The sequence below is a fragment of the Cryptomeria japonica genome, chromosome 6 (genome assembly GCF_030272615.1).
Source record: "Cryptomeria japonica chromosome 6, Sugi_1.0, whole genome shotgun sequence".
In the NCBI taxonomy this organism is placed as follows: Eukaryota; Viridiplantae; Streptophyta; class Pinopsida; order Cupressales; family Cupressaceae; genus Cryptomeria; species Cryptomeria japonica.
In genome coordinates this window covers 624,325,879-624,397,967 of record NC_081410.1, presented here as the reverse complement: position 1 = coordinate 624,397,967, position 72,089 = coordinate 624,325,879, and positions in this window count along the sequence as shown.

Sequence of the window (72,089 nt, the reverse complement as noted above, 5' to 3'; positions counted from 1 at the left end):
AAATGCTTCCATCATACAGGTATCTATGTCCACCATAAAACAAATTATTTTCTCATACCGGTTAACTACCTCTACTAGCATCCTTTCTTTTGCATGCATTTTCTTCTAAAAATCCTTGAAGTATCCCCATGCAATCTTATCAAAATCATTACCTAGCATCCTAATGTTATTCTTTATTTACATTAAAGCAAGTGTTCCTCCAATCCATTGAATATCACCAATACCAGGAAATGAATTTTGAAAATAAAAGAATAGACCAAGAATGAGTTGACCAAATATGAACCTCAATATTTTGTCCTTCTTAATAGCCTCCAGGTTCAGCATCAATTGACTTCTCAGTGCTTCAGATAGATCATAATCAATATCTTCTATGATCATCCAGTAAGCAGTATGAATAGCATCTACCAGTACATTGTTCATTTTGCTTGAGTAGTATACTTTGTAACCAATCACCATTGATGCATATTTCATTGCCAGATCACTGATATTGTTCACTGTCATAGCTCTACCATCCCATTTGGATCCTCTTAGCTTTTCTACATCATTCTTTGGAACAAATCTTAGTAAAGGTACCTCATTGGTTGCACAGAGTCTGGTGACTACGTGAATAGCTTCCTTAGAGATTTTATATGGTCGATCAAGCCACATAAAATGATCATGTATCCTGCTAAGCACATATCTAACATGTACATCCACAAAATCATCAATGAAGTTAAGTGTATGATGAAACTCTTTGTCAGTAACCTTCTTGTATTGTTCCTTCAAGATACCATTTTCATCACGCAGTGCTCTATATTGATTAAAAAAATAGCAACAATACCCAAATCTTCCACTTTGCAATGGTAAAATGGTCTAACATCTTCAATATGTAATACACCGTAGAGTATTTGGATAGGGCTCCAACAAGATTAGTTTCTTCGGATTAAAATGGATGTCTTTGAATTCAGGTTGTGGCCTATCGGTAACATCAACTAGATGTGGTGTATCCATTTTCAACAAATCAATCTTTAGAACTAGATAACGAGACTCTTAACAAATAACTTTTCCCACTTCTGCACTAGGGTTTCACACATCGACGAAGTTCTCTAAACTGATTGTTGATCTCAAATCACACCAAAGCACTTCAATCTCTATCAAATAGGTTAGATGCTGCAAACACAAATTTTGTTGTTCTATATTCACTCTTCAAGTGCGCATACAAATGCAATGTGACAAATAAAATTCCAAAAGTTCCTTTTACTTGCCCATTATCTACTGCATTAAATGCCATTACCGATAAAACCTTAAAATATCTTGAAACACAATACCAGTTCACATAACACATCAAACCTACCGATTTGATCACAAAATCACTTCTTAACATCATAAAACATCAAAGTATGCAGATTTCACATACCTCATGGTCCTTTAGGGGGTTCAAAGATAGATCTAACATTGAGTTCCCCCTAAGCTGTATAAACAACTTAGTTTGTCGATGAAGGGTTCTCCACACTAGGTGAAGAAATAGGATCTTTAGATGATTTTACTTTAGTTACCTCATGATCCTTATTTTTCCAGATTCTATTCATTTTTTCTCTGGTCTGCTCTACATAAACTTTCATTTTCCCTTTTTGGTTACTTGATTGATTCACCAGGTTATTCACTTTAGCTCATCAAAACTTTGCCATATGTCTTGATTTATGACAATGATAGCAAGCCATACCAAAATCTCTCCAAGATCCAACATTTCCTTTGCCAGTCCTTCTTATGCAATTCATAGCCACATGACCAAAGTTATTACATATTGTGCATACCACATTCATTCTCTTCTCCATCTCAAAGGGACTAGACTGGTTAGCATAGGGTCTTTGCCAATTTGGACTTCCCCGATCATTGAAATTCCTTCTCCAATCACCAATAGATCTTAGATTCATGTGAGGTGTTTGATTACTTTCTCCATACCTGCATTCAATAAATATATGTCCATACATGTTGCATGTGTAAAAATAACCTTCAAATATTCTAGGCATATATCTCTTATTAGTATTAGGTCTATAACCAGTATTAACATCAGATCTGCTTCTACAAACATTAGCAGTATGTCCTGGCTTATGGTAATTGAAACAAATAGGTTTAAAGGATTTCTTGCCAGTGGTTTTATGAGTCTTAGGAGCAAGTTTTCCTTCATGCATGTTGACCTTAGTACCAAAAGGTTCTCCTTTCTCAAATGTATTGTATCCTAACCCAAATGTATCACCATTCATCCTCTGAGATTAGATCTATTCATCCAGCATGGTAGAACTCTTGTTGAATTTTGCAAGCTTCTCATTAGCTTCTGCAAGCTCTTTAGTAAGATCTTCATTTTGCTTCATAAGAGTCTCTCTAAGAGACATTGCCATATTAAGATCTTCTTTGATTTCTTCTTTTTCTTCTTTCTCCTCATACTAGTGTGCATATAGAGTGTCATTTTCCTGATTTATCATAAAGATCTCATAATATTTCTCTTTGATCTTGTCTTTAGTTGCCCTCCTTGCTACAAGTTCTTGACTCATCCAGATTGTAAGGGCTTCAAGTGCTCTCTTAAAGTTATTTTTCTCACCTTTTAGTTTCTCCAATTCCTCAACCAATGCATCTGTGTTTACTTTATCATAAGAGTTGTTGTCAGAGACTTCCAACATTTATTCAATAATCTCTTTCCTTTTAGCAAGTGAATTTTTATACTTGCCTCTCATAGTTTCTAGAGAATTCTTAGTTTCAACAAGTTTAAGAGACATCTCTCTATAGCGCATGTCCCCCATGTTTTCCTTAGGTCCTTCTCAAGCGGTTAGGCCTCAAAGAAGGTTGGCTCTGATACCAATTGATGAACTTATAAGGCACTAAGAGGGGGGGTGAATCAATGTAAGTAAAAACAATATAAATCTTATCACCAACTTTAACAACTTAAAACTTATCAAGCATATGATAAATATCACCACATATGCAAATGCCCAATATAAAAAATTCCACATAACACAAGAGATTATAGGTGGAAAACCCAAAAGGGAAAAACCACGGTGGGAATTGGTACCTACAAGATTCACTATCTACAGGATAGAAATCTTAATCAGTTAAGGTCTTACAACTATGCCTTGTTAGGAGCAGACCCAGTTAAGAGTCACCCGATTAAGGGATTTGAATGATAAGCCCTATTAGGAGCTATGACATGTTAGGATCAACCTCGCAAGAGGATTTAAGACTTTGATTCAGAGCTACCCTGTTAGGGGATTTACGTATTAAGGCCTATTATGACCTACCTGGTTAGGGGATTTTGCTGCTGCAAACTGTTAGGAAAACAACAGTGATAAGATCTTCAAGTAACACCTTCTATATCTGATAAGATCCACTTCTGATCATTAAAACATCAACAACACTTCATTACAAAACTTCCCTAATCACCGCACAATCACATTCACAATATTCACTCATGAATACTCTCTTCACACACATATATACTTTATACCTCATGACAATTTTTATAAATATTTACATTTTGGCTACAACCTTGGAACAACTTCCTAGGTTTAATGAATCTAGACAAACTTACATTGCACACTTTACATATGTCAGCCACCGACATAACAAATTAAAACTTATGTCATGTTACCGATTTAAGTGACTATATCACTACCGGTTAAGTGTTCTACCAGTTTGTCTGTTTTGTAAATCAAATCTCACTCATCCAACTGAATCAACCAATGTGGTTGTGACATAGCTCCAAATACCTGGCACCAACATCACTGTAAAACCGCATCATCCAACTCTTCATGAATCGCTTGTACCGATTGTCGGAATGCTACTATGTCTTTGTTTACCGGTTGAGATCCTAATTACCGGTTCTCTGTAAAACTGCCTTTTGTACGGGTTGGCTTCTACGACTTAGATGACTATAAAAACATTGTTTCCATCAATGACAACACAAAACTTAGTCATCAAACATGAATTTCAATCTCTTCATCACAATCACTAACTAATCATATACCGGTTGCATAACAACAACAATCTTTATCGGTTCAGTCAAATGCCAACATATATTACAATCAAGTGAGTCAGGAGGCTAAACATAGAATCCTATAGGCTTGGAGTTTAATATCACAAACACATGAAAATCACATTGAACCATGCAAGGTGGCCTCTACACAACATGTACACATACAAAAATATCAACTATAAAGTAGTCAAATCCTCTCACTTCATCCAAATTGTAATCCTAGATACACTATTCAAAAATACCTTTTATATTAAAAAGATGCAAAGGCAAAAATTTCAACCTTATTTAGTAATATTTATAGTTTTTCTCTACATATGGCATAAAAAATCTTAATTAAGGTCATCCTAGGCTCAACCCAAAATTAAGCACATAGCTACCACAATTAGACTATTCGTAGAAAATGATAAAAAATATATTTTTTCTCTATAAGTTTTTGTTAGCCTAAAATTTATATTATTATGGGATACGAGTTACCAAGTTCTCTTAACTCATCCATAACCATCTAATTCACATTTTTGCCTCAAATTGAAGCCTATGAAGATGGAAGGTCAAATAAGTTTAAGAGCAACCCCAACCTTGGAGTGACCCCTTAAACCCTCCTTGTATCCATGCTTCACCCAAGGACCCCTACATAGCTACTTTCAAACAAGATTAAAGTCACGTGTAGTTCTCCTTACATGGTCTTTCTCAATGATCATGCACCTAGGTTCATGGACTCAAGATTTTATAATTAATCAAATACCACTACTCAAGGGGGTGAAGTAAAATAAATACTATAGAAAGAAAACCATGCAAGAATTTAAGAACAAGCAATGTAATCATTCACTATTTTTCAATGTCTAGTCCTAAATAAACCATGAGTTTCTAACTTTATATACTAATCACAAACCCCAATTTCTTGTGTTACTATTTCATACCTAATAAGATTTATTTAACTAATTCTCAATAATTAATAATGCTAAATTAGGCATGGGATGTTTAATTTTGATATTTAAAGATCTTTGTTGATATTTTTGACTAATAAGAGCCATCTTTTTGTATTATGTAATCTTTAGCTTTATTAATATATATCAGGCTTATCGCCTTTCGTTAAAAAAAATGCTAAAAGATACGCAGGGAAAGCCAACCTTGTTTTCAATTTAGCAAATCTATACCATGACACTTTTAGTCAAGGATGTTGAGATCTCAATTAAACATCATCACCCCTATTTTTCCTAATTCAACATGAACATCCCAAAATATCCTATAGAGCATTTTCATGACACAAAGGTTAGGTTGATTTCTTAAAACAATTAAAAAAAAATTATTTACACAAACCATACTTATCACTATTTCAAGACACTTTGCTAGTGTGGATACATAAAAATGAAGGTAGACCATTGTAATTATAATTAATACATCTAAAAGTTATATTGTAATGTAAGACAACCTTGATTTTATTTGGCAAGCTCACAAGAATGAACAATGCCCTTAGATGCAATATTATAGGGTTGGGATCCCTTACTGCTCTAATTATGCATACCTAATTACAAGGTTGTAATTAAATCTTGATTCCATATATAAGAAAGGATAAAGTATATGCATCCCTATAAAGTTGTAGTCAAATAGCATGATCAAGCTTAAATAATGCAAGAAGCCTCAACATGGGTCAAAGTGAGGTCCCATCACAATATAGTTATATAAATCAAGTATCATAGTATTTATGATATCCTCTTAAGTGGAGCACAACATACATCAACAAGACCATATAAATAATACATTGAGCCTTGAAAAATATACATCCATAATTTTAAACTTGCTTTAGGCATGATCAAAACCCAAATCATACTCAAAAAAGATGAAAACACTATATTCATTAAGTCATCATATGAAGATGTACCCGCAATAAGAATAATAATATTATTTACCTTATGATTTTATTTATTGTATGGTACAAATCAATATTCATTGCAACTTATGATTATGTCCTACTAGATAAGGTTAATAACTCATTGACACCATGTTTAAAACTCATCAGCTAATCTTATACTTGGACTTACTAAAAAAACATCATATCATATACCATTGTCCTATACTTGTTGATAGTAAGCATGGTAATGGAATATTATTATAGTCCTTAGAATTATCTTCTTCGGGATGAATATACCTTTAAAATTGAAGTACCTTATTTGACCATAAGGAAGCAATCTTCTCCAGAAATCAAGCATAGAATGTAGGAACTTCAACTCTTATTCACACACTATTAGCTACAAAGAGAATCAATCACAATTTGAAATCATTCAAAAGAGAGTTTGTGCATAAATTCTTCTCACATGATTTTTTGTGAAGGCTACAACAATAGGAAGTGGTCTTTTCAATTATAACATTGGACATAAATCTCTTTTAAATTATGCCTTGATGACATCTCTACCCTCTTCCCAAGCTCCAATTCAAGGGTGGACAGGCCCAATATGTTATTCTAGTTTTATCTAAATGTTTATAAAGCCTTTTGAACAAATAAATTTTGAATGTATCATGTCACAAGAGTGTTTCTTGATATCATGTTACGGAAATTTGCCAAATTGATCATGTCCTTGGTTTATGTTTCCCATTTTAACAAATTTGTGCATACCATAAGTGTCTTGGATTAAAATACACAAATTTTACATGAGATACAAAATTTGCACTCAACACTTTATTCATCTTTACATATTCCTATTTACCCCAAGTTTTCACATCATGCCAAATATTTTTCCCTTGATCTTTCATATTAAACATGTATAATATCTAAATTGCTAGGATATACAATTTTCTAACTATTATAAAAAAAATTCTCGATCAAATCAAATGTTTCTACAAGCAAGACATAGTTTGTACATAATTTTAATTCAAAAATAAAACTAGGATTCTCCATATACTCCATACGCCTTACCTTGATCAATGACAAGTTCATTTCTAATAACCTATTATAGAAATTTTTATAGAGACGTGAGATTTTAAAGAAAGTCACAAATACTTGATGTGGGATCTTCTAACCTATTGAGATTTCTTTTGCTTCATTTTAATATTTTTTCTCTCTTCAAACTACCCCAAAATTGCATCAACCCCTTTCACCCCTATTAATTCCTTCATTTTGCCTTTATCTTGCCTTAAACTCTATTTTTCTTCTCTCATACACAATTTTACTACCTTCTCTTCATGTTTTTCTCTCTACGCTTTCTCTCACTTGATTTTATTGCCCTCTTCCCTCACCTTTTTTTCTATTCTCTATCCCTTACACCATATTGAACTCACATTCTAAAGGATTATTTTCCCTCCAAATAGAGCCCACATTGTAAATTTATAAAGGTGTTGGGTAGAGGTTTGATCAGTGTGCCTAGAGCATGAACAAAGGCGCTAGAGAGTGAACGAAAGCGCTAAAGCATGACCTGTGTGTCAATTCAAATCATGAAAAAGTTAGTAATTTTCAAAATGGTTGCTCTTGAATTCATGTCAGGTTCACCAAAGGATGTCATGGAAATGGGGACAAGGGAACAACAAAGTTCAATGTTAATAAGTTAGTTTCAACCATAAAACCAAAACAAAGAACTAAAAACCAATCCAAACATATCAAAAGAGATTTCAAAAAGCATGAAAGAAATTTAACAAAACAAAAGAAAGGAGAAGAGCCTCCCCAAGATGCTTCCATGATGCCTTTTGATGCACCTCCCTTGTTTTTCCCCTCTCCAAGTCCCAAATGAGTGTAGCTCTCAACTTTTAGCACTAGCCATGGATGCCATATGGAGATTCAAGATGGTTGAATATGATAAACAAATGCTATGCAAGTGTAGATAGTCATGCTATTAAAAATCTCTATGCTAATACCAGTATAACAACAATACTCTAATGCTTCCTTCTTTGTTTGAGGAGAAAGGATCTATTTATAGAAGAAATGGGGAAATGAAAGGTTAAGATTGAACAATCTTAACAAGGGTTAGGATTGAAAGATATTCAATCCAGGTGAGACTTTCAACCCAATACCATGTTGACAAGTGTCACCATGAGGAGGCTTGAGAGGAGAGATAAGGAACATTAAATGCTTGAGGGGACATGATGGTTACCCTGTGGGGTTGGGTTAGGGTTAGGTTAATGGATATTTCTTGGTTGGGTTAGGGTTAGGTTAATGGATATTTCTTTTATCCAAAAGATAAATGAATGTGCAAGGGTTAAATGGTTACCTTAGTCAAAGAAATAAATGCTTTGAAGAGACTCATGAGTCAAAAGGATAGTTAAGTTAGAGGAAAGTCTCTAGCCAAAGGTAAAATGTGAGTCAACCATAAATGGTTATGTAAGAGCCTTTAATGGTTTGGAAGACTTTAGAGGTTAACCATTTGAAGAAATAAAGCTTTTAATCGTTATTGAAGACTTTGGAGGTTTTTGAGAAGTGACTTCCTTTTATTTAGGAATGTGACAATGATTAGGATAGGATTAGGCTAATTAGAAGGAGTTAGAACAATCTAGAAGGGATTTAGGCATGCAAGTGGATTTTATAGGAGAATGCAAGTGGGAGGAATTTTGGGATTTTCAATTAAAATAAAATCATTTATTTCAATTAAATGGTGTAATTTACATTTGGATAGATATTTAAATAAATATTAATTTATTTAAATGTGAATGTGAATTTTGGATTTTATTTAAATAAATCTTAATTTATTTACATGAGAAAAAAGGAAGATAAAGCATTAAATGCTTGAAAACTTTGAGGGAAACCATTAAAGGTTTAAGAAGACTCTAGAAAGAAGCCATTAAGTTTGAAGACTGTAAGGGAAACCATTAAAGACTTAAGAAGACTCTAAAAGGAAGTCATTGAGTTTGAAGACTTTAAGGGAAACCATTAAAAGCTTGAGAAGACTCTAGAAGGAAGCCATTAAGTTTGAAGACTTTAAGGGAAGCCATTAAAGGTTTCAAGTGGGGGGGGATAAATAGGATTTTAAATAAATAATTTATTTATTTAAAATAGTTGTGCAACTTGCATTTGTGGGAAAATACAAGTGGGTGGAGGATAAAGGTGATTTAAATAAATATTAATTTATTTAAATGTGAGAGATAGGATTTTGGGGGATTTAAATAAATATAAATATAAATTTATTTAAATGTGAGAGAAGATTTAATTAAACAAATATGATTTATTTATTTAATTAATGGTTTGAATTTGGTTAAGTGATTTAAATCAAATAAATTGAATAATTTATTTAATTAATAGGAGAAGAGGGTTAAGACAAATTAATTAAATTTAATTAATTATTGATTGATGGTTAAATAATCAAATAAATACTAAGTATTCATTTAATTAAGTGGACAGATTTATGTGTCTACATTTTGTCCCTCTTTGAGATAGTGTGGTTTTATCGCGTCGTTTCAAAGAAAGAAAATTAGGTGTGAAGAAATATGCCCCATAAATGCTAATTTAGTGGGTGGTATGCCCCCTCGAAAGATGGGCCGAAAAAATTCAAAAAATCAAGCAATCTCTCGAAAAAGAACGAGAAGTGGAGGGGAGGTAGAATAGAAGAAATTAGCAATAATGGTGAAAGAATGGAAGAAAATAGAGTGAATACAGAGAAATGGCAAGTCAGTGAGTACCTGTAGGTTATGCAAGAGAGACGGTGCAAATGTGTTGTTGTGCTTTTGATTGATGCTATATAATTGATCAAAATGGTTGGATAATCTGGTGCAATTGGTTAAATTTCCCCGGTTGAGTCAAAGCATGGCAGTTGATGTCAGTTGTTCGCTTCGATGGGATAAAGTCTGAGTAAGTGAATCAAAGTGACCTGTTGAGACTTAGACAATTGATGTAATTGCCCAATGAAGTCAAGGTATCTGACGCAAAATACTCGTTGAGACTTAGACAATTGATGTAATTGTCTATGTTGATTGTGTTTGATTGGTCGATCAATTGATAGTGTTTACATTGTAGGTTGGTTGTGGTGAATCATGGCAACCCTGTTGAGACTAGGTCATTATAAGAAATGTTTGTTGTAGTCTAGGTTTGCCATGATCGAGAACCTATTGAGACCCGAAAATACTTGATCATAGTATTTGTTAATAGTCTAGGTGTGTGTGAGTCGATGTACCTGTGCAGATAGAGTAACTTGCTTGATTGGGTTGATGGGAAATGATGTAGGGTATGTGATGCTGATTATCGAGATGGGGAGGGTGAGGGGGGTTCAATGTTATATAGAAGAAATAGAGGACCTATGACTCATTCCTATGGAAGAAGAGGAAAATAGAGTATCTGTGAGGCCCTATCCCAACCCATCCTAGCATTTCAGTGATTTTCATGTTGGAACTATTATGAATGCTTCATTTCTATGCACTATGGATTTAGAACTTTATAGATCCCAGGATTGGATAACATTGATATATTGATGCTTCATTTCTATGCATTATGGATATAAAATTTATATGATTCTAGGATAGGATAACATTGAGATGGTGTATGTCATTTATTTGATTTGCAGGACTTTATTATGATGTTAGAAATATGATGCATGTCTTAATGAATGGTTGGAAATTATGAGGATAATGATAACTACTTATGTGGATTGCTTTGGATATATGGTAAATTGATTTGTAGGAAGGGTGATTGATTTGTATTCTAATTTATGTGTTTAATATTATATGAGGCTATTTGGGAATTACTAATGTGTAATTGAGATGCACAAGAAAATTATCCATGTGACCATGGAAACATTATGGAGCATCAAGCCTAGACCTTTGTACGTTCGTAAAACTAGGGGTTGTCTATTTGGAGAGACAACACTCCGTATGTATCGTATTTTATTCGTAAACGTAAATTTTTGCATGTGTGTTAAATTGTATTTATTAATTTGTTTAATCCAACAAGAGATAATTTTCATGTGTAATTAAGTAATGTACTTTATTGTGTCACTTGACATGTGTTGAATAGTATTTTGATTTTGACATGTCTCTTGGAGGGAAATTGTTTCAACCAAAGCCTTTTTCAAATATTTGAGTGTGGTCCCAAATTTGCCTTGGGTAGAGAGTCTTTGGAGTGGTCAACTCAGGTTTGACCCGTAGGCTGACTTCAAATGGGTTTCTAAGGGGTCAAATGGACTCCTAGGGTTAGTTTAGGGGATTTTCCAAAGGTCCATAAGGTATACCTGTGGGTTAGGGGTATTTTTAAGCATGTAACCACTCTCATGTGACTGATTTAACCCTTCAAAAATTGGTTTTCCCAAGATGAGCGAAAATCCAACTTGGAGGGCTTCTCCTAGGTTAGATAACCTTCCCTTCTTATGTCAGTTTCGCTTCCCCATTTTCTCTTCCCCTCTTTCATGATTGCAGTTGGTGTAACATGTAAGAGGTTGGGAAGACCAACCAATGAGAGCTCACACTCTATCCAAGAGGTTGGAAAGAGTGAGAGAAGCCTCCTTAGGCAAGGTTTTGAGACTTAGGAAGGTAATCACCCACTCTCCATCTTTGGAGACTAGTTCTTGAAGTTTTGAAACAAGTTTAATATAGAATTTTTGGATAAGTCTTGGAAGGAAAGAAGTGTGGATTTGGGAAGCTCTACTCCAAACTATCCCTTGTAAACCCTTGGCAGATTCAAGGTTGGTTTAATCTCTTTCTTTGTATGTTGTAATTTTTCTTTGAAAGATTACTTGTATTTAGTTGTTTCCTTCCTTTGTGTTTTATCTGTGAAGAAAGTTACGTGATCTTTCACTTGTTTTGGTTAAGCATTTTATTTGTATTTTGAGAGTATTCAAGGCCAACTCACCCTTGGGAGGGTAGAGTGGCCTTGGGGTGGAGAGTTGTATGACAACTTTAGAGTGAGAGGCTCTCTTTGGAAGAGAGTGATCTCAAGGGATTTTTATGACCCTTGCTGGATAGTTATTGTTTATGCATTTGGGGGTCATAAGGGGAGAAATTATGGCTTGTATGCCTTAGGGGTCATAAGGATGTTGAGACAAGTTTGGAACTTGTGATGTGTTTTTGGTTGCCTTGTGATGGCCCTGTGTTCTACTATCTTGTAGTTTCTCCTCAAGGTACTTAGTCCACTTCCACCCATGTAAAAATCACATTATGTGATGGTGTTAAGTCTTGGGATGGGAATGCATTTGTTGTGAGTTTGTCATGTTTGTTTGTGTATTGCTTGAGTGTAACCCGTCTAGGTCTTGGTTCTCCAAGCTCAGGGGTGGCTTCTAGTAAGCCTAGGTTTGGAGGTGAGCCTCCATGGTCACAACCTTAAGATTTTGTAAATGCGGGTTAAGAAGAAAGAGAAGGAAAATAAAAGCTAGGAGTTGCTACTATATTATTTGTTTAAGTTGCAAAAGAATAATGTATTTAATTTGAAAGCCCTCATTTAGTAGAAATGAGAGGCTAAGTTGGGTATTTCACCCATTTGTAAAGTTGACATATTGTATTAAAAGTATGATTTTAATGAAATGCATTCTTTTATTAAGTTGATATTGCAAGAAAGAAATGAGAGTAAATAAAGAATAAGTTTTCTATAGTTTGAGTTAAAATCTATTGCATTTATTTCTTGAAAATAAAAAGGACATTCTATCTCTTTATGCATATTAAAAATAATGGAAATAAATGAAGTAGAAAAGTATGAATGTTAGTAAGATAAAAATAAACATTTAGTCCTATTTATTTATTTCCAAATGCAAAACATGGTTAAATAGATATTAGTATGAATAATAATAATGGATTTAACATAATGGTAATATTTTAAATGATTTCTAGACTATTATAGTTGCTGCTTTAATTTATTAAATCCTATCATTTTTCTTTTTTATTATTGCTGAAAATAAATCAAGATTTAATAGTCTATCTCTAAAGTTAACTATTATATATTTAATATGGAAATGAATACATTTATTTAAAACTATTAATTTTAAATAATCTGCTTTAATGTTCTTAGGAAATATATGTCTTAACCTATGAGAATACTTTGCCTTCATAATGCTAAGTTTATCTTGAAAAGAATCTAGTTAGTTCAAATGTTTTATATTAAGATTAAAACAAAAAAATAAAATCTAATCTATTCATATTTTAAATCTATTTTTCAAAAAAATGAATATCTTTCTAGGTTGTTGTAGTCATATTTTATTATATTGCTGCATCTATTAAATATGGGAAATAGATCTTATGCTTATATATAAAAGAAAAAACGTATTTTAAAAAAAATTAATATAAATCTGTGCCTTTCAGCCCCTACGGGAAGACCCACAAGGCGAGCGGCCCGCGTTGTGGGCGACGACCCGCAGTAGCGGTCGCAGCCGCACTGTGGGCCGCAACCCACAGGGGGGGCGACTTTGGTCATTCCCTGTGGGCGACGCCCCATAGTGGCGGCAACAACCGCGTTGTGGGTCGTGACCCACAGGCACGGTTGCGGCCTTCCCTGTGGGGAGCCCGAGTATACTGCTACCTCCGCCATTTTCATGGCATGTGTAAAATGCCCTCCACCATTATTCATCCCGCCCTACATAACACAAAAGAAACCCTAACCCGGTTTGGGTTTGGGTAGATAGAAGATTTTAAAAAAAAAGGGTATGGTAATTTTAGTTCTATAACTTTTAGTTTAGGTTTTCATGGGTTTATTTTATGGTTTAAGTTTAAGTGATAAAAAGGGGGGAAAACCCTATTCAAATTTGAATAGGGTAATTCCCTTTTATAATTAGGTTTATATGATTGTAGTTTTCTTTTTTATCAATGGATTCTTTACACACACACACACACACACGAATGTATAAGTTTAGTTTTAGATTAATTATTTATATTATGAAATCTTTTTGGTTTAATTTTTATTAATAAGTATTAATAAAAGTCAAATGTAATATTTAGACCTTAGGGGTTTAATTATTTGTTTGGCTAACATTAAATAAATTTTATAGGGCAATTTATATTATGAATTTACTTAACCCTTTAGTCAAATTTGAGACATTATATTTATTGCTCAATTGATTATTAAATTTCAATAGTCTAACTGCTAGAATTAATTTAATTAATTCCTGAGGCATTTAAAGGATTATTTTAGGGTATTAATATCCCTTGTCAATTTTAGTTGTAGATTATTGTTTAATTTAATTTATTAATTAATGATATAATAATGATTCTTTTGGAGAGTTTGAGTTCCACATTTAATTTACTTTTGCGTGCTTGATTAAGTTAATTAGATTAACTATAGCAAATAACTGTTTTGATTTCCAGAGTTTAAACATAGTTAAGACAAGACTTATTATTGCATGTTTATTGTTAGCTTATTTAGCCTTTTTAGGATGTTTAAAAAAAAATTGTTGTTCCGTTTTTGTCCAAAAGTTTGGGCATGACAATATCCATTGTCATTATTATGTATGCATGGTATGCATCTATTATGAAAGTATGGATGGATGGAATGCAATGAAATGCAATATATACAGATGAGATGGAATGATGATCCATAGTGCTTTTATTGTTCATCATTGAGCATGGTAGTATTAGTCTTGGATGAGGCAGTAGGAACCAAGTTTGGAGCATTGTACCTGCAAGCAAGCAGCATAAATAAATAAAGAATATGGACCCTCCATAATGGTTCATGCTCATATGGTCGAGGTATACACTGTAGTCAGCAAGCCATAGTGATCCATAACTGTATTTCGCATAAGATCACGTAGCTTAGTGAACTTCCCACGTAGACACCATTAGTACATGCCCTAGAACTTCATTGGAATAATTCGCAAAAGATAAACAAGACAATACTTAGGAACCATCCCAACTACTCTAATCACTTGTGGATATCCTAGAGTAGTGTAGGAACCTGATATAAATGAGTAAATAATTTATCAAATTGACCAAGTACTTGATAGCTTAAACAAAATTTTCTTGTCAAAGAAAATGTTAATTTTGTCTTTGTTTTGGTAAGGAAGGATGCATCCTTGTTTAAGACAATTGTGGGTACCTGTGTTGATTTGATAAATGATCATCGTTTGAGTAGCTCAAAATGTTTGTTTGGTGTCTGTTTTAATGCGTATATTCAAGGCGTTGCCATGTTTTTGATTGATTTTTGATGTTTTATGATGTTTTTTGGATTTTGTGAGTGTTTTTGAATGTTTTTGGAATTTTGTGAGACAATTTTGAATGAAGAACTCAATGAATCACAAGTAATGCAGAATCCACTTCCATCAAATAGGTTAAGGGCATTGCCCCCAGTTTAGACATGACTATGAAAAAGAGGGATGCAAGACGCATGAAGTACTATTCTTGATTGCAGATCAATAACAAGCCATGGCTTTGACTGATGGATGAGTTGTAAAGCTCTGATGCTAATAGTAAACAAGATGAGAGGGGGGGTGAATCAAACAAACTTAATCTTCAATATATTCAACAGATTCAACCTCGGTAGCTTATACTTCAGAATACATAACCAAAACTGTAAAACATTCAAACTCATGAACAGATAACATCACAACACATATAACACCAGATTTAACGTGGAAACTCAAATAGGGAAAAACCACTGTGGGATTTCAGACCCACTAAGAAATATACCCTTCTAGAGTATGCTCGGTTAAAAGCAAATCCTATTAAAGATTACAAACACATTGCTAGATGTGACCCGGTTAAGGGATTTCCCTCAGACTTGTTAGAGTCTTGCACTTTGTTAGAAGTGACCTTGTCAAAGGATTTCAAACACTCATATAGAATGTTACCTTGCTAGAGGGTTTACAAATAAGACTGTTAGGTCCACTCGGTTAAGAGATTTCCTGTCACTTACAAAATAAACAACAATAATAAAATATATCTGAAACTTCACATTTGAAATGCTAAAGCAGATTCTTATTTGCTCAAAACAATCTTGTCATAAGACATCAAATCCCTCGATGGGCCTGCTGGGCTTCTCAATCTATTCTTTAATCAGATCTTCAAGCTTTTGAGCTCGGTAAACATTCATGTAGCATCACTGTGCATACATTTGCTCGCATGTAGTGTTTATCAACAATTCCTTATTTATAAACAATTTCTGACTGCTTCTCCTTGATCACATCATCAAACTTGACTAGGTTCAATGTATCCTTCAATCTGAAAACATTTTACCTTGCCTTGGAACTTGCATTCCTTTCTAGGAACTTGTGCTAGGTTATTGCGGTTCAATCTGTGTTGTAGATCTTCCTCCTGTATTTTCATTGCCGTAGATTCTTAACAAACTTCTTGCATGACAAACCAATCATTTATTCATCTCCAGCTCATCAGCATCCTTCATTAAATAATGTTTTTATCCATCCAATGTGATCTATTATAACTCAGTTGTTACTCGATTAATACTGAAGTTTGCTCGGTAGACATTCTGCCTTCGTTAACCAATATCGATAACCTTAGGGTTTACCGACTAGCTTCCTTACTCGGTGACATAATACAATATTAAATTTATAATCAACAACATGTGTAGTATATCAAAACAATCAAAACAACATGATCTCATCATTGTCTAACTCGGTAATAGTTGTCCATTGAATAACTTATATCTCCCCTTTATTATCACATTCTTTCTGTGTCACTTACCGACCTCCTAATACTCATCAACACATACTTCTCAAGATATGGCAACATCATACTGAATCAGAAAATCAATTTCTTGACATCAATGAAAAAATAATATTGATGCCCTTCGAAATGGACAAGGTTAGTCTAAGACAAACAACACAAAACACACGAGAAAATTGTTAGTGTTAGTCAATCAAAAACTAATCTAAACAGGTATATCAAAAGAGATACTAAAATCATGCTAATATATCTAACAAATGAAACAAAGATAATAAGGCATCTCCAAATGCCTCTTAGCATGCTCTTAGCTCCTTCTCCCTTGTTCCTCTCCTCTCCGAGTTCCAAAATAGTGTAGCTCTCAGCAGCTTTTTGCACTATGGATGCTTATGGAGGATTGAGATTGAAATATTGCTCTAAATGTAAATAAAGAAGCTAATATTTAAGCTATTGATATAAAAATGATTTATTTTAACCAAAATGACAATATAAGAGTTTGCTATGCTAAATGCTCTCTAAAATGCCTATAGGTTAAATGCATACAAGTTTTCAGGATCTAGATTATGAAGGAATGGACTCTATTTATAGGAAAAATGGAGCAATGGATGGTTGAGATTGAGCAATCTCAACAAGGGTCAGGATTGAAGGATTTTAAATCCATGTGAGGGTTTTCAACCCAATCTCAGGATGACAAGTGTCAATGTGAGGTAGGTTGAGAGGGGAGGGAATAAGCATTATATGCTTGACATGACTTTGGGAGTTAAAGTCAAGGTTGGTTGAATGAATAAACTCTTTATTCAAATAATAAAGCTTTTATCCAATGGATAAACTCTTGTGCAAATGTGAAATGGATGAATATGGTCAAAACAATAAATGTTTGGGGAGACAAGTTTGAAATAACCATAAATGGTTATGTAAGAGTCATAAATGGTCATGTAAGAGCCATTAGTGGTCTTGGAAGACTTTGGGGGTTAATTTGTTGAACACACAAAGCATTAAATGTTTTTCAAAGACTTTTAAAGTCTTTGAGAAGTGACTCCATTTTGCTTAGGAATGTGTCAATAATTAGGGGATGGATTAGGCTAATTAGGAAGGGGTTAGAAGAATCTAGAAGGGGATTAGATTTTTGCAAGTGGATTTGGTGGGTGAGGAAAAATAGGATTTTATTAAAATAAAAATTCATTTATTTCAATAAATGTGTGCAAGTTGCATTTGTAGGAAAATGCAAGTGGGGGGGGATAATGATTTAAATAAATGTTTTATTTAATTTATTTAAAAGAGGAAAAAGGGATTTTAATTAAATAAATAGATTTTATTTATTTAATTGATTTGTATTTGGTTTAATGAATTAATTAAAATAAATTGAATAATTTATTTAATTAATAGAAGAATGTTTGGAGATGAATTTATTAAAATATTTATTTAATTAACTGATGGCTAGTGGATTTTTAATCAAATAAATAGCGTTTATTTATTTAATTAAGCTGGACAGATTTGTGTGACTACAAATATTATTAAGACAATAATCATCCTTCTTTAGTTATATCAACAATCTCCAACAACCTTCTCAATATCCTTATTGAAATGCCAATAATTTCCTTTCTATTGTAATGCCAACATGAGTGGATGCAATGAATGTGATCACAACAAGTCTGAAAGATAATGGATCCATAGCCTTTACGAGTGGTGCATGTTTGCCAGGTTTTCACCATCGTACTTACCCAAGGTGCCACTAGAGTGGTTGTTCACCGTTTGGATACATGATTTTTATTTACTATTTTCATTTTTTTGTATTTTATTTAGGACATTTATCTAAATGTTTTTGGTGTTTTTCTTATATGTATTGGAGCCTGATGCTCTATACAACTTATGTATGAAACCGTTTGAGGTGCATGTTGTTGATTGAATCTGCTAGCGGTTCTCCTTCTGAAGTAGCCAACTGATATGCCCCAGACCCAAATACAATAGTGATAAGATATGGACCCAACCAGTTTGATTCAAACTTTCCCTGATGTTCTCTGTTTGGTTGGTTATGAGGATTCTCTCTAAGAACAAGATCACCTACCTCAAATGCACGAGGTCTAACCCGGTGATTATAGCTTCTCGTCATGCGTTATTGATATGCCTTGAGGTGGTTGTATGCATCTTGTCTCCTTTCATCAAGTAGCTCTAAATCTTGGAGACATGATACTTTGTATGCTTCATCATTTATCAGATCATGCAAGGAAACCTGTAGAGATGGTATCTCGACCTTAATAGGTAAGATAGCTTATGCTCCATAGACTAGTGAGTATAGAGTTGCGCCTGTAGGGGTTTGAATGCTAGTTTGATACGCCCATAGTGCTGGATTTAATTGAACATGCCAATCACGACCGACATCATTGACTATCTTCTTGAGGATTCTTAATATGTTCTTATTTTATGCTTCGACCTGACCATTTCCTTGTGGGTAATAGGGAGTGGAAAAGTGGTGTTGGATGTGAAACTTCTCACAGAGCTCACGGACATCCTGATTTTTGAAAGGACACCCATTATCTGTGATGATGGAAATGGGTACACCATACTGACAAATGATGTAATTAAAGATGAATGAGGTGATCTTCTTATTGGTGACTTAGGTAAGTGGAACAACTTCGATCCATTTGGTGAAGTATTCGGTGACGATAATAATGAATTTTTGTGGTTGTTGGATGAAGATGGATGAATTTTACCCACAAGGTCAAGTCCCCATTGACAAAAAGGCCATGGTGTTGTGATTGGTTGCAATTCCTGTGCTAGTGCATGTATCAAGTCTCCATGAACTTGCCATTTCTTGCATTTTCTGACAAAATAGTAGGAGTCTTTTTCCATGGACAACCAATAGTATCCAGCGCGCATGATCTTCTTTGCTAAGGAAGGACCACTTAAGTGAGTCCCACAAATTCCTTCATGTACCTCTTCCAAGGCCTTTGTTATCTCATCCTGTTCTGAACATCAAAGGAGAGTACCATCAATACTGTGTCGGTATAGGGTTTTAGCAATGATGGTGTATCAAGCGGTTTGGCGAATGAAGGTTTTGCATTGGTTATTTGATTGGTTAGGAGGAAGTGTGTGATCATGTAGATAAGTGTAGAATTCATTGTACCATGGGGATTTGGAACCAACAAGGTGACATATCATCTCAGATTCAGGTATATCATAAGCGGGAATCTAAAGTTGCTCTACCAAGAATCATAGCTTGTTGAATTATGTGGAATATCTAGGAGACATGCAATAGTAGCCATAGTGTCAACAGCTTGATTCTCATCTTTGGGTATCTGATCAAAGGTGATAGTAGTAAATGATGCCTTTAAATTGTCCACCATTTGCTTGTACGATGTGAGTTTATCATCCTTGGTTTGATATTCGTCTGTGACTTGTCGGATGACCAGTTGGGAGTCACCATATATCTGTAGCTCTTTCAGTTTCCATTGTTTGGCTAGTCTGAGTCCTATAATCAAGGCCTCATATTTTTCTATATTATTTGTACATGGAAAAGTTAGCCTATAAGACTTCAGGATGTTGTCACCTTGAGGTGTGATAAACATAATGCCTTCCCTCAAGCCATGCCTAGTATATGAACCATCAAAATATAATTTTAATGGTTGTGTTGTTATGATCATGAATATCTTTTCATCTGGAAAATTGGAAATAAGAGGATGATTGCCTATGAGGGGTGCATCGACCAACTGATTTGCAATAACTTGGCCCTTGATAGCCTTACAGTCCACATACTTGATGTCAAATTCACTTAGAATCATCACCCATTTGGCCAAGCATCCTGTCAATGTTGCCTTGCTGAGTAAGTACTTTAGTGGATCGATCTTTGCAATGAGTTGTACTTTATGTGTTAATAGGTAGTGCCTCAATTTAGTGTTTGCCAAGATTATTGCTAGGCAAGCTTGCTCATTAGGTGTGTAATTGAGATCATAGCTGACCAGTGTGCGAGAGATATAGTATACAACACACTCTTTCCCTTTTGCATTATGTTGAGCCAACGGTACTCCCAATGTCATATTTGTTGTTGAAATATAGAGCAATAAAGTTCTACTTGGATTTGGTGGGATCAACAATGGTGTATTCATGAGATAGTCTTTAAGCATCTGGAATGCTAGCTAGCATCTGGCATCTCACTGAAAGCGGATGTTTTCATGTAACAGATGTGTGAAGGGATGACAATTATCTACTAGTTGTGCAATGAATCTTTGGATGGATTGTAGCCACCCTTGTAATGTCCTTAGCTGACTGATGTTCCTTGGAGGTGGCATGTCCATGATTGCTTTGACCTTTGCAGGATCGACCTCAATGCCTTTGCTTGAGACAATGTATCGTAGAAGCTTCCTTGAAGTTACTCCAAAGACAATTTTCTTTGGGTTGAGTCTAACATGATATTGTTCCAGTCTATCAAAGATTTTCTCTAATATTACTAGATGACCTTCTCTTGTTAATGATTTTTCCAATAAATCATCAACATAATCTTCCATTGTGGTATGCATCATACCATGAAAGACGTGTTCATTGCTCTTTGATAGGTCGCCCATACATTCTTTAGACCAAAAGGCATTACATTCCAACAATATGTTCCCCATGGACATGTGAAGGCAGTTTTATGTTGATCCTCTGGAGCGATCTTTATCTGGTTGTACCCTGAAAAGCCATCCATGAGAGAAAGCATGGCATGTCCTGATGTTAGGTCCACGATCATGTCAATGTTTGGTAGGGGGAATTCATCTTTAGGACATGCCTTTTTTAGATCTCTGAAGTCAGTACAGATATGGATGCCCCCATTTGGTTTGCCGACAGGTACAATCTTGGAGATCCAATCTACATAATCAATTAGTCTAATAAAACCAACATCCAGGAGTTTCGTAAGTTCTGTTTTGACTAGTATCGCAATCTGGGGGTGCATCTTGCGAAGCTTCTGTTTGACAGGCTTAACTCCTTCTGCTACGATGAAGTGATGCATGACTAAATCGGGATCAAGATCAGGCATGTCTGCATATGACCATGCGAAGTTGATCTGACGCTTCTGGAAGAATTCGACAAACTTAGGTTGTTCCTCTGAAGTTAAAAGAGATGCCAAATGTATGTGATGAGGAGTCTCAGGGGTCCCTACATTGAATTCTTTTGTTTCCTCAATAAGTATTATTGATCATTCCTGATTTGCACTAGAAGGGAGAATGTCAAACCTTTCATCCATAGGCACCTCAAAGAGGTTTTCACCGTTGGATACGCTCTTTCTTTTTACTTTTTTGGGATCAAACAGTGCCATAGTGTGCTTTTCATTGGAAAATCCATGTTTTATTGTAATATTTTTACAGCTGAAAGGTTTGGCATCCACCCGGAAGTATGCTACGCTATTAAATTCAATGCCAAATCCAACTTTGTGATCCCCACTTGGTATGTTATCTCGTAGTTCCAAAAAGTCAATGATCGCCTCATCGTTTTGGAAATGGTCAAGGCATGGGGGATTACATTGGTTCCATTTGATGAGTTCATGATGGATAATGGGCATTACCTCATCAATTAGGTTAAGTTCTGTTACCACGTCATTTATTCTTCATGATGAGAGTGGGTCATCTTTTCCTTTTTATGTTGGAGTCCTAGTTCATACCATATTACCTTGGTTCAAGTCCTTAATGCGGCCCCAAATCCTTTTTCTAGTCATTTAAGTCAAGTTCAGAAAATTCATTGTACTCCTTGAACACGTCGAACCATTCTGAACTGGGTTCAAGATGTTCATTTAGGTTCAATAGGTTCCAAGGTGTTCAAAAAAGGTTCTTCGTACTAACGTTTTCTCTAAGTTTTTGCAGCGGCTCTTTAATAAAGTTTTTCTTGTTCGATGATATAACATTTGTGTTGAACTTGTTGAACTGAGTTCAAAGGGTTCAAATATGTTTAACGTGTTCAACACGGCAAAGTGGTCAACAGTTTGACGCGGCGTACATCTTGAACTACTTGAACACTCAAGAAGTTGGTTCAAGATGTTCATACGGGTTCAATGTTGGTGGGTCCCGCGGTTTCTAATGTTTTGAGAAGTGCATTTATTGCTAAATATGGAGAGGCAGAACCATATTGTAAAGTGATGTCATTCTTTGGCTTTTTCAAAGTAAGTGAACGTTTCGGGAACTGGCAGTTTCTTAAAGTACGCCACCATGCATTCAATGCATGCGTGCGGGGGTCTAATCTACCAATTTGCCGCGTTCGGAATGAAATGGTGAAATCATTGCATTTAATGTGTTTGTATCATTACCTTTCTCAATAAGGTATGAAAATCATTTGTGTTTTGCGTTTGCTACTTGCTGCTGGATTTTTGTTTATATTATCCCTGGATAGTCTTTCTTGCTGCTAGTTGTCGTCTGATTATACAGCTGTGAAGGTGAGTCTTTCCTTATTTTCTCCAGTGTTTTCCCTTGCATTTTCTCTCATACAGAAGGTTTCACTGCAATCGAATTTAGGTTTCTTGTTTTGAAATCATGAAGTCCACCCTGCACTTGTTTGGAAACGTCTTTAGCTTGGCGTCCACAGAAGCCATAGTTAGTGATACTGACTTGAAGGGTGAGAACCTTGAAGATTTGAAAGAAAGGGTGTTCAAGGGTGTTGATAAGTCTTTTTGTATAGAGATTTTGAGTAGTGGACTTTTAGAAGCCGCAGCCTTTCCTCCAACAATTCCTTGTCTAGAGCTGGTTCGGGAGTGAATTGCCAGATATGACCCTGTATCTGAAACTATTAAAAGGGATAATGGCGAAACCCTTCTTGCCATTAACTGTGAGGTGATTGATTCAGTGTTCAAGATACCGGATTATCAATTTTCTAATTTCTCCCCTGCTCAGTCAATTAGTGAGTTCAATGCAGATAGAGCCGGACACAGGAATAATGTGGCGAAGTTCTGGTTGAAGGTCCCTCATAGAGGTGGTTCTAGACTACCTAAATATCCTAACAAGAACCACATGTTGCCACATATCCACGATGTGATGCTTCTGTTGCATCAAGCCAGAGGTTCTGCTGAAGCTTATAGCTTTGATGATTGGATATATTGCTATGTGCAGTTAGTTCTAGAAGGAAAACAATATTTGGATTGGGCAGAGTTAATTGCTAATTCGATGAGAGAGCAGTTGAGTCTAGCCAAGCAATTTCAACAAAACTTCTTCATGTCCTCATATCTTTTGTATTGTCTGGCCTGTGTTAAAGAGTTAACGGGTATACCCAAGCAGCCCACTGAGGAAGATGTTCCGGTGTATGAGTTTTATCCAATGCTGCAAAAAGACAATGCCCTACAAGATTTCAGAAGGGTACACAATGCATCCCTGGGCGATATGTGTCATGAACTGAAGGGTACAAAAGCCAAGTGGATTTCAGATGATGCACAGTCCTTGATTAATAAGTTTGGAAGCTTATACATCCAGTTCCCACAGCTTTGCTATATACGAGTAGGAGGCTTTGAAGAGGAACCCTTCAAGTTTCCGCATTTCTGTTTTGATTGTTTTGTCCTAGCAAAAGTATGCAGACAACTGACTTCTGTGGTCAAGAAGGCACAACCTAAGGACAAGTGGGAAGATCATTTTCCAATACAATTGGGAGTGTTATCCTGTAATTCAATGTCTGATGCACTAAGTATAGGAGCAGACCTTAGAAATTTTAATTTCTCTCTGTATGCTGAAAGAAAAGGGTTTGACAATAAAGGATTTTCTCAGAGCCTTGGCTTAATGCCTTATCTTCCCATGCCACAGTTAGAAGATTTTTGGGAAGACTGTTCAAATGAACTTGAAGTCTTCAAAAGAGAAAACATGAGATTGGTGCTGGAACAGGTTATTTATTTGCAAATAAGGTTAGATATTAAAGGGCTTGAAGAATATTATCTTGAACTATTTGAACTAGGGTATTTAGCCCATGCAAAGACTGAAATGCCCCCAATTAATTGGGATGAGGAGGAAAATGATGACATACAATTGAGAACCAAACGAGTTCTGGACAGAACCGTGGCATGGGTGGTTAAAAAGAAAGCAATGAAGCCAGGTGCCAAGTCCCTTTCTACGAGAAGTATGTCTTCACCAAAATTTCCTTCTAACAGTACTCCTGTTCATGCAGGTAAGGAAATCAAGTCGGCTCAGCCTAGATGCAGATCTAGCCCAACTCTGGATTTCAGTACCCCTCAGCATACTCGCTCACGTAGTGTCACCCAGAGGAGGATGGACCAGGTCAAGGATATGGGAGTAAAATATGTTGTGCTTGAAGCTCAGATCTTTGAAATTGAAGATTTGGATGGTCAAGTTGCTTGTGCTCTAGACTCCCAAATGGTGACTGTGGCTATGACGCCACCCCCAAAAATGATTGAAGGAACTTCTCATTCTGTTGTGACTCCTAAATGGTTAACAACCTCAGTGAACAAGAAAAGGAGCTTTCTTCCTGTGACCATTCCAATTCAGGAGATGGTTGCCAAGTACTCTGAGAAGAATCCAAAGCCAAAGAGGTTCAAGACCCCCGCTCACCTGAACAATGACGAGGAAACTGGTAAATGGACGGCAGAAATTGCCTCTTACAAACCAAAAGATGAGAACAAAGAGGTCGGTTCTGATGATTTTGAAATCACAAAAGTAGAGTTGGGAAAGATGAGCAGGGATACAGATAACCATTTTTTTCAAGTGTCAGTGAAGAAAATGCTTACCCGGTCAAAGAAGGATGGACGGGAGAAAAGAGAACTTAAAAGACACATAAGTGTTTTGGCTCAGTTCATTAATAGCATCGGTTGCCTTGGAGCAATTCCAATATCCCATGCCACTAAGAATTTTGACCCAACTTCTTCGGAAAACAAGAAGTTGATGAACCAAGTTCAACGGGCTAAGAGCATCGATGAAGCGGTTGAAAAGTGGATTGAACAAGTAATCAAAGATGGTGAAAAATACATTACCGACTCTCGAAAGTTGTGTGATGAAGTACAGAGCTTGATTTCTGAAATCCAAAATCAACTTGTACCATGGGAGAAAGAAGAGCACAAATGGGAAAATGTCCTGCCTTTGTTTACCAAAATAGAAGAGTATGGAACTACCAGATTTCTGACAGAACATTCAATTAAGCTGGTATTTGATGAATGCCAACTTTTCATGCTAAAGAAAACTATCATGTGGTGGGTGCTCACCTTTTAGTCGGTAATTACGGATGCAAAAACCTCCATCTATGAACTCCAAGATTTGTAGAGTAGTATAGTCAAGGATAATAAAGTGGTTAATCCTAATCATGACTGGGAGCTAGGAATCTGCGGGTCAAGTACACAAGAAGCAGTCAAGTCTTTCCGGTTGAACATGGAGAAGATCAGAGTTAGGAGTAGTTTCACATCGGAGGATATAACCAAAGTGGCTAGGATCAAATCTATGGTTTTCATTGGGAATGATCAACTGTCGAATCAATCAAAGAAGATGGTGCAACACAAGTGGAATAAAGAGGTGGCAAAGGCGAAACTTAATGCAATGAAAGTCCCAAGCCAATCAATGATCTAGGAACTCATGGCTGCTCATGATGCTCACGAAGACGGAGAAGAGGATGATGATGAAATATGACATAATGCATCCACTGTGGGCTAGTTTTCTTTATTTTTAAAACATTTTTCATAGTTATGCAAAAAATTTGGGACAACTGTCCCAAAATACTTTCTGTTGGTTTCATAATTGTTTTATCGAGGAGTGGTTGAGTTTTCAGGGAGACCTCCCCCGTTTAGACTATAAATTAAGTAAAACCAATGGTAGAAGGGTTAGTTTTTAGTAACTGATTTTGGAAAACTTCGACTAAGTGTTTGTTTTGATATTTTCTATTCTTAATCAAAGGAAGAATCAGATGGTTGAGATCTGTGGTGGAAAAAGATTGGTAGATGTATCATTGTGTCTTTGATTACATAAAGATATATATATGAAATCTGATCATATTGTTTTTGGGGAGAAGAAAGATCTGTGTATTTTGAATCCGAATAGATAACATGTCTTTGCATATGTTCATCCGATCAAGTAACAGTATTTGATTATTTCATTGCAGTTTTTCATTATTCCTCTGATGTTCTTTCCTTTGAATGTATTGTTTACTCTGGAAAAGATTCATGTTTGCAGGTGGATTTATTTTCCTTGAATCTATTTGTCTTTATTTGGAAGAAGTATATTGAACTTTGTTTCAGTTGTTGTAGTTACATACTTTCAAAATTAAGAAAATAGTTTCTATTATTTATGAGATATGAGGAAAGTTGTAGCCTTTCATCCAAGAATGAAATAGGTGGCCTTATATGCTTTCTGGTTAAAATCTTTTTCATTTAGATATAAGTAAAAACAAAAACACCATTTTGTGAAAAACCCAGATAGGGAGCTGTACCTAGGCAAAAATTCAGAGGGAAGTGATTCGAACAAACACTTACCCAACTGTTCAGTGAATCATTTGTTCTTAGAAGAAGGTAATAGAGTTAAAAATTAATCATTTAAAAACAAAGAGCAAATCTGTTCACTAACAAGTTCATAAGATGTATCAGTGAGGGTCAAGATGTTGTAGTGAAGGTTATTGATGGTATTCTCCCTGTCAGAATCGGGCATAGGATGTGACATAGGGTCTGTGGAAGGTGTTTCCAGTTTAGGAACCCAAGAGGTTTTAATCTGCGCTTCTCCATAAACAGGGATTTCTTTGTGAGGTGGAGGTGGTGACGCACCTTCCTCATCTGAAGTATTGAGATGTACTGAATCGAATTCCCACTCATGTGAGTCGATCTCTGAGTCGCTTTCTAGTATCCAATTACTATACCATACCGGGATATCCTTTGAGTTAAATACTGTAAGTGTGAGCGGTTGATGTACCTTTGGAGATGGAATGGTTGGTGCTGCAGGAAGGATTATTAGGATCAGTTAATCCGATACTGGGAGTATCAACGTTGTTGAATTTGTTGCTTCTAGTGGAATTGTTGGTGTTGTCGATACTACAGGGGGTTCTAATACTACTAATGGTGCTATTGATACGATTGTTGCTGTTGATGGGGTTGTTAGTTTGATTAATGGGATGATTGGTGTTGTGGATGGTATTGTTGGGATTCTCAACCGCATTGGGGCAATTGGTGTGGTTTTTGGTGCTGCTAATATAATCAAGGGTGGCCTCTTTAGAGTATTAGGTTGATATAGAGGTTTGTTGGGTTTCCCTTTGAATCTGAGCTTAGGAAGAATTTCCTTTTGAAATCCTAATCCAGTGTTATCTTTAGGCTTTAATTTTGGTTGTAGTGGCCCATGTCTTCCTTGCTTGCAAGGTCCCAAAGCACTCTGACCATCATAGCCCATTATTTGCATAATGAGAAGGCCTTTTCCGTACTAATCTGTGGGAAGCTTAGCTTATGGGATTTCCATGGCACTAGTACATTCGGGTCAAAATTTCGACGGCAAATCATCGTAATTCCGACACAATTTCATCGCACTACCGACAAAAAAAGTCGTCGAAAACTTTGTGTCGGAAGTTCTGACTATCCTTGTGATCATCGCAATTCCCACATCATCTCCAACCTTTCTGACAGCTGCCATGGATGCTCATACCCCAAAAGAATACCGTCGCGATCTCGACCTATTGTCAAAATTCTGACTCCAAAGGATAAAATTCTGAAAGAGGAGTGTCGTCGGATGCACAGCATCCTCGTCGGAACTCTCCTTACAATGACCTCCAGGAGAGTTCCGACGAGGATGCTGTGCATTCGACGACACTCCTCTGTCGGAATTTTATCCTTTGGAGTCAAAATTCCGACGATAGGCCGATTTTTTGGAAAAAAATTTTTATAGAAAAAGATTGACATTGGTATCTCTCTTCTATCTCTCTTATCTATCCCTCTCTACTATCTCTCTTCTCTCTCCCCTCTCTAGGTCTCTTTCTCCATCCCTCTCTTCTTCTCTCCCTCTCTACTTCTCTTTCTCTACCCTCTCTAGGTCATTATCTCTTCCTCCCACCCTCTCTCTCCCTCACCTCTATAGGTCTCACCTTCCATTCCTCCATCATTACCCATGTTGTCAAGTTGCAAGATATTTCCCAAAGTACCTGGTTGCTAGGGTTGATTTGCTTAAGTGTTGGAGTCGGAGTTAGATGAGACCTGCATGATTAAGCTGTATTAAGTGATCAAGTCACCAAGATCTCAATTGTAAACATGACTAGGTTCTAGGGTTTTAGGGTATAGCATAGGTCAAGATTGAGGTATGGTGGTCAAGAATTACCTTCCAATGACAAAAGACATCCAAATGATGAAGAATGAAGGCGATGAACTCATAGAAGTTTGGAGGAGATAATTTGACTAGGTTAAAATTTTGTTTAAGTCATGATCATGATACTAGCTTGCTCATCAAGAGCAATTTGTGCGAATGAACCCTAGAAATGTGCCCATGCTAGAGAAGCAAGAATTCCAATAAAACCTAAGGCAATGCTAGTAAGGGGTCAAAATTAAAGAATTAGGGTATAAAAAACAAAATTTGGCTAATTCAAGATGTTGCTCAAGGATGACCTAAATCATGGAGTGTAAATCAATCATGAAACATGAGAATGGATAGGTCTTGACCCAAGCAACGTAAGTCCCCCTTGTGATTCCATCAGATATCACATCACAATCATTGAGTCTATTTGCAATATAAAGTCAAGACCTGACTATTGGAATCTTGGAGTCATCCCATTTGATCACGTAGTTTAGCACTTGGGAGGATTTTGTTCAAGAGAGGATAGAATACTTAGTATTTTATTTTGTGTTGCATAGTGCATAAAAAACACATCAACAGAAACCATTGAAAGGTTTGGTTAAAGCCTTCGAATCACAATCTCTATGAGAAGCTATCAAGAGTGCCCAAAATTTGGAAACTTTAGTATCCAAGAACATAATTCATAAGGCACCACTTTTAGAGCAACCAAAGAAGCCTATCAATGTAATATTTTATTTACCTTGGATATGTTTTATCCTAAGTGTGATATTCCACTATTAAAAAGCTTAATTAGGTAATATTTTTACTTAGGTAGAATAAGATAATGAGTTGCACATTCTCCTTCTTTGATTGAGATTCTACTTTTTCCTTGTCACAAATTTGGAAACTTGGATAAGCAATTTCTTTTTTTGGTTTTCTACCTCTTCATGATCCTCATGGATTTTGAATCTTGGAAGCTATATATTGTAGGATTTTCCTCGATTAACTTATCAAATGAAACTATTGTGAGCTTTCATATCTTAACATACCAAGGGCTTAAGTTTGGGGATGATAGGGGGATGACGAAGGGGGCGGGGTGGGATGCAAATATATATACAACTTAAAAAATTAATTATAAAAGGATGTGTATAGAATAAGTATAACAACTATTAATAAAACTTTGCCACACTATGTAAATTTTACAATAAACATTAAAAATATGCCAATGATTGCAGAAAGAAGGTTTTGTAGAAAAGTGGCTAATAATTAAAGCCTGATGAAAGCATAAATCCATTATTGTACATTATGAAATGTCATCATGCAAACAAACTGTTATTTGATCTGAGACAACGAGTTAATTTTGCATATAGTGTATATGATAGAAAGAAAGCTAATACAAGTGCAATGCTTATGTTGTACAAAAACCAGTTGAAGAAATTTGATATCAACTTTCTCTCTTTTCCATCATTCTCATCAAATTGTTCTACCCCATGAATAGGCAAAGAGCCCTTAATGCCTCCAACACCAAGAGCCATGACATACAAACTAGTGTAGAGTATTATAGTTTGTCCACCTTCCACCTGCTTGCAAATCCTAGCTTTGTATCCACTTCCCATGTCACATGTTGGAGGCTTTAGTGAAGGAAAATGTGCTTGTACTATTAATAACACCCAACCCTGCATATTTCATGAACATCAAAATCTAAACAAGTCGGGAAGAATTTTTGTAAACTCTAGAAATAATGGTATTGCAAGTTGAATTCCACTGTCATTTCTGAGCATAAAACAATAGGTTCTATGTTATCACATTCTTTTATTTGTTTAGGGCTGATTAATTACAACAAAAATATAGGTTCTATATGATCCTAGTTTTCTATTGTACAGAACAGATTGCTTATAGTTGTTTATTTTCTTGGTCCTTAGAGCTTAGTTTACATATTTGCATGCTAGCGGGAAAGGTTTAAACATGGGATGTCAGACGGCTGTTCACTCAAATTATTGAAATTATTCATCTTATAAGTGAAATCCAGTGTTTGCTTTTGGATAGTTCTGTAATGACGTTAGTAAATTATTTGATTGCTTTGAAGGGTTCCTCTGGAGACGAGGAGTTCCGCTGGCTTGTTTGCCAACTTTGCCTATTCATAACAATGTGCAAAAGTTATGTCTATGCTTAGCATGATACTGTTCTAATATTATATAACCTCCTGTTGGTCACTCCCTTCTTTTGCATTCCTTTGATCACAAGGAGTGAGCGTGCTTCTATCTCTAGTCCCCTAATGCCAAAGTGGAGGGCTAAAGCTTAATAATGCGAAGGGCTTTACACTCACTATCCATAATGAGTCCTCCACTTTCTGCAATACCTGGGTTGTCCTTTGGAGCAATGTCAAAATTGAATTTGAATCTGCCTGTCTATTGTGGAACACATTTTCTATAGGCTTCTACCATGGATCCATTTATTAGGGGAATTAATGATCTCAGGATTTGAATGTCTATCCTATGATTTGGACAGGATTTAAGACTTTTAACTATCGAATGCTTGGCAAGAGGTCAAGGCATTTTAGTTACAGTCTTTCTGAGGCTTCTTTGGAGAGAGTTTTACCTTACATGTGTGTGTGCTTTTGTTAAGATATTAGTGGTAGTAAGTAGCGTAGTATAAGAATTTGTAGGTCAATGAGGTTTCTTGAGATAAGAAAGAATTGACCTCATAAGAACACACTAACATAGAAGGACAAGCAAATTTCTACATCTAATCTTTGTTATTAAAAAGGCATAATAGAAACTATTATTAAACTTGACTAAAAGATTGAATCAAACTAAAATGAATTAAAATGGAAAAGGTGGGATAAGATAATAAACTAAAGACAACAGTATGCATAGTTAAGGCTTTGACCATGTCAATGTTAAAAAAAATTCATAAAATTCATAATAATGGTTTCAACTAAGAAAACAACCACAAACCATAATCGTCTTCAGTATGTCTCCGTATTTTGTTGACAATCAGACATAACAAACAAAGTCACAAAAGCAAAACCTAGCTTCTTCTATTTGCAAGGAACTTCGCTGTCTGCAACCATTCTTTATTTAAAGAACATTAAAAGGTAAGTATAATAACACATAGTACTAAAAATAAGTTTTTGAGTCTATTTTGAAGATGTCAACCAAATTGAGAAACACGTAAATTATAGATCACAAATTCAACGTTTTTTCTGAATGCTTACAGAGAACAAAAGTTGCAGCAAGGATTCCGCCATGTTTGAATTTATCCACAGGTTTGTTTCTTCAGTCCACATATTCCTCTAGCTGGTGTGCTTCACCTCATTTAGATTTTTATCAATAAAATGTTTTCATCAAGATAAAACCTGCAATCATGTTAGACAAGTATTGAAAGTATAATTCATAGAGCAACCATTTCAACTAGGTTTAGATAGCATATATTCATAACTATTTCAATTTTATGTGAACTACACAATATCTATAATGCATAATTGGAGTTAAACCATAATAGGGCTTGGATGAGAAACATGATAGGGCACCCGAAGCTGTCCACATGCTAAGCCCAAGAGCGGATATACCATCCCTCTTGGCCCCATGTGGCAGTCCGCCATCCATATGAGGTGGTGTGCTTAGTGGGTAAACTTGTACCTGCCCTCCCTATCCATGCTACCTTATCCACCCTTCTATGATTGAGACCCCTTTAATCACAATGGTAGAGGTTGATGGGGAAACCACAATAGGGTGTCCTAAGCATCCCTCCCTTCTAAGCCCAAGGACAGGATACACATTTGCCCCCCTTGGCCCACATGTGGCAGACACATCAGTCATCCACCATGGGGTAGTGTACTTAGAAGAGGACCTCGTCACAGTTTCCCCTCCTTGTATTCCCCTATTAACCCCCTCATGATTGATTGCAGCAATTTAAGAATCAGATATTCAATATTATTTCTCATATCCAATGTAGGGGAGGTTATGTATCAAGTATAATATTGCATTGCATATTATTATCTATGTCTATATGATAATAATTAATCATAAGAGTACTATTATGCTGCATACCACAAATGGAGTAAGATTACTATTGCCTGCAGTAAACAATAATTTCATATCTGATTTGTTTGCCTAATTGCTGATATATATATTAGGAGTTGATCTGCTCTTATGAGTGTTGATGCTGATTGAACTACTTTCCTTGATGCAGATGTAATTATCCTTCATGTCCTATCTGTTAATGCATGATAGCTTTGGTAAGATAAAACTTATTCTAAGAAAGAATAGATAATCAACTTATTGATAAGAAAGAATAAGTGAGTCAACCTCAGCACTATGAAGTTTATTTCCATGACATGTTATGAATATATAAACATTTCCACTACCTTGCCTAAAGTCTGTACAATGTAAACTTTTATGAGCATCAATCTTGTGCAATCATGTTGCACAATAGTGCTTTAAATACAAAATTTAATCTCAGAAATTAAGAAACAAAACATCAAAGTTTAAAAAAGTGCAGCGATTGTGTTACCTCAAATGTTGATAAAATCCTGGAGTTTGAGGGAATTCTTAACTTAATAGTAAAGATAACCTGTGAACATTGAAACCATAATATTTGTTAGTTACAAATTCAATTTTCTATCTTAAAAAAAAAAAAAATACCAAGAGATTTTCTAGCTGGAACAGAGTTTTCAAGCTCGAGTTGGAAGATTCGCAAAGATAATAATGTTGTGAAATCTTCAAACCATAGAAATCAATTTTACAAAGCACTCACAAAAAAATTAAAAAACTGAGCAGCATAGACGAAAAGATCAAAGCTGAAAGTTGGAACATGGGGACAAAGTATCTTTAAGAACACCATTAAAGTAGATGAGTATGGTGCTTAACATGGGCAATCCTCCCACATGAATAGTCAGAATGTGCAGATGATTTAACTTTTAACTTTTCCACAAAAATATACATTGTTTTATTTATATAACAGTAACCTAGATTTAACCCAAATCATGGATTTATATTTTCCTCCATCCAACCTATTTTTTTTCTTTTTTTCTCTAAATTGAAGAAAGCTGAGAAAAACTGAATGTCAAAGACATAATAGTTGCCCAGGAAGATATAAATAAAATCGTAGAACCAGTGGCTTTATGTAATAGATGAAAACAAAAGAAAAGATGTGGATCCCAGTGATCTCAACTATATTCCCTTATGCTTAAATGAATGTCCATTCCCTGTTCTGAAGGTTCCCATTTTGGCACAGGTGGGGAGGATGTTGGCAAAGGCTGTAAAATTTTTCAACAAGTCCAAATTTTGCATATCCAACAACCATTGCAGTCCATGAGACACATTTCTTGGAGGAATTTTGTCAAATAGTTCACGTACCCTGTCTTTGCTTCCACATGTTGCATACATGTCTTGGTGCAGGAGCACCTAGCTTCATTCTCAGCTTCCTTTTCATTTCAGGTTTGATTTTTGTTGTTTCAAGTTGGAAATTTGTTTAGGATGTTTTTTAAGTTGTTCTAGGTTGTTTTGATAAGTTTTGAACTCATTATGGGGTTTTGGTTTCTTGTTTTCATCTTTTTGCTCAAAGTTGCCAGTTTGGTGTTGCCTGGCAAAATGATGGAAAAATGAGTTTTTTTTGTGGTTTTTGTTTTGAAAAGGTTTTAGACATGTTTCTTGTTTGGGTTTTAGGTTTGAGAATTATTTTTAGGTGATGGTGAGTTTTGGAGGTCAATCTTGCATTTTCTAGGCACCAAAAGTTGTCATTTAGGCATCAAAATGTCAAAATTAAGTGCCCTTGGACATGTACCTATCCATACAAGAGGTTAACCAACTTGGAGAGGTATTTAATCTCCTATTTTAACTTTTGTAAGGGTTGATCATTCGAAGTGAAGAAGTAATTTGCAAATTTACACTAGTTTTTTTTGGTTTTCTCTAGTTTTTGGCTCCATGTGAACAGTAGTCCATACACCAACTGTACTTGGCCGTACTATTCTTTCATTTTCTGATTCTAATATGTTTCCTTAAAATTTTCCCTTTGGTGGCATTTTATTTTATCAAGTTTTGAGTTTGTGGCAAAATTAGTTTGATTTGATAGTTTCACTGCTTTGTCTAGGAATTGGCAAGGATGCTTGACCAACTTGGCTTCTGGAGTCCTAAAATGCTCATGGCTTCCCAAGAACTAGTTGGTAAACTTGTAGACTATGTAAATACATGTTTTATTTTCAAGAATGCGGGTGTAAGGAGTTTTGGTGGCCATTAAGCCCTAGGCAAGTGTGCCATTTGGCTAGGGTCTTGAAGAAATTTAATGCTTTGCTCTTCTATAGCAAGTGCATTTAAAATTTGTATAGACTTTCCTTGATGTTGAAGTTTGTATGCCAAGGAAAAGAGGCTTTATAAGCCATGAGGAGAATGTTTTCATGTTTAGTTTTGGAAAATATTGTAAAAAATAGCGAGTCACTGTTTTAGAGGCAATTTCCTTTCATTAGCCTACTCTCCATCATGCATTGGAGCTTGTAAGGTTGTTGTACCTCCTTCTAATGGCTTGAAAACAAGCACAAGGAGTTTTCTTTATTTCATCTATGAGTTTGAAGTTTCCAAGATCAATCAATGATCTTTGAGGCAAGATTTTGGAATGCCCATTTGCTGTCCCAGTCAACTAGGACTGTGTTTTACATTTTCTTGAAGTTATATTTGTAATCTCCTTCTTCTAAATGATAGGTATGAAGGAAAAAGAGCCATTTAAGATTGAGCCCTATTAAGGAACACAAAAATAGACTTTTTGTGAAGATTTCTAATAGTGAAAGTGCAGGTCACAGTGAACTACACAAAAAAAAGTAGTGAAAGACAAAGGGGCGGCAACAATCAGCTTGACAGTGAAATAAACCATTTTTTGTAATTGCCTAATGCTTGTATGCAAGGCTAACAAGATTCCCTTTGTTTCTAAATGATAGGCATGCTTACATGTTGAATGTAATTGGTTTTTTTTGCAAATGAAGTGTTTGAAAGAGGCAAAATTGGAAAAGTTGTAAAATTTTGCATTTTCCTCATAAGCAACTTTTTGAAAAAAACTTGTTCTTCAAAATTTGAAGTGTAAATATTCTTGTTTGTGGCTTAAATAGTCATTACTATGATGGAACTAAGGTCTCTTGTCCATATTGGAGGTTTATAGGTTGAATCTTGGTTTTTCACCATCAAAACCCTTCAAAGCCCTCCTTTTTCACCCATTTTTGGGACAGTCATGGAGAAGCCCTGAGAGACACTGAAACTTTATGAATCTTCAAGTATTCCCAAAAGGGTATCCAAAAATGTAAAGCTTTTGTTCTGGAAGTCCATCAGTTGAACAAGGTGAGCACAAAACCCCTAATGGAGGGCTAATTGCCTAGTAGCCCATTTTAGGCCTAAAACCAAGTTTTTGTCAAATTGGGTAAGCAAGTGAAGGTTACAAAACATGAAATCCAACAAAAAAAGTTGAAACGGGTCAATCTAACATGAATTCAACCTATTTGGTGAGTTTGGCTTCCTAAGATGGTTTTGGAGCCCTTGGAAGGATGTCATCAAACTAGGGAGTTGGAGCTTTTGAGTAGCCAAGAAGAGTTTGACATAGGGAGGTGGAGCAAGGTGAGTTGTTAGACTGCCTTTGATCTATTTGCACTCTAACCTTGGTGTTTAAACCTTGAAAATAGTAAGGAACTTTTTCCAAGCAAACATACTAGCCACTTAACAACCACCCAGCACTATCCTCCCGATCATGTCTGCCCATTGAAATTTGAACATTAACAATGGTGGTAGAGTTTTGGAACTTTGGGAACAAACTAAGAATAAGTATAAGAATTGCAGATGAAACTTTGGCATACTAAGTGTTTAAACTAGTCAACATAAAAAAAAAATGGAAACGATTGCATTAACAATAAGAATGGTGGGTAGAGGTTTGGGGTCAATGGGTAGTGCCCCTTGTGGGGGGTTTGGGGCAGAGCCCCCATCAAGGTTAGGGGGCATTGCCAAACCTTTAATACGGATGACATTTTCACAATAATTTCACCATTTTTGTTTAGAATTGGAGTTTCTAATTGGGGGCCATGGGAGACTCATAGGCATCCTCAAGATGGTCAAGAGACTCCTTGGAGTCCCTAGGACATCCCTAAGTGGTGCGGCAAGGGGATGTTTCCCCTAAGTATTGCATCTTGAAAAAAATAGGGATTTTGGAGGGGGGGAAGGGGTCCCCATGTTTCAATGGTTTCAAAAGATTCTAAGTTTTTTTTTTATCTTGTCATAACAAAATATACTCCTCTTGCATCCTTGGATGATTTGAAAATTGAAAACAATTTGACAAGAAAAAACTAACTTCTAAAATTTAGACTTAGTTTTCTTTTTTTATCCAAGTCACTACAACATTTCAATGATCAAAGTAGCTTTTTTTTGGTGGTTTCGAAGCATCCAAAAGGCTTGAGAAATTCAATATTATCTTTCATTCCACCAAAATTGGAGATCAAGAAGCATGCTCACAAATAAGGATTTGTTTGTAACTTAAGGCAATTGACTACTTGTTGGGGCATTTTCAAGTCTTAAGAACCTACCATTGTGTCAAAAAGGCCCATAAGACCCCATTTTCATCTAAAACTTGTCTCTTTTGGTCGTAGAAGCATTTAAGGAAAAAAAAAATCACACAACCAATGATATGCCTATACCATACATATTTGAGTTAAAATAAAAATAAAAAACTCACAAGGTTTGGAGACCATTGAACAATTTGGGAGATTGCTAATACATACACTCAATTTATAAAGTCTGAATTTGATGTACTTAATCTTCAAGAGGCCTATACAAAAGCATTTTGTAATTGTGAACTAAGATAAATTTCCATTTTTGGCAGTTTTCATCATGGATTATGGTATTAAATTCCGACATTCTATTGTCAAGATAAATTCAGAGAACCATTTGTACTCGAAACAAGGGATGGTGAAAAATTACATTATGTAGGATCTCCTACCCTATCTCATTGAATTCATTCCTACACCAAGTGACTATGAACAAAAGCATAGGTATTTAACAACAATGACATGGTCCATGGACTAGTGATCCTCCTCTTGATACTCCATCTACAAATGAGAACATCTCTTATACACGTTGCTACTTCAGAATTAAAAGTTGCTTCTTCTAGAACTTTCCATGATTCTTTGCAATAGGATTATATTTCTTCTAGATTCACCCCACTAGGACACATTCATATCAAGCATCTTTACTTTTTTGAAAAGTAGACCACATTTCAGATCTAGATGACACCATAATGACTTTGATTTCCTCTTGCAAGATATTCCTCCATCATGTATTGCTTCATCGAAGTTCAAATTTGCTTCTTCAAGGGCTCTCAATGATTCTCTATATAGGATTCTTCGTGTCTATGAGATCCACTTCATTGGGAGGCCTACTTAAACATTTCACATCTGTTTGTGGACTCTCACCTTTCAAATATGTTATGAAATCAACTATGTTATGCTATTTTGATTTTATTATCATTTATATTTAACAATTTTTAAAATGTTATCACTTACATTAATTTCTTGGTTAATATTTATTTTGTAGATTCTAATAGAATTGAATACCATACCCAAACAATATCTAGTATGAACTAGTTAGTTACAAGCTAGGTTCCAAGCGTACTTGGTAACACAATTTTTGAGCTTGTGTTTGTTTATGATTTAACGATTGATGCATCTAGCTTTGCTACGCATCTACTTTGAATACAATGAGAGGGTGATTTTGTCTAAGCCAAGAGACCCTGCTATTTAATATCACCCAAGAAAGATACTGATATTTTACCTTGGAAATATAAGCCTTTTGTAAGTATAATTCAATGAATTGTGATAATAACTTAAAATGAAGTGAATTAAAATTTGATTGAGTTCCCTATTGTATTTTAACAAATCACCTAGGAAGATGTTTGTTCCTAACAATTTCCAATTCTCTTTCCAAAAGGATGAAAAAGAAGAGAAAGGAACTAATTAATGTTGGGACAGAATTTAGAAGACCTATGTTTTGTGTCTGAAAGCTACTAGCCTAGAGAGCATGGAAACAATCTGAAGTCATGGGAGAGAGTTTCAGTTCTATCTCCAGAAATTATGTCCAGTACTCTTGTATTGAATTTTTAAATCCTTCTAAGTTTAAATGTTCACGAGGAAACTCTAAAATTTTAATAAAATACATAAATGAAAACCAATTTTGTTTTCGTCGGAATACTTTTGAAAATCACATCACCTCGGTAATTGAACTGTAACAATAAGATTGCATACAAAGTGCAGGTTTGCAATGAAACATGTTAAAAGGGTTAAACTGTTTCAATTAATACAAACATTGGAACTATTAAACAACAATAGCTTGTTGGTAATCAAGATTTTGGACTATACCCACATTTTACACCTTTTCATACAATTACAAAGAACATAGAAAACATGTACGTGGAACTACAGATTCCAACATATGTAAAAATACAACAATCTAAATAAGAATGGGAAGCATGTGGAGAATGGTTAAGACATGCATAAATAAAAGGAAAACAAAAATCTCTCAATGTGTATCACAAACAAATCAAGGAAAAAAGCTTTTAGGCAGGGGACCAATATGATCATAAAAATTTCAAAATTTCCAAAGTATAGAGCATTTGAGATTTTACAGAGAATGCGCTAATTCAGCTTTATTCATGATGAGGCATGTTCACAACTTTTGCAATCGCACCATGGTGTTGTTCGTGTTGGCTCTATTGGACCCTATAATTAAGATTCAATATACGTACATTATTCAATAAGATTAACTGTGCAACATAATGAAATATTGAAAAGTGTGTTATCTTATTGAGCTTCGCTTTGTTTTGAGAATAGTTTAATATTCTCTACTTAATAGGGCCAACCACATGAAGGTGGAAGCTCATTTGGCCCCTCCCCCCCCCTAACATCACTCTAAATTCCTCGTTAACATCTAACATTCATTCATTCTTTCATCCATTATTAAAATATAACATTCATTCATTATCACATAACGTTCATTAACACATAAAATTCATTAACTTTCATTAAAATGCAACATTCATCAATAATCATCAACACAATCATTCATGAACATTCATTAGCACATAATTACATTCATTAACACATAAAAATCAGTCATTATCAAATAAGGTAGATTACAATCATTTATTTCTTTGTTTTTTCTTTGAAGCTATGAAAAGACTAAGTGGAACATCGGTTTCTTCATCATTTCCCCCATCTTCGAATGTTCTGCCCTCTTCTCGTGCTCTTGATGTATGCCTAGTCCTATACAAAGGACGAGGATGTTGAACCAAAGGGGGGTCCTCTGCAATAACAAAGAATTGGGTTAAATTCAAAACATTTTTTTATTATTGTTACAAGTATTTCATTAATTTAAATAACACAACCGTTACACTCTTTACCTGATGGGGCCACATCATCTTCCACATCATTTTGTCTAGCCTCAACCTCGACATGCTGAACACCCTCTAGATCCTCTGGAGTTGAAATACGAAACGTTATATTAATCAATACACCAATTGCAATTAAATTTGTTTAAAGGAATAACAGTGGTCCTCTTTACCTGATTGGGGAACATCACGTTCCTGATGTTGTCTACCCGGATCATGCTCCACTTCGTCACCACTGACTACATGCTCTAAAATATTAACAATAAAGGTTACATTAATTACTACACTAATTTTCAATTTAAGATGTTTAATTGTATTAATAATTACATAAAAAAATTTGAATAGAAAATGAATACCTCCACTACTAGGATGCACATCCGGATCTTCATGTACAGGTTCTGTTCCATGATTATCATGTTGCATTCCAATGTCACGCACAGTGTTATCATTGCTTGCTTATTTAAAAAAAATATAGTCACTTTATGTTGAAACTTAACATCAAATAGATTATTGGTTAAGTATTCAATTTGAAATAATTTTCATTTAGCTTAATTACCATTGTGACAGATGCATCAGAATCTCATGTTTGCCCACTCAATTCTCGTAGCCATTCAGCCATGGCTATATAGCCTTGCTGGTAGCCAATTCTCTTGTCATCTTCTGTGGGCGCTCTATTGAATTCAGAGCCCTGCATTTTTGCTTAGTATTGTGAATTTTACTTGTATTGTTTGATCAAAAAAAAATTGTTTACAATTTATAAATATTTTGATGTGATACTTAATTTACTAATTCTTACAATTCGTGCGGCAAGTTTCATATAACCACCAGAGTCAAGTTTGTGTTGCCCATGCTTTTCTTGTCTTGCCTTGGTTGCCTTTGACGTGTCACTCAATCTATGAAAAGTTTGAAATATGTTAGATTATATAAATATAATGAATAATTAGTACATATTCACATTCTTAATAGTATCACATACCTTCTTTTGGCGTCTGGTGGTGTATTTCCTTTTTTCCTTTCAATTCTCTCCTTTGCATCCAAAATCAGGTCCTTCCACTCCCTCTCTGGAATCATGGGGGGACGCTCATACTTTACATTCTTCTCTAAATGTGTCCTGTATTGGTCCCTCACATACTTTAGATATGTATCAGCTTTTTCCAGGAGCTTAGTCTTGTTGAATGTGTCATTTCCAAACAACCCTACCATACGGTTTGTGAGTTCATCTTTTAACTTTTTTTCTTGGTCATTCCACCTTTAAAGCAAAAACAAACCTATTAGATTTAGAAAGAAACTGAAGCTACCTTTGATATAGTTCAAGAAATGGATAAAAGGAAAACCATTCTAGCAATGATATGAAACCAAAATAGTGGATAAGGGTTAGTTCACGTATGATGTTCCACCTTTTACGTATGGTGGGCCCAAATATATGCAATGTAATGTCATTAAGATTTTTATAAAAAATATCATTTCCTGCAATAAAAAATGGGATCATTAGTCCAAAATGAGTGATCAGTAAGTAAATTACAATTAGACTATATATAATAATAATTTTAAAGTACCTGGAACCTTCTGTATCTTCAAGGGAATCAATTTTTCGTCGCTCACCACCAATGTGGCCTGCAACATTCCCATACTAGCAATACGAGAAGATCTAGGAAATGATGGTATGTTATCACCAGTAGTCACCTCTAGCGCATCCTCATGTGCATCTCCTGCCACAATAAATGAATCCACTATGAAATGCCTCCAAGAAAGAACACTTCAAGGGTAATAAACACATAATGAAAGAGAGAGAAAAAGAGGGATCTACCACCAGTGGGCGGGTTAACACGAGCCGGTGCAACAGACGATGTCTGCATGCTACGTGTTGTTGACTTTGTAGTCGGCAATACAGTTGGGGTCGACCTCGGACCCATGTCAGCACCTGAAGAGTAATACATTAAATATGTAAAACATTAAAAAAGCAAGTTCACAAGTCCAAAGGAGTGGTTTTAATATATAGAACATGGTCATCACCTAAACTACCCGCAATACCCTGATCATCGCCACTAGGATGATGAGGCCTTATAAATTTCTATAAAAACAACACATACATATTTTAGTTAATGACATAAAAGAGAAAAAAATATAAACAATTATTGAAATTTTGTTATGATTAAAGCTTTCATTACTGCTTACTTGCAAGTTTTCCACTGTCCGCAACAATAGTTGCACCCTCTCTGTTATCTCATCAGCCTGAGGGCTTATGGTTGCCAAATCAACAATCTCTTGGCCAATTTTTCTAATATTCTTTTGTACCAATTGTATAGGGTTTGCGCTAAGTGCGATGTCATCAACATATAACATTGTTGAGTGCCCCACATCCGTATGGAGGTGCTGAGGTACTGCAGGTTCCTTTCCCTTATCCCGAACATCTGTCTGTGACAAGAATATAATTAACACTATCAAAATTACTTCAAAACACTCAAGAAAAGATCATAATGTAATAGTTTGCTTCTATCTAATTTGTACAATTACAATGAGGTTTACCTGCTCCGTAGAAGTGTCGGGACTTACACCCCTATCTGTGCTATGTGGTGGATCCATGTGGCCTTGTGACAAAGAAAAAATATAAAAACGTTAGCGAAATGAAACCAATAGACTTAGCAAAAAAACTTAATAATACAATGGTTTATTGGATTCATTAATTGGAAGTTGGCTTAAATGGTATATATATGGTACGTACCACCCCCATGATAGTAACTTTGTTTGTATCTATACGATTCAAATTGTAACCGATTAGCAACTCTTCCCTTGCACTTATTGATTTTATCGCACATACAAACACACAATTTCCCTCATGTGCCTCAAATATGCAATTGGGTTGCTTATTAGTTGACCCAGGTCGTGTACTATTTATAAAACCTGTAATATTCCCTATTGCTTTTGGCCTTCCATCAATGTATACAGCCACTCGTTTACTTTGATCATTATCTTTTTGTTGTATATAATTGGCTGATAGTGCATACCTATGCATACTTTTTTTATATCGAACAATCTGCATCCAATCATTATAATTGTAACAAGGTCCAACAAACTCCATCAATTCAACAACTTTGTTGTAAGAGACCTTTATGTTGTCCATGGAAAATAGGCCCAAACCATGTAATGACAAAGGTGCTATGTGATATATCCTCTCATTAACACAAAAATCAGTGTTTATTGGAGGAAGTTCCTTGGGTACACATTGTTTCAGTAGATGTTTGTACCTCAAGGGCATCTCAATGTCGCCTTGGTCTCATCATCATAAGAACATGACCCCCCTTGAGCAAGAAAAAATTCCATGAGTTTATTGAATTTTCTTCCTTTTGACCTCTAGTTGATCTCCCTATTTGAGATCTACTACATGTCTCACTTTCCTCTTCTATTCTTGCATTTCCCTCACTTGAGGAAGACACATCTGAAAAATACCTATTTGGTGATACCTGTGCACCATCAAATGAGAGAGTTAGTTGGTAATGAGAGAGATATTTTGCAAATGAGGGTAATATTGATGAAGAAGTCGGCCATAAAGTTGATGTTGAGATTAAAATTTGAGTAAGTCCAACTGGGGCCTCAAGTGTTGATAACTGTATTAGATTTGCTGCTAATGTTGAGGTTTGAAAAACTAAGGAAGTTTGTTTTTCTTGTAATTTTTAAAAAATATATTATTTCTATAAGGTGTATTGACTTATACCTGTCGATCCATGAGACTGTGCAGGATCCTCGTCAAAGGGGTTCAGGTTCCTGCACCAACAATTGAGCATCATAAGCATTACATTTGTAATTTGATAAACAATAAATATTGCACTATCATAAGCATCATAAGCATCACATATGTATCATCATATATGTAATTGAGCATCATAAGAATCACATATGTATCATCATAAACATGTAATCCATCACATACGTATCATAAATCACCATCCATCACATAGCTAATAAGTAGTCCACATTCCATAAATAAACACAAAGTTCAAAAAATGTCACGTGTATCATCATAAGCATGTAATCCATCACATATGTATTTTAAATCACCATCTATCACATAACTAGAGGTGCATCATGAATTAATTAGGTAATGGCATTAGAATTCAAAACATATGAATTATTTACGTAACCATATAAGTCAAATCAATTTCTATCAAGATATCAATATTAAATAGATAATATAATAATCGCATCTCATACATTTCATTCATGTCATTGATCTTCTTCTTCATCCAACTCATCATCATGACCATCATCATCATCATCATCATCATCATCGTCGTCGTCGTCGTCGTCGTCATCGTCATTGTCGTCACCATCGTCGTCGTCGTCGTCATTGTGTTCGTCATCGTCATCGTCATCACCATCACCGTCACCATCACCATCACCATCACCATCACCATCACCATCATCAGCATCAGCAGCAGCAACATCATCATCATCAGCTTCTTCTTCATGTACATTTCCATCAAGAACATCATCGACTAACTGTCGATCGTGATCATCATCTATATCATCTTCTACTTCTTCGGTATCTTCTTCTTCTTCCATCACATTATACATTATCGGCGTTCCTCTTGGATCATGTCTAACAACAAATGACCAACCCGATTTATGTGGAACCTCCGAGTAAAATACCTACTCACATTGACTTGGAAGAACATAGGGCTCATCCCCAACTCGTTCAAATGACCTTGTATTAACCATTGTAAATCCATTATCATGTTTGATAACAGTTCTATCAGGATCATTTTTATTCAGTCATAGCCTATACCATTTGACGACGAACAGAACTAATTTGAAGGAATTAAAGTCACACTCAAGTATATCATCCAAAATGCCATAGTATCGATTTTGAGATTCTTGAGGATGTATGTCGTTTCTAGATGAAATATTGGTCACCTCAAAGACTGCAGTTATCCCAGAATCACAAGTTTTCTTCGTGTTATCCAACTGTTTGATGCGAAATTTATGACCATTGCAACACATAGCCTTGTGGTGTTTGACCTGCAATATGTCTAACATATTAAAATTATTGCATCATGAGTTGATAAACATACGGGTGACTAATAAAATTATACGTACCTATTGATCTCTTAAACCATATGCTAAATCAATTTCCCTTTGTGTAACATTGGAATCTCCATTACGATGAGCTTCTTTAACCAATGAAGCGACACCATCCCATGTTAATGTGCAACCATAATGTTGACATCATTCAATCCACACCGTCATCCAATCAAGATTGTTTGCAATATACAAATGTAGCGCATCCCACTCCCGACCAACTGTACAAATAATTAATAGACCACTTACAACTGATTTATTTAGAAGATGAAGAATTTATTTACTATAATAACATCTTATAATTACCTCTCACTTTCTTCAATCTACCTTTCCCCATCAAGTGCTCCCCTTCGAATTTATTAATGGGGTTGGGATCCCAAATGCGATCTACATGGATTTTTGCTGCAAACTTAGGAAGATATTTAGTAATGTACACCATAGTTTGGTATACCATATATCCCTCCACCATAGAACCCTCAGGATGTGCTCTTTGTCGAACCAAAGCCTTCAAAAATTTCAAGTGCCTCTCAACCATCCACATTGACCTAGTTTGTACAGGTCCACACAATTCGATCTCCTCAACTTGGTGTATGAGGTAGTGTTCTTGTGCATTGAAAAAAGTTGAAGGTAGACACTTTTGCATTTCACACATTAGATGAGGTATTTTTCTCTTCCAATATTTTATATCTTGTGGATTTCTTTAGATGACAACCACCTAAAAGAGATTGAAGACGCAAAAATATATAAACGAGACTTTACAAAATAATATACAATATATTGCATAACAAATAAAACAAATGGCAAATATAATATCTATACAACAAATTGAACAAACATCACTACTTACCTCATGTATTTTCCAAGATCATATATGACTTGCTTGATATTATTGTCGAAGTGGTCTGGAAGAGATAGAGGTAGAACGTATAGCAACAATTATAAAATGATTTTTTCATTGTTTTCTAACACAATACAATGAAAAGTACATGTGCAGTATACAAATATATAGTAAATACACAAGAACGCGAATTACCTTAATGAAGGTATGCCAATCATGCATTTTCATCCCTGGCCCAAATCCACTCTTCTTTGATATGAGATTGTTTATGTTCGCAACAAATCCTATGGGAAATCGAATTTTTCGTATGACTTCTTTTATAGAATTGCTTTGCTGCTCCGTTAATAACCAAGGAAGGGCACTTATATTAATCTGATCTCCATTGTTATTTGATTGAATGATATTTTTCATTGCATGATTGGATTCCACAATATCACTACAAATTTTGACAATTTTTTCTTTGTCATGCCTTCCATCCAATATTTTCCATAATGTCTCTGTTATATTCTTTCCAATATGCATTGTATCAAACAAATGCACAATTTGTAGTTGCTCGTAGTAAGGCAACCTACTGAATTGTCTGGGATAACTTTTTAGTCCCTTTGGAAGGTGGCCATCCATGCCTTGATGACCTTCAGTGTCATCAATTACATCATCAGTAAACAAAACACGATAGAAAAATTCAAATTCCAAACATAAACCATTAGATGGAATGACATTACCTTGACGATTAATTCTATTATATTCCAACTTCCATAAGTGAGGAGTCATTCTTCGTGGCTTTGATGTAGTCTCTTCTTTCCCATTGAAAAGATGTTTTTCAGTATTCCGGTACTTATGATTTTTGTGAAGGAAGTGCCTATACTCATCAAACACCTGCTTTCCTAAACTTTTTGAATGATGGTTTTTCATCTTTGGACTACAAACTGGACATGCAAATTTTTCCTTTGTTTGAAGACCTACAAGATATTGTATAATTCTATTAAATCTGTTAATTTTTATAATTATAATTATCATGCGCAACTTGAACACTATAACGTACCACAAAAATGTGTTAGCCCTGGGGCATCATGTATTGTCCATACAAGCATTGCATGGAATTGAAATTGTCTTTGTCCTATTGGTCTAGAGATGTCATACATGGTCACACCATTCCATAACTCCAGCAACTCGTCGATAAGAGGCTCAATATATACATTCATATCTTTAACTTGGTACTTGCCTAGTGGAATGAACAAAAACATTACATAATTATTATGACCATTTTACTGCAATATTTATAATTAAATGTAGATGACTATTAAATGATAAAATACCTGGAACAATCATTGCCAACATTATGTGCTCCCTCTTTATTGACATCCATGGAGGAATATTATTGTTGATAACAAAAATAGGCCACACCGAGTAAACAGATCTCAACTCTCCAAATGGATTGACACTGTTTGCTGCCAATGAAAGCCTGAGATTACGAGGTTCTTCTTTAAAGTGTGGCCACTTTTCCTCTATGTCCATAAATGTTGAACCATCCATAGGCATTTGAATAATGTCATCTCAACTTCTATTGCATGCATGGTAATCCATAAATTGTGCCAAGCTAGTGCACCTGAATAATCGTTGCATACGTGGAATAATGGGAATATAACGAAGAACCTTGCGAGGCACCTTTTTTGTTATTTGATCTGTTCGATATCTACTGATACGACATTCAGGGCATTCTGTTCCAAATTCATGTTGTTTATGATATATAATATGATCATTGGGACAAGCATCTATTGTTTGATACTCCATTCCAATATCTTTCATAATGGCAGATAGTTCTCGGTATGAGCAAGGTAGAATATTTGATGGTGGCAAGAAAAACTCACCTATCAATCTACAACAAAAAAAAAAGTTTGAGGTGTTAATATAAAGAATATTAATGGTACATGATTCACCATTTATTAATTGTAATGACATGTATGACACACCTTAACATACGTGGGATTGTTATGTTGGATAAACCATTCATAACCTTCAAGTTCACCAACAACAATACAACAGAGAGAAGAGTTGTTTGGGAGCCTTTGTAAAGGGGCTCATATGCCTTCTCAAGAAGAGGTAAATCATGAACATCAAGGTCATCCTGATCATCATGATCAGCTATGCCAGTACTAAATGTGTCATGGATCAATGTAGTTGTACCATCATCTTCAATTGTATTTTCTGGTGCATGATCGTCATCTTCCATGGGATCATTATCTTCAGCTTCAATATTCACACCTCCATGTTCCTCCACTTTGAAAACCATATTCTCAGGGTTTTGTTGATCCATACCATGTGCTCCGGGGTGCTCCACCTATATAAAATTGATATACATAAATAAACCGTGATCATGATCTCATTATCAAGTGATTTCTTATGTATACAAATTGTTAAAACGATATAATGAACAACTTACCAGTGGATGATAATCATGTCCCCCTTCAATGTGACCATGCTGCCTACAATGTTTCTTAGTTGTTTTGATTAGAAGTCTTCTAGTCTTTAAGCCCTTACAAATTTTGCAGGGACAATAACATTTCCCATCACCTTTTCTTTTCAAGTTAGACCATAATCTAGCAATTGTCTCCTTATTTTGTTCTTCACTGATATTATCTGACATGGTCTTTCTTCACAGGTAAAAAAATCAGGCTATGGAAACTTCAGTGCAAAAGCTTCACAAAAATTGCAAATCGAACCAAAACCATTTAACTCTTCTTTTTCATCTTAAAACATTGAACTTAATAGAGAATGTATTTAATGTAGCTGATTGTGTGAATTTCTGAGCATTGTGTCTGCAAATTCTTACTAAAAGTTTGCCTGTTGCAGACTTTTTGAGAGACATTTTTGAAGCAAAGCATTTATTTTAACATACACTTATTCATACACATTGTAGGGATAACAATACAAGGCTCGCATATTGGTCTAAGAGGATGCCATGGTCTCACAAAGTAACCAAGAACCATATGAAATGATGGTCTTGAATCCACACACAACTAGGGAGGATCCATACGATTATGTATGACTTCCCTCTTGTTTGTTTAATGGGATTAGCCTCCAAGACATAGCCATCAATAATCACTAAGAATGTACAAGTGGATCGTAGCTACCCATACAACAAACACTTACCCCTATCCTCAAATTTTCCCAATGTTTGATTCCTTATATACACTCATCCAATGTTATCTACATCGATCTTGGTGAGGAATCACATCACAACAAAGAAGGCAACATTTAAAAATAGCAAGAGTTTCACTAAACTACCAAAGATCATAAATATTGAAAGAAAGAAAAAATAGTACCAATAATAAGTCAAATAAATGTGTTCAATTCCAATAGCAAATCAAACATAGCCACAATAACTACACAATAGAGAAAACTCACAATAGTGATTAAACTAATTCAAACAAGATAAAATAAAATTGTTGGCCCATGCAACAAAGATGAGAGATCATCAATAATTGAAGGAAACTTCACAATCCTTAAAAGTGCACATTACATAACTATATGACTAGAAATTGTGGCTAAATAGAGTGAAGATTCATCATGACTCCAATAATAGTCCCTCATGTGTGCATTTGTGGCATGAACACAAAAACTCCTGCATGGCATGGCCATGTACCTAATGGAGAAGACATGCCTAGGCTACATGCCCAAAAAAAATGACTATAATAATAGTCCCTCATGCATGCATTTGTGGCCTGCACACTACAAATCCTAGCATATCATGGCAATACACCTCATAGAGAAGACACACCTAGGGCCACATTGCACATAGCAACGTGCCTCACAAAGAAGACATGCATAGGGCACATGCCACATAGCAATGTGTCTTATGGAAAAATGTGCATGCATGTCACACACCAAAGCTATATGTATACATCATGAGGCACATTCATATGTTATCAAACACAACCTATTGTATCTAACATGAGTTCCTCTCTACATGTGTGCAAATCTTCCAACACTAATCGCTACTAAGAAGGAATAATATAAAATTCATCTTCAAATATTTGTGTGTGTGTGGAATTGTGTCTTTGAACCCAAATCGTTACCATCAACAACATGTAACCATCACCTACACTATATCAAAACATAAGTATGGTGTGACATCATATCTATTTGCATAATGTCAAAACACATGCAAACATGAAAATCATCATAGCATGACAAAAATCAATCTCCACATGTTGGAACAAAGATATAAATAAGATAATAGGGTAAGAGGAAACCCGTACCAAGAACCACATACCAACTATCGACAATGCCATCAAGATAAATGTAGGATAAGATACCACTATGAGCCATCCAATGGTCCATTCTATGAGGAGAACTAGGGGATACTATCTTTGAAAGGTGTGGTCAATAGAGATAATCCCTACTAATGCCACAATATGTCACCATAGCTTCTTGATTTTTCCATTCTTCTACTTAACACCACATTTATTGAGTTCCTCAACAGCAAGGTTGGTTCTCAATAGGATGCACAAACATGTAAACACACAAGCATGGTTTCATCATACTTGTACAACAATACAAATTCATTTTTCTAGTTAATTAATTAGTGTAAAAATAACTCCATTACATAACATAGGGCAATAATCACCATAAGTTTTCAAATAAACTGCCCAAACATCAATTGGAGTTACCCTTTCTAAGGTACAAACATAATTTATTTATAACTTCAAAATTAAAACAATCACAATACATCCAAATAAGTTCAATAGTGCATGGAAATAGACAACATGATCCATAATTAAACCCATAAATTACCCTAATTGGATATGCTAATAAAATGGTGTCTCAAATAATAGAGATTATGTTGGACCTATAATAGAGATCTGGACTTTGTTTCATCATACACAAGCATGGTTTCATCATACTTGTATCCAAATACACCATCCATAGATAGGTACTCAGTACCACAATCTCATGGGTACCCTTTTAGCTGAATTTAACCTATATTTAGGTGAATCTACCCTTGTATCATTCCTTGATCTAGTATGTCATTCCACCAATCAATAATTTTTCCATATTCTTGGGAGAATACACTATCCCTTAGGTGAATATGCCATATCCTTAAATGAATCCTCCTTGTCATCATCCTAAGTCCTCTTTTTGTTAAGTCTTATCCCTTCATCTTTAGGAAAATCCACCTATCCTTATGTGAATCTACTTTCTCTAAGCCCTCTTTTTGTTCAAGAAGACACACTCAAGCCTTCATCACATTCCATAAAAAGAAAATCATTATTCTATATAATTGGAAGGAAATGATATATTGCAAAGATTACTATGAAGGTCTAAAATAGTAAAAGAGATGAGACTAATCTTTTATTTCTACTTACAACAGTGAAATGGTTGAGATATACTCATAGACAAAGTGAATGACATGTATGAGAACAACCTCAATAAAGGTAAAAAGGACAATAAATAGTAGTGATAGATGAAAATGCATTGAATGTGCCAAGAATCACTATCAAAACAAAGCCATTAAATAAAACTATGTTGGTGTAACTTGAGAAGCACAGTAGAACAATGAAAAAAGAACACTACTTGGTCCTTGAAAAGCATGTAGTCGCAATGATTGAAAACCGCAATGACAACATAGAGGGCATGAATGTTTGGAGTATTTCCATTCTTAAGAATCTCATGATAGTCCATTATTAGGGTAGGTGAAGTACACTATGAAAGTGTCTTAAAAAGCTAATATAGCCATAAGTGATAGTGCCAATGCTTTGAGTTCAAATCCTCATGAAATACAGTCATGTTTATCTCATTGTTGGCCCTGAGACCCAAATTTCAACCACAAAATTGCATCTATAAACCAGATCGGGATTTTTATTGTTGATAATGCAACATTCTCAGTTAAGTTAAGTTATCCATATTATTTGATGTTACCAAATTTGTCCCTTCAGCTTTGAAGATCCAATGTATACATGGTTTGTGGTCTCAACATATTGTGATAAACAAACGAGAGGAGGTATCATCCAGACACAAAATTTCTAGGCATTTCTCAAATGCATGTGAATTTTCTATTGAAGAAATAATAGTTTGTCTTGATCCAGTTTCGAATCCCCAATTGTGCTCATTCAAATATTCTAGGGCTCTTTCACCACCTGTACCAAAAGTTATTATCAAGACTTACCCCCTTTACAATTTTTCTAGGATTACTAAATAGTCACACATTTCAAGATGGGGTATAGTCTTTGATTTTAGAGTGATGGATTTCTTTTTTCCTTGGTTGGTTGTTTTCCACCCTCACCTTTGTAAAACTGTCCTAAGGGTGTGGAGAGATTCATTGCCAATATATCTATGTCATCAATGGTATCCATTTCCTAAAAATCTCTTTTTTGGGTTGACTATTCATTCTTGCTCCCTTTCCTTTCCTATTGCTACTGTCAATTTGAAACGTTGGAGCTCATTCTCCCCTTTGGTGGAGGTATATCATTTGAAGCAACCATTGTTGGAAGGTAAGCTAAACATTATGATCCCATCGAAATTCATTTACAATATCTCGAGCTGTGGCTATGACACACACGATAGTTAGGGTTCTTGCTTCTTGGATGAGGAAGAAATTTGGACATTCCATGCTAGTTTGGTAAGGAAGTCGATGACTCGTTGAATAGTGAATGAAAGGCATTGGTTTCAATTACAATGGATATTTATGTGTATCTTTTCATTACTCTCATTTTGTTTCAAGGTTTGAAAAGTAAAAGTTTGTTACCCTGTTTCCCATTGATTGTTATATTTTCAACTATGTAACCGGTAGCCCGTGTCTAATAAATATACAAACCGGTATGTATATTTATTGTATGATTAAGGGTTGTTTTTGTAAAAATCCTTGTTACTGTCGTGTCTAAATATTGTTAAGCATTTGGTTCAAAAACATTTTATTAACTCATTTCGAGCTTTGCATGTGTAGTGTCTATTGGGTCAAGGGTTTCATGATCCACAACTGTTGTATTTTATTAATAAAGTTTCTCTGCAAAGTTTGCCAGCATCCTCCCTGCGTGTGCCAAAATAGGAGCTTTGGAACAAGGTATGGACATCCATCAAAGCATAATCGACGAGGGTTTTTTGTCAGAAATTAGTTGCAAATGCTCCAATAACAAAAATCGCAAAATGGGGTAGCATACACATGGCATGTGATTAATTCGCAAAAAAAAACCAGTCTCAATATGATTGCGGAAAAAAATTAGTTGCCCTTACCTTGCTTGTGCAGAGATCGCTCCGCAAGGGGGGGGGGGCAGGGAGGCAAGACGATCGCCGCTTGCTTCGAATTGCTTTCAAAATGAAAATGCGTTGTGTTTTTTTTTTTTAATAAAATGCTCGATGTCATCAGAATTCTGACGAACACAGGCATTGTTTTTAAAAAAAATCAAATTTTCACACAATGCTCCTTGTTCGTCGGAATTTGACCCCAAATGTATTAGTGTGGTGATAGGATCTTTATAGATCCATTCTGCTAAGTCCTCATCTCTAGTCTCTTCTTCTTGACTCTTTCCAAGGATAAAAGGCGCCAAAGTGCATGCTAGCTTGACCAGTGGTGTTTGAAGTAACCTTTGAGGCTTACCATGAGTTCTAGGGGAAGTTGGTAGTTGCCCAACACAAAAGAATTGGCTTAGATTGTACTCCCCAGGACCTTCCTCTGCCATTTTTATCTTTAGCTTCTCTTGCTTTGGTATAGTGGTGTTTGAATTGGAAAGAGAGGTTGGACTTACATATGATGTGGATGGGATAGCTTCTCTGTTGTTGGGAACGGTAATCTTCGGCTGATGGTTGATATTGTTACAATATGCAAATAGATTTGCATCACCAAGGATTGTAATTTCTACACCGTTATGAGGGAATTTGATACACTGGTGATAGGTGGATGGAATGGCTTGCATGGCATGTATCCAAGGCCTTCCTAACAATAAATTATACGACAGCGAAAGGTCCAAAACTTGACATATGATGTGCTTCAGCACTGGGCCCACTTGGATTGGTAACACAACTTCTCCTTTTGAAGAACGCTCCGCATCATCATAGGCTTTTATGGTTATCTTTTTGTGGGGGTCCACTAATTCAATTGCATATCCCAATGTTGGGACCAATTGTAATGTACAGATATTTAGGCCTACTCCATTGTCGATCAAGACTCACTTGATTCTGTGTTGGTTGATAAATCCTTCAATATGGAGTGAGGAGTTATGAGGTTGTTGGAAGGATGTATTGTCACTTTCAGAGAAAGTAAGACATGATGATGACCTCAGATTACCAACCATAGCTTGAAATTGATTTGTATTTAGATTGGCAGGGACTGATGCATCTTGGAGAGCTTGATCCAAGGTTTTTTTATGAGATGGGGATAGGCGCAAAAGCTCTAAGATGGATATAAGTGCGGGAGTCTTATCTAACTGCTCCACAAGGTTATACTTCTTTGGGATGGATGTTGTGCCTTGTGGAGTTGCTTTAATGGTGATCTTGCTATGACGCGTAACAACATTGTAGGTAGAGCTAGGATCTTTGATGGTAATGGTTGCAATTTGTTCATTGGCATCATATAGGTGATTCACAGTGTAACTATAGGTGGCTCGCATATAATCATTGGTATATGTGTTTCATCCTAAAGTGGAAGGACCCCTTTGATCTTGTGATGGAAGCGGATTCTTAAACATAAGATGATCATTATTTGTGGTTTTTGGGTCATGTCCTTCAATTTTAATCTCTCCTTAGTCTATAAGATCCCGAACAAGATCTTTCAATCTATGAGAGTTAGTTGTTTTATGCCCTTTCCCTTGATGGAATTCGCAATGTTCATTATCCCTCCACCATGGAGGTTTGACCTGAGGTTCGTAATTAGATGTCTTTGGTAAGGTCACCAAATTTGAAGAAACCAACTGACGTAACATTGTTTCAATAGGTTCTCCTAAGGGAGTGTATGTACATTTTGGTTTATAATTTTGTTGGCGTTGTCTCGGTTCCTCTTGTGGTACATTGTGTCCTTGATTTGGCGGGGGAGCAACCGTGTTGTTCTTAGGAGGGGGGTTTTGCCCAACAAATCTGACCATAGGTTGTGCACACTTGATAGTCCTTGCATCTGCAACCCCGTCATTGACGATATTTTTATTTTTATTCCAAAAGTTGGGTTTATCACTATTAAAATGTGAGCAAGGGCCATCTTTTGGTTCATTGTATATCTTGATAAGTCCCTTTTTTATAAGGGCTCATTCACATTTTAATCCCTAGGTGATCATGTCATTAAAGGACTCTGTGCCTTTCATGTCTAGATAGAATTCCATTTCTTCGTTCAAGTTGGAAATAAATATTTCCACTAGCTCTCATTTAGGTAGCTGAAGAGAACGTCTGCTAGACATTTGTCGCCATCATTGCAGGAAAGCTGAAAATAGCTCCCTTGATTTTTGCTTGGTGTTACATAGATCTGCCATGGTGACATCGCGTTCAATGTTATGTGAATAATGTGCAATGAACTTTTGGACCAGTTCTTTGAATGTCCTAATGCCACCTGTTAGTCGAGAAAACCATTGTGTGGTTGTCCCTCCCAAACTCTGAGGAAAGAGGCGCATTAGATATGTGTCCTCATATGCCACTTCTAGCCAAGATGAATGAAATTCCCTAACATGATCTCGAGGGTCTCCTTTTCCTCGATACTTTTCAAAGTTAGGTGTTTCAAACCCTTTGTGGAAAAGGTGGCATATGTAGATTCCTATCAAAGGGATAGGGACAAATATCATTAAGTGAAAACTGGGTAGTTTTCACACCACTATGGAGTTGTTGGGCTTAATTCTCAACTTGTTGCCTCAACATGTCAATGTCACTAGGAGGAGGAGGAGGTGGGGGATTTCCTTGATGAAGGTCATATCTAAAGTTATCTTGACCTCTTCCACCCTCATTACAACTATGGTGTTTTGATGCTTGCCGTAATTTACAGTATCAAAATTAGAGGGTAGTTTGGCTCCTTCTTGAGCGAGTCTCAAAAATGAGCATCAACGTTGTTTTTGAGAATTTCATTGAAAAGTCGATTGAAGAGAGGGTTGTGTTGTGCTCTTTCTATTGCTTCAGGAGTGGGAGTACTAGGATTTTCATCATTTGTGTTTCCTTCCAGGGCTTCTTGGAATTCATTGAGATTTTCCTCCTCTTTCTCCTTGATCTCTAGTTGTCTAGACATTGATATGGTTTAAGCCATTTTGTTTAAAAAAATTTGTTGAAGTTTGGTGAAAATGATTACAAGTTGGTGATGGAATGAGAGATAAATGTTTGGTGAAGTGTTTTGCATATGGATCTCTAGCACTAAAGGTTTGATGTTACCACGATCCTTCTATGAATTGCTTGTTGTGTTTACAATGTTTGATATGATAAGGTATAGAGAGGCCTAAGATGTGTTACAGACCCAACTACCTAGTAATAAGAGGATGCACTCATAGAGTAGTTTTAACCCGTATAGAAATGCCTCTTAGGATGAGTTTATCCTAGATGTAGAGACACTCTAAAGAGTGATGTGTTGTTTTGATTCAAGCAATTATGAAAAAGAACTTTAGGACAAAGACCTCTTTATGTTTTGAGAGTTGAAATAGATTGATGATGTATGAATGTGAGGATGGATGAAATGTTAACTTCAATAAAAACTCTGTGTTACAAATGGGATAAATTCTTCATCTTCTCTTTTGGGGGTTGGTGGTTCTTCCCAAACTATGTTATATGTGATGCAGACATCTGGAAAGAAGGCAGGATTGATTTTGCCTCCCTTGTTTTTATGATAACTCAAAGCTCTATATTGAGTAAAAGCTCTACGGTTTAAAGACTCTTGATCAACCTCATTGGATTTTCCTTGAAGATATAGACGCATGTGACGTAAGAAGGTTCTATGTGAGACAAAGATTTGTCTATTGGGATAAAAAAGAATTCCTTCTTTTGATGAAAGCCTTTGAGCTCAATGGTCTTTTCTTCAAATTGATATGTTGATGAAGATTCTTCTTTTTCAAAATGTGAAGGATGGTCATATAGTTTGATACTTTGATTTTTGCAATTTGTTTTGATTTTTGCCAAATGTTGGTTTTTGAAAATTTTGTGTTGGATGAATACTTGTTTTTGAATTGGTTTTGATTTTCTTTGACAAGAAAATAGAGCAAGCACGCAAACACAATAATGTTGCCTCAAAAGGCACAAATAAGTGTGGGTCTAAATCAACCCAATCTTTGAACTTTTTGACCCTTTTTCCAAATTTTTTGTGTATGTTTTTCCAAAAAAGCCTGAAGTCGGCTCAGTTTATCACTGATCTTGACACAAAACGAAGACACTTCAAATACACTTTATCCGAAAGGTCAAATGGCCAGTTGCGATAATTTCAGCCCACATCTTGATATTTCTTCAACTTTGGTACTACATACCTTATGAATCCCGTCGTGGTAGGTAAGGACGTGATATACTAAGTCTTGCGCGAGCATAACAAATAGATGATCCCTATGATGAGGGAGTCACCACTTTTATCAAGCTGCAAGTAGCCTTTCAAAAAGATATGTTTCTACTCAAGGAAATATGTATGGTGAGTATCTTGGGAGAAAAACCATCTATGCTCTTGCACTGAATTTATCACAAATATTCTCAATCAATAGAACGGGTGGGTTTCTACATAAAAAGGTGTCTAGTAATTTTAGATGTTTTTGGACATAAGTTCATTTTGCAGTGACTCACTTAAGAGCCTTGTAACTTATGGTGGGGCCCATTTGTCTTTTCAGCAAGTTACATTGTAGGAATAGCTATACCCAAGGCTACAACTTTCGCTCACACTTGATTTCTATAGTAGCTCGAAGGATTTATCGTGCGAGGTCGTTCCCAAGAATGATGTGTCTCTTAGCAGACCTCTCTTAAAAAGATAAACTTTGAGTGTTACTAACACTTTTCTCTTGAACCTAGGACCACGAAAGCCAAGGGAGAGAATAGTGTGTGTTAGAAGTAGGACCACTCGACAAACTTTGCACAAGTGTGCCAATCACCAAAAACAATTGTTCTTTTTAACTGATTTTCATTGCAATGTGATCTAACTATTTGGAGATGTTGCTCCAACAATCATGGTGTTTTTTTTAACTTCAAAGGCAAAATGTTTTGTAAACTAGGAACTTTGAAATCCTGGTCAACTGAATTAAGAGCACGTTTTTCTTGAAGTAAAATTGTATTTGAACTTGAAGGAAAAATGGCTCGTTCTTTTTAGTTTGCCCAAAACAAAGTGTTGATTGTGAATTTCTTTAAGTTGATGCAAGAAAATAAAATTTGGTTTGTTGATTTTTAAGCACCAAAAAAAAAGTTTGAAGTTGATTTTAAGCACCAAAATGAAGTTTTGTTTCCTAACTTGCAAGAAAATAAAAGCTTGTCTTGTTGATTTTAAGCACCAAAAATGAAGTTTGAAGTTGATTTTAACTTTAAGAAAAGAAAGTGAATTTATTTATCCTAACTTAAAAGACAAAGTTAGCAACATAAATTAATTGACTTCCTAAGCTTAATTTCTAAAATCCTACAAAAAATGGGGTTAGTCCAAACCTGCACAAAAGATAAGTTAGTAAAATCCGCATATTTGGTGGGCTTCTACAAGCCTAATTTTTTTGGTTACAAGGTATTTTTCCTACAACTCTCTGTTACAATAGCGCTACTCTATGTGAAAATAGAAAAGCTATTTAACATGAAAGCACTAAATAACACACGAAAGTGCTAAAAGAAACGTAAACGTGCTAAAAGAAAAACCAATAGCGCTAAAAGAACTCTATTAGATAGAATTAATCTTGTCAAACAGAGAGCCGAAAGCGCTAAAACTAAGAATGATAGCGCTTAAAGACTGTCAATAGCGCTAGCTGAGAGACAATAGTGCTATTATTAGGAACAATAGTGCTAAAGTACCAACTTTTGAAGGCGCTAGAGCATGAACGAAAGCGTTAAAGTGTGACCTGTGTGTCAAATAAATCATGAAAAAATTAGTAGTTTTCAAAATGGTTGCTCTTGGATTCACGTCGGGTTCACCAAATGATGTCATGGAAATGGGGACAAGGCAACAACAAAGTTCAATGTTAATAAGTTAGATTCAACCATAAAACCAAAACAAAGAACTAAAAACCATTCCAAACATATCTAAAGAGATTTCAAAAAGCATGAAAGAAATTTAACAAAACAAAAGAAAGGAGAAGAGCCTCCCTAAGATGCTTCCATGATGCCTTTTGATGCTCCTCCCTTGTTTCTCCCCTCTCCAAGTCCCAAATGAGTGTAGCTCTCAGCTTTTAGTGCTAGCCATGGATGCCATATGGAGATTCAAGATGGTTGAATATGATAAACAAATGCTATGCAAGTGTAGATAGTCATGCTATGAAAAAGCTCTATGCTAATACTAGTATAACAACAATACTTTAATGCTTCTTTCTTTGCTTGAGGAGAAGGGTTCTATTTATAGAAGAAATGGGGAAATGAAAGGTTAAGATTGAACAATCTTAACAAGGGTTAGGATTGAAAGATACTCAATCCATGTGAGACTTTCAACCCAATCCCATGTTGACAAGTGTCACCATGAGGAGGCTTGAGAGGAGAGATAAGGAACATTAAATGCTTGAGGGGACATGATGGTTACCCTCGAGGGTTGGGTTAGGGTTAGGTTGATTGATATTCTTTTAATCCAAGATATAAATGAATGTGCAAGGGTTAAATGGTTACCTTAGTCAAAGAAATAAATGCTTTGAAGAGACCCATGAGTCAAAAGGATAGTTAAGTTAGAGAAAGTCTCTAGCCAAAGGTAAAAGGTGAGTGAACCATAAATGGTTATGTAAGAGACTTTAATGGTTTGGAAGACTTTAGAGGTTAACCATTTGAAGAAATAAAGTCTTTAATGGTTATTGAAGACTTTAGAGGTATTTGAGAAGTGACTTCCTTTTATTTAGGAATGTGACAATGATTAGGATAGGATTAGGTTAATTAGAAGGAGTTAGAACAATCTAGAAGGGATTTAGGCATGCAAGTGGATTTTATAGGAGAATGCAAGTGGGGGGGTGATTTTGAGATTTTCAATTAAAATAAAATCATTTATTTCAATTAAATGATTTAATTTACATTTAGATGGATATTTAAATAAATATTAATTTATTTAAATGTGAATGTGAATTTTGGATTTTATTTAAATAAATCTTAATTTATTTACATGAGAAAAAAGGAAGATAAACCATTAAATGCTTGAAGACTTTGAGGGAAACTATTAAAGGCTTAAGAAGACTCTAGAAAGAAGCCATTAAGCTTGAAGACTTTAAGGGAAACCATTAAAGGCTTCAGAAGAATCTAGAAGGAAGCCATTAAGTTTGAAGACTTTAAGGAAAACCATTAAAGGCTTGAGAAGACTCTAGAAAGAAGCCATTAAGTTTGAAGACTTTAAGGGAAGCCATTAAAGGTTTCAAGTGGGTGAGGATAAATAGGATTTTAAATAAATAATTTATTTATTTAAAATAGTTGTGCAACTTGCATTTGTAGGAAAATACAAGTGGGTGGAGGATAAAGGTGATTTAAATAAATGTTAATTTATTTAAATGTGAGAAATGAGATTTTGGGGGATTTAAATAAATATAAATATTAATTTATTTAAATGTGAGAGAAGATTTAATTAAACAAATATGATTTATTTATTTAATTAATGGTCTGAATTTGGTTAAGTGAATTAAATCAAATAAGTTGAATAATTTATTTAATTAATAAGAGAAGAGGGTTAAGACGAATTAATTAAATTTAATTAATTATTGATTGATGGTTAAATAATCAAATAAATACTAAATATTCATTTAATTAAGTGGACAAATTTATGTGTCTACAGTATATACATATACATATACATACATACATACATACATACATACATACATACATACATACATATATATATATATATATATATATATATATATTTACTGTAATTTGAAACTATATATATTGAAAGTGTAAACTGAATTCTGATATATATATATATATATATATATATATATATATATATATATATATATATATATATATATATATATATATATATACTCAGCAATGAACATAAATCAGACTGAAATTGAAGTCTATTATGTTCAATACTTAAAAAATTTAAAAAATACCTATTCATATAAATCTGATCCAAAACTTAACATGGTTTTGCAGTTGCCTTCATAAGAGCAGATAACTCTAGCCTCCATGTCTCACTGGCTTCTTCATGCATCTTTTCAATGGTACTCTTGTCTACTTTTGTAGTTAATGAGTTTATTTGAGAAAGAAAGATAAAATTGTAGCCCATAAGTTTCTTTGTAGAACAAAGCAAAAGTATTATGAAATTTGTTCTATAGATGATTTTTAGTGTGTTTGCTCACAAAAAAACTTGTATTGATCTCATATTGATGCTCAAATGAAAATATTTGTAATTGATATGTCATGAAAACAAATATTATCAATTTCTAATACTTCATAATTGATATGTAATTTAAAAGATGAGATATTGTCAATGTTGGCAAATGCATACTCCAATGAGAAATTGTAGGTGATTGAAGGTTTTGTCATTGACGACAACCTTGTAATCATATGATACTGGCAAGACAATATACCGGCACCGGCAACGACAGACTCTACACCGACACACAGAACACCGACAGACAAAGGAAGGATACCGGCACCTTGGCCGACATGAATTTTGTTTATAATATATTTTGTAATTAATTGTAAAATTATTGTAAGCCGACATGGCGAGTTGTAATATGACTCATATATGTATGAGATCATTGTAGAATATTTTGTAATAAGAAGATAGGCGAAATAAAGCAGATCTAATATGTGAATTATAGGTTAAGGGTTTATGTATGCAGTAGAGCTAAAACCAGTACTGGATCTGGCATAACAGACACTATTTTGAAGCAGTACAAGACATTGGATTTGTATAATCCATTTTGTAACTCAGTGTGACTTCTTATTTTGTATTTGAGTAGTGAGATCTAGGCACTTGGCCTTCCTGCATGTGTAGGCCCCTATTGTAGCAGTAATATTCCCTTATTGGCCAGTAAGCGAATATTGTGGGTCACAAATCCCACAGAGGTTTTTCGCACACTAGGTTTCCTTATTAAACTATTGTGTTATGGTATGTTTTTCATGTGGTTATTGTTATCTTTGTTTACTGCATTATTTTTGGCTTACCGGTATACAGTATTGATATGCCTTACATGTTTTAAATCAAGTAAACTCTACAACTAGTTAGATACTGATTCACCCCCCCTCTCAGTGTCTTTAAGAATCCTAACAATTGGTATCAGAGCCTGGTCCTCTATTTTCTGAAGCCTAACAGCTTGAGGAAGATCTTGCAACCGGTAGAGATGGAAAACAATTGAAAACAACTCTTTCAGACTATGATGCAGAAAAATTGAAAAATATCAAACTTGAAGATGATCTAAAAGTTGCTTAGGATATCATTCAAGCACTTCAAGAGAATTACACTATAGCAAAGAATAAAAGAAGAGAACTTTGTGAGAAGATGCAGAAAGAAGGAGATGAAAAGGAAACTCTTAATGATCTGGTAAACAAACTAAAACAAAAAATAAGTACAACACAGAATGAGATGCAGGATATGATTATGAGATTTTGCAAAGAAATTGAAGATAGGAAGAAAAATGAAGAAGATATGACTAGAAGACTGAATGATGTTGCAAATGAAAACACAAGACTTAGTTATGAAAATGATATGTTGAAGATAGATCTAATGCATACACAGAATGACTCAAATGAACTTATGAGATAGAAAGAAATCTTGGAAAGAGAACTAGATACTACAAACCAGCACAAAGAAACATTCAAGAAAAGCTTAGAAGAACTTGGTGACATGTTGAAGAACCAGAAACCTAATGGTGACACTAATGGCCTTGGCTTTGAAGCTGGTGAAAGCTCCGGTACTGCAAACACACATGATCATAGCAAACTGGTAAGACAACCTACTGCTTATAAATTTAATGGCAAATGCTTTATCTGTAACAAATATGGTCATAGAGCAAATCAATGTAGATCTAGAAATTATCAGAACATCAATAAACCCACCAGTCAATGTTCTAAATGCAACAAAGTTGGTCATAATTCAGAGAATTGCAGAATGAATGTAAGATGTTATGTTTGTGGAAGATTTGGACACTAATCTAATCAATGCAGAACACAAACCGACATAGGATATGGGAAAGCAATTCAGAAAAACAATGTCACTTGTTATGCATGTAACAAGATTGGACACGTTGCTAAATTTTGTAGAAGCAAGTCATCACCAGCAAATAACAAAGGTCCTAGTTTGAAAGGTAAAGAAAAGGTTGAAGAGGTAAAGCAAGAATTCTCAAAACAATGGATCAGAAAATCAGAACAAAATGTTGATGGGAATACTCCTCCACTGGTAGAACAGAGTAACACTCCACCGACAGGAGACTTTTCATCTAATTGAAGGAAAATCCTTGTGAGGGTTTAGCAACTGAATGTAAAACATGCTATTATTCCCTCGGTTGATGGTGAGAAGTTGAGATTACTTCTTTACCGACAGACAAGTTAAGTTGTGACTTAACCGACAAGCATTAAATGAGGCAGGTGAAGAAAATAACATTATAAAACAAGTATTTTGGCTCCATTTTCATTTCACCAAGCATTCAAATCTTCGAGAGCGCGAAAATCCCGAGCAAAGGCATTCCAAGCAAAGAAGAGAAGCAATCTATCAAATCTCTCATCCCTAAGGCAGATTAAGGTGTTTATAGCTATGGCATCATCATCTAGTCCTGAATATATTGCAAACCCTACTGTTGTTGAAGTTATTAAATGCCCTAGACCCATATTCCAGCTAGTTCCCGAAATTGCAAAGAAAGATGATAGTTTAGGTGAATTCTCTCAAATACCTAAAGGGGTAGTTTATGCTGAAGACCCTAGAATGTATATACATTGTCATATAGAGGAATTGGGCGATGATGAAATCAAAAACATGTATAAATCAGTAATTTGTGATGAATCTGGAAATGTCAAAACTGAACACAAGATAATAGAAACCCTAGGTTTTACAGAAATTCTTGGTATCACAAATTTCCCCAGGGATATCGTAAGAATTGTGCTAAGCAGGGTTCATGGCGAATTATTTTGGTTCGACTCTATTCACAAGATTACTAAAGAAGCAGTAAAGGTTGTGACAGGGTTACCCTCCACCGGCAACAGACCTGACAAAACTAAGAAGGTCTCAAATGACTTAGTGACAAAACTAACCGGTGCAACATCTGACAAGAGATCACTAATGGTAAATGACGTAACGAATATCAATGTCAAATTTATTAGTATGATCTTAGGTTACAAGTCTACACATGCAAATAGGTTAAACTCAGTTTCTAGCCTATGCATAAAAAGTGCCTATGATATGGTAAATAATAATGCAAGGATATACATATGTGAATGGCTTAAAGATGAATTGATTGATAATTTGGGAAAGATAAAGAACAACAAGAAAGGAACATTCAGGTTTGGAAACCTACTTGTTTGTCTAATGCTATATATAACCAAACAAGTACCCGGTATTCGCACCAAAGATTTTGGATATGATATACCGATAGGAAAACAACTATCAGTATTCTTGAACAACATGGGAGAAAACAAGGAAAAGAACTTAAATGAGTATTACAGGCATTGAAAGCTTGAATGAAAACAAGAGTAAGGTTATCACAAGCTATTGTGGATAAGCACCAAAAGGAAATCTGTTTTGTAATAAAGAAAGACGAAATTTGGATGGAGGCAGTTGTTCCTAGAACCATCTGGGTCACTGAAATGGAGTATGAGATTGATGGCAATATAATAGAAACCTATGCAAAATCCCTCCTAGAAGCTCCTAAGGAACCTGAAGAAGAAGTATTTGGTAATGCTAAAACTATAGTGAGTCAAATTCAATCAAAGAAAAGAGTCAAAAAGGTTGAGGCAACTGTTAGAAAAGGAACCCAGAAGGCAAAAGCAATCAAAGAAGATGTGCTAAAGCAAACCGGTATAACTAAAGGTGAATTAGAAGCAATCCAACCGGAAACTCGCCTTTCACCGATTGGAACTTCTTCAGAAAGTGACATACCAACAATATTCAAGAGAGTTGAGAGGAAGAGAAAACCTTCACCGGCACCTTCTCCTACACCAAAAAGACATAAGCAACAGGTAGTAAGGCCCCCAGCAAAGAAATTAACTCCAAAGAAAAAGAAGTTGACTCCTAAGAAGAAGTCAAAACAAGCTAGAGCTCCTATTGATAAATTACTGGATGAAATTACTGAGGATGGCAAATTGAAGAATATCAGCAAACTGTATAACACACTATCCGCTGATGACAAGGAGAAAGTAGAGAAAAGTGTAATATTGCACTTAGATATTTTCAAGAATTTTTTATGCAAGTTGTTGATTAAATACTGACAGATCTATTCAACAGACTAGAAGCTAGAAGAGTAGTTGTTATTGATCTAGATAAGAAAATAAAAATTGAAAAATTACTTGTTGTACATCCTGTTAACTCACCTGACGAGATAGATCAATTGATCTCTAAGGCTAACCGGTCAGTATTTTCAACTGCTCACCAGCATGTAGCACTAATGGTAGGGAGAGTAAATCAGATAGTAGAGGAAACAACAAATGCATGGGATATATTCTTGGTAGAAAAAGAAAAATAGGAAGAGTATCAAAAACCTAAAACCTTCAAAGTATATCAAAAGGATAGGGACAAAGGAAAAGGCAAGGTTGGAGGACCTCCCAGTATAAAGATAACAAACAACTTAGCCCCACCACCTTTTTCCCACATCGGGTTTCCTCGTTAAACTATTATGTTATGGTATGTTTTTCATGTGGTTATTGTTATCTTTGTTTACTGCATTATTTTTGGCTTACCGGTATACAGTATTGATATGCCTTACATGTTTTAAATCAAGTAAACTCTACAATCGTTTAGATACTAATTCACCCCCAACCTCTTAGTATCTTTGAGAATCCTAACAGTCAACTCCTTTAATAAGATACATAAAATTATCTTGACATAAGTCATGTAAGATCATTCAAAAGAGAGTGAATAGATAAATGATTATAGAAATGATCATTGGAAAATAGAAAACTACATAAATGTTTGTTAAAGGCTTGAAAAGGCACATAAATACCTTCATATGAGGTTCAGGCTAATTGACATACCAAAGCCAATTAAGTCTTTTACCATGCAACTTATAAAGAACATTATGACTTCCTTTGGCAAGATCAAAGTACAAACACTTGTCAAGCTCAAGGTAAACTTTCTTGAGGGAAGCAATCATCTCGGGTGAACCATTCTTGGAATAATCAAAAAAACCTCGCCATGCACAATAGCCTAAATACCTGCATAGGTGAAATTATGTTTATACTCTCAGTTTATACGCTCAAGTCTTAATTGGCATTTATATTTACAATCTCTTTTCCAAAATTTATATTGTGCTCATTATTAAATTCAAAACTTCAATTAGTCCCCTAAAATTTACCTACTCTTAGAGGTTTCTCAAACAAAATAGCAATACTTGTAGAAGAAATGTATCCTGCAAATAAATGATCAATTGAAAAAGAATGCTAAATATATCTTGAAGTTATTGAGAAATTTGAATGATCATTTGAAAAACAATGCCAAATGTATTTTGAAGGTATAGAGAAATTTGTTATTCCATGTAATCGATTCAAACCCATTTTGTGGGCCCAGATGGAGATAAAAAAAAATGCATTGAACTTTAGAATTGTAATGCTATTTTAAAGCTAATCCACACATATTAAGATGTCTGAGCTCAAAGCTCTTCTATGGAGAATTTCTCTAATGAGAGAATATATATAGGTTTCTAGAGGCCAAGATATCTTGGTGATCTTAGACATGGATGTAGGCGTAATTACTTCAATATTGTGAATGTCTCTCTTTTGTGTACCTAGAAAGAGGGTTTGTTTTGCTTAGTTGGATAGGTGGCAACTCAAGATTGAAGTATCTATTTAAACAAATTAGGGGCCTAAGATTGAAAAATTGGAAATATTTGCATGGCATATGGTTATCAACAAACTAATATTAATTTGGATATCACTAGTGTATCTATCTTTAGAATAATCTACCTAAAAGTCTATTTTTCTCTCATTTTGTGATTTAAGTGGAATCGATGCTTAGAAGAGTAGATAGTTATGCTAGTAATATCTATAATTACAACATATAAACACCATTATTTTAATGAAAACATAATTTTTGTTTGAGTAGTTATAGTACAATAGTTTACTAAACTTTATAATATAGTATAATATTATATAATAGTAAGAATTTATTTTGCCCCATTAATCTCACATACCATTTTTTTTTCATATAGCCAGTTTTTTATGTTATTTATTATAATAAATAAAATAAATATATATGTTTAGATTTTGTGTACATTATTAAAACATAATTCTTTAATGTCATGGTAAGCTAAATCTCTCTCTCTCACACACACATACAGAGTTAAGAATTTTACATACACTACAAAGAGTCTTATGATCTGTGTAGAAGCATAATTTTTAATTTTCTACCAAGGGAAACCCTTGCTAGTCATCTATGTTGAAAATTTGCAATTTAACAATAAATCTCTAAAAATTTATTTTGCAAAATATTTTTCTACATATTTTTCAAAACATTGCTATTCCTTTGCTACTGAATTTGGACCATGAATTTATCATAAACCTCCCAAAAGAGCAAAGTTCATCAAAAAGACCTTTAACAAGATAAAATAAAAATGGTATGTGTAGAAAGATGTTTGATTAAAGTAGTAGAAAACACTATAATAAGGAGAAATTGGTGGTTTTTGAAAATACATTAAGAAAGAAAAGAAAATTAATTGAACTAGTTTTAAAGGAAAAATAAATGGTGGTAGATAGAAAGCACGGGTCAAATGAAAAATGATTGAGAAAACTAATATGGACTTGGAGAGGAATAAAATGAGAGCTTGGAAATTATGGATTAGGGGACAATTGAGAGAATCTAAGGAGAAATTGGGAAGACGATAAAAATTTGTTGGTGGGTTACCAATTTCTACATTAGAAAGGTAAGTTGGTAACTCAACCCTTAGATCAAACATACAACCTGTTCCAATTCTTTATTTATCTTTTCTAGCTCTTGTAACAAGGTGAGACCCACAAACTCGTGTCCAAGTAAATACAAATCCATCATCGTAGGTGTGTAAGGAAACTAATTTACAATGGGCAAACACCTAGTACAAGAGGTGGTCATTGTAGCCATTTCTTAGTCAAGGAAACTAGGTCAAATGGTAACATAGGTTGCTAAAGATAAATGACTTAGACTCATAATTCAAATAGCTAAGTGGGAAGCAAAGGGTCATAATGGCTACTAGCTAAGAGCTTCACACACTTGTACAGTAATTAAACTCACACAATGAATGCTTAGCATGCAACAACGCATGATTCGAATTAGAGGTGCCTAAGACTTAATTAAACAACTCATGATCTATGTTTAGCAATGGAACACACAATTCCAAGTTAAAAAGCTCAAGACAAGGAAATATATTCAATTGTGAACTTCTAAATGCAATTTTTTCCAAGAATTTAGACATGGCAATAGAATAGCCCAATAAAAAGAACAACATCCAAGGGTGTTTCAAGAGACATACCTTGTGAAACCCCTCGAGGAAAACTTCCTAGATCACTTTAGCAAGGGTGTCATTGTTGATCCTTTAGCTCTAAGACCAACAATTGTAGATTTATGAAAGGATAATGCAATTTAAAAGGGGCAATATACACCTAAATGCATGGCAATTCAAAGAGTGCCACAATAAATGCAGAGAAAAGCTAGAAGGCTCCAACTTCTTAAAGTAATATAACATAGACACAAGCAAAACCACAAAACCCTAGCATAGCAAAAATATCCCAAATAGCAAAAAGAACAATTTTCAATAAATACTTTTGTAATTGATATAACTCTTATATACTTTTTTTAACCAGACATTATTCAACCCTTAAAAAATCAAAACAATTTGACACCAATTGATAACTAATTAACCTACTTTTATTAGCCAAAACTTACATGTACCATTAACTTGATAATATTAAAGAATATCTATTTTTATCAAATTGGGTAGAATAAACTTTACTCTCTACATGTAGGGAGTCCTTTTACTGTGAGCTACTTCCCTATTCTTCCTTTTTCTGAGCCCCGTAGGGAGAGGTCCCAATTGGGTAGACTACTTTTCTAGTATCATTCTAACATATTTTGTATCAACTTTTAGGGTAAACAGGGTGGTCCCATTCACAGTAAGTTGGCATATTCTGTGCGTCCTTATAAGGAATGTATGGTCCCATTTACTTTATGACACCTTTTTAATCTAAGCACAATCAGATGTAGAGGGCACTGTGCATACCATCAGAAGCCAATATTCAGTGAGTGTCAATTGTTACTTTAATATTTATATTTTGGAATTATTTTAACCCAATCATGGATTTAGAATCAGAGCATGTATGTATTTCTAAGAGTATTTATAGATAGGTGGGCAAACAATTGAATGACACCTTCAAATAGAAGTTTTTGGCTTTGAATGGGGGACCTGCTGAATAAGGATTGCTGTTGTTTTGTGTATTTAAAACTTGGCTGTTTTACAAACAGTTCTGAAGTTTGAATTAAAAATGCTTCTCTTTAGACTGGCCCTTTGTTAAAAATGCTTCTCTTTAGACTCCCCCTTTTATTCAATACAGCTCTGTTTTCTATATTTTAGCCTTTAAAGCATGCTTTGCTATTTTTGTGTAAGCATCAAGAAATTCTCCCTGCTTTGTTGAGGACTCCCTAGATAATGGCTTGTGTTAGCCTTTTTTTATTTAAATTATTTTGCTTACAAGATTGAAAAACACCCAACATTGTGCAGATATAAAATATTGTTAGATTAGAACAAACTGGTTTTGTTGGGGAAGATACTATCTTGATAACTTTTGGCTTGCCTAGGAAAATGTTTGAATGGACGCAACATACTGTTCAAGATGTCCCCCTGCATGCAAAGCAACGAAATTATCCCAAGTTCTTTATCATCAACTTCCACTTCGCAAATGACAATCTTTTCTTCCTTTATAATTTTGAGGGAATTTTCAACACCATTGAAATTACAATTCTTCATTGCTCTACCTCTAGTTCCAATTTTTCAAAACAAGAACTTGAGTTTCTGTTTATGAAGGCTACTCACCCCAGTTGGAATTTTGTTGAATGGAAGCAAATGCATCATAAGATAATCACGAGATATCTTGCTATTTTGTTTGGCTTAGGAGTTTTCTTTTAGACACGTGGAAGTGGTTTTCAAAAGGCTTAAAGTGAAATTTATGTTTGTTGTTTGTTCGATTTGTGTGTTTGTGGAAAAGAATGGGTGTTCTCTATTCAAATTACTTTATCTTCGAGATATAGTAATTGGGGGCCGCAGATTGAGTCTGAAGACCTTCTTGCTGTTTGTCATTCTTGTCCTAAAGTGGGTCATGTTATTTCAACTAATTTGAAGAATAAGAAGAACCATGCTGTTTGGAGGAAAAAGGAACAGATGTCTAAAGGATCTATATTATTGAGGAGGTGCAGATGGTTGATAATAAGGGGAAATCTCTTATTGTATGTTCTACAATTGACAGAACTTTTAATGTTTCGAGTTTGGATGAGGGTTCTCCTTGTAGTTTGAATGATCATAAGCAAAGATGCCTTGGGGAGAAGGATCCTTGAATTGTGGTAAATTTTTCAGACACCCTGACTTTGGGTTGGTCCTTGTAATGTTTTGTCATGTCCTGCCTTTTGTAGTGTCATAGCTACTCTTTTTGTTGCTGATTGGTGTCATATCAAACTTATTGTTTTTTCTTTCTCTTTGTACAAAGATTTGGGTCCTTTCAAAATCCTTGCTTATCTAATAAAAAATGAATTCTTATCCTTTGCAAGCCTAATTCAAGTGATCAATAAAATTCTTTTAGTAACTCAAATATTTCTCTTCATGTTGTAGAGTATCTATAACAAATGTTATGAAGAGTTTTATAAGTTAATTACATGTAGTTTCTTTGGTTTGAATGAGATAATACAATAAGATTTTGGAATCTCTTTATTCCATTGTATTTAACCTAACTCTAGAGTAAAATTACACATTATAGACCACAAAATTTAAGCTATATGTTTGATATTCAAGTAGATAATTCAAGCAATTAGAAGGTATGAACCCTGGAAAGTCATTATTCATCACAAGGTCCCTTCTACCTTGGTGAAAGGAAAATGCCTCAATATCAATTAAAGATACAAGCTTCTTTAAACTTATTCTTCCACTTTAAAGCTTTTGCCTCTTGAATAATATGTGGAAAGCCTGATATCAGATTTCCACAATCCATAGTGAGTAACGTAATTGTTTCTAGATTAGATTGTGGAGAGATTTTTTTTATCAATGTTTTGGATCATGCTCCATGATTCATCATCAGAATGATAATTGAGAGCTCAAGGAGATAAAAAGCGGTCCAATGCATTGATAAAAAATATCTACAAAATCTAATCCAGAAATAATTGCATTATGTGAAAATCCTGATAGCATGTTGCCAAATCTCTTGATTAGAAAAAACACATCAACACAATCAACACAATTCAAGATTCCTTCATTTGATGAAATGGTTAATTAATGTTGACAACAAACCTCTAGATCACGCCTTTTAGTATCAAGCATACTGCCCCTTTACGAAAAGTGTATGCCACTTAACTGATCTTTGGGATTACTTAAAAGCTTTAGATTAGAATTATTGATAGCATGTATTCGCTCACTTTAATCTAACTGCCAAGGATTGATTTGGCTATCTCTCATCTCCCCAAGCTTGTGCATCAAGCTCTCCACTTTCATTCAATGTAATTTTCTTAAAGAGTGCCATTGGCGCTTTCTTATAGTCATTTTCTACTCTTCCCTCTTTAGCAGATCTAGCTGTGATTTCTACCCACTCTCCCCCTTATTCCTTGTCTTACCATTAAGCGCCATTGTAGATTTATAAGATCTAAGGAAATTCCAACTCTCAAATCTTGGCT